Consider the following 60,948-nt stretch of genomic DNA (forward strand, 5'->3'; position numbering starts at 1 on the left):
GAAGAGGCTTTTATTGTCAATGGGATTCCAGCTGCTTTGTGTACAAAGTCTTTCCAGGACACAAGAAAAGCCTTATTCACAAATTTAATATAATATTCTAAATTAAACCAATTATTTGGTTGACATTCCACCCTGCTGAGGTAAAGGATAATGGTGTGTTTGTCTGCTAGGAAAAACACATGCATCCCTTCAGCAATAAGCAGGCCAATGATACCCCAAGCCAGGCTCAGCAATGTACTGTTCCTGTTTCTTGAGTAGTCTTGTGGCTGTTAATTATGAGCCAACCAATGAGAATACTTTGGCATAATTTCCTGGTAATAACCATAATTTGATGTTGTTGGTTTTGCGTAAATTTAGATATATTTAGGCTCAACTCAACTATGGTTTGGCTTTTTTCTTCAACTATTCTAATTTTCCAAACTCTGTTCATCAAAGCATAATGTGAAATGCTTGAAGGACAGAAGTTTTTTCCTTATTCAAAATTATATGAAACTTAAGCTATAAAACTTGATTTAAAATGGTTCTTTCAATAGCTCCTTTACCACCCATCAGGTCATTGCATTCCTCTTTAGATAATGTGACTTTTTAAAGACAAACCAGCACTGGACAATTTTTATTTATTTGTAATACAGTAGCACTGCCAGACCCCAACCAAGATCAGAGCCCCATTGTGCTAAGCATTGTAAAGACCTATAGTAAGAGAGGAGTCCCTGCTCCAAAGAATTTACAATATAAATAGTCAAGAAAGGTGGGATGAGAAACAGGGCTGAAGTGACTTGCCCGAGTTCACACAGTAGGTTGGTAGCAAAGCTGGGGATAAAACTTAAATCTCCTGTCTCCCAGCTCAGTGATAGTGCCCTATCCACTAGACCAGTGATACTCAATTAGATCTATCCATGGACCAATTTGAGAATTTTATGACAAGGGGTGGGCCATTTGTGCAGAAAGCTGCCAAAATTAAAAAAAATAAACTTTAGCTGCCAGTAAATAAAGACCTTGATTGCAACATAAGTATTAGTGTTTCTATCATTTAACAAAGTTTATAAATCAACATTATTATCTATAGTGCTTAATTTATAATGAAAGATGTGCCAGGGCTCAGCGCTGACAAGCTCTGGCACAAATTAAGCACTGGCAAAAGTGTGTTTTTATGTCACCTTTGCACCACTCACTTCTTGAATTGCACTGAGCACTCCTTAGCCATAGCTGAAGACTTGGGCTAGAATGTACCAAAGCAGTATAAAATACACTGAAGATATAAAATACACTGAAGATTAAAAGAAAAACAATTAAGCCAAAACCCAAAGCAAATCAGACTCTATAAAGTCTGTGAAGAAAAGTTTGTTAGATGTTGGGTTTTAAAACCCACTGTTACGTATTTAAGCAAAATTTGAATGACCATATGGAATGTAACAAGTTAAATTATAAACCAAATTATGATTGCTGCCTTGTGTTTGTGAGTAACCAGCTGTTACTTTGGCAAGTTAGCACGGAATTTTCCACTGACCAGGCTCCCTGTTATTTTTCTTTGAGACAAGTATGGAGGAAGGGGATCATCGTATGAGATTCTATGGGACAAATTCGGTAATCTGCCAAGTTCACTTCACGCCACATGAACTTAAACTGACCAGAGACCGATCCTGGAGAACTTTCCCTGTGTGAGGGGAATCTCCACAGGCATTAGGCTGATGGAGACCATACATCTGCCTCTTATGCCAGCTGCACCTCCCTTGCCATAAGGGGTTGGAGGAGATGTGTCAAGGGTGTGTTATAGAGAATAAAGTTCTACTATATTAGATCCTCTGCTGGCATTTGCTCTGTTTGTGTTTGAATTTATGCCAGTGGCAGAAGTTAGAGTAGGACTCTTACTACTTTAATTACCACTAGGGTCAGGCGACTGCCACTGTCCATCCACTACATACAAATGCAGCTCAAATGTAGTGCGGCATCGGGGCCTTACATGCCTTCTGGTACAACAAGCACTGAAGAGTTCATGAAGGAGATGAGAGAGTTCTCTTCAGATATTTCTAGACTACAAGTGCCTATGGCCTGCTTCTGCTCCTAGAATATTGTGTCATATTCTGTCCCTTTTATTCACTTAAAGCAATACATTTACTCCATGAATGGTCCCCCTGATGACATCAGTGGGCTTGCTCACTAGGGCCTGGTCTACACTACATGATTAGGTCAAGATAAGTTGCCTTGCATCCACCTGGCTGTGGAAGTATTCACTTAAATTTGGTGCCCACTGACATAAGTACTTAGTAACACCACCATGGCATAGAGTCACAGTCAATATAATTAGATGGATGCAATGTCAGTGTAGACCCTGTGTTGCTTACATCGACTGTTACTGACTTCTGGGAGCCATCCCATAATGCCTCACATATTACCCAAGGAATTAGGACTCCCTCCCATACAAGCCCATTCCCTTAAATTACTATCTATCACCTATGGTAACCCCAGGATTTACACTAGTCACTGTTAAGGGATAACACAAAATAGGGTTTATTAACAAAACACTCGGTGGTTTAACACCCAAAGCAGGCAAAGAACTAAAGCAAGTGTGTGACAAATATCATCTACTTTACTCAATCTTGCACAGGAGACCAACAAAACCAGGAGTCCCAGGAAACTGAACAGGAGCAGCGGACCAGGAACTCAAACCAGGGACCAGGAACTTTATGGAAGCATATGACACAGCGGAACTGGGAACAGGTAGGTGTCAGAAACAGGTAAGTATCTTCTATCTTCCGTCTTTCTTCTTCTCTGATGTTACCACAAACAGACACAGACTGCCGGTGGAGCGGGAAGCACCTCGTATACTGTGCTGAGCCCTTATATATTGTGCTGAGCCCTTATATAGCCCGGCAGATTTTCCCCCACGGGCAGGTGATCTTTCCTGCCTTTCCTAAGTTTTCCCACCATTGTCCCTGTTACTAGGTAGAACTCTTCTAGGCTTGCCCAATCAGAGGTAAGGGGTAGCAAAGAGTGCCAAACAAAGCAACAAGAAAGTGAACCGATATGGAGGCTGACAAACAACAAAACAAAAATGGTGGATAATCCCTAACACGCACTGACAATACAATTCATACAAGCTCTGCTGTTGAGGACGGGCATCACCAACGCAAAGAACCAAGTGCATGCGCATGCAACATAATCGCTGCGGTGGCTGTATGCCGATGTAAGTTAGGTCGACGTAATTTCATAGTGGAGACATGGCGAAAGTTACGTACTGCTCAATGTGAGTAGGAGTGGCAAGATTTGGCCTTATGTAATTATGTATTTCAAAATGAATTTGTGAGTGATTCCACTGACGCTTTCTGATTGCACTGCTGTCCCAGTAAAATAAAGGGCATGTTAAAAATCAATTTCCCTTGCTCACTCCCCCACAGATAACAGACAAAAGAACTATTGCTAATTAAAATGTTTTATCTATTGAAAAGCTTAAGCCATTCATCGGAGCAACTGAATTATACTGATGATGCAGAAAATTCAAATGAAGGAGAAATGACTTCATTATAAAATCCTAGAACAATGTATCAAATCAAACTTTGCTCCCTAAAATCCTTCAAAGAAAAGACTTCTCAGTTAGTCACAGAACATAATATGGATACTCCTGAAATGTCTTCTGTTTAATGAGCAGCTGTTATTGGCTAACCTCATTTTAAATAAGAGAGAATTAATGCCAGCTGCAAAATTCATTCACTGGATAGTGAAACTTGCAGTTGGTATTATGCTTGCTATAAATATTTTTAATTAAAAATTGTTTTCTGTCTGTTGAATTGGTATAATAGTGATGATGCTTAGTGAGAGTTATCAAAGTTCTAATGCGATTCTTCATGTATAGCCAGGGCTATTTATTCTGCCATAATTTTGCTATAGTAGACATCTACACAAGATGCTTGTGAAAAAGATATGGGTTGTAAGCATATATTGCAGATGTGTTTCAGGCAAATTTTCACAGGCATTATCCTGAATTCTTTAAAAATTATAAGCTTTTATGGGCTACAACCCACCTCATCAGATGCATGGAGTGAAAAATACTGTATTTTTCACTCCATGCATCTGATGAGGTGGGTTGTAGCCCATGAAAGCTTATGCCCAGATAAATGTGTAAGTCTCTAAGGTGCCACAAGGACTCCTTGTTATTTTTACTGATACAGACTAACACGGTTACCACCCTTAAAAATTATAGAGTCAGAGTCAGGTTATTAATGTCTGACTTTGAAATCCAGAAAATAGATTATCATTTTAAAATATCTCTGGTATATTTTATCCCACCATTGTCAATATAATTTTTAAAAAGGAAACAGTTTTGTGGGATCTAAAATATTTTGTGCTTTGTTACTATAGAAAGAAGAGAATGAATATGGGAAATAACTTACTCTGGTTGTTAAACTGTACTACATAGTGCCATCTTTCCCCATGCTGAGTAGTAATTTACTCCATATTAAGATGCTACCTAATAGGGACTGCTCATTACGTTAATGTATCACTTGACATGAATAAGCGTGGCAGAATCTGGCTCATAAAGAGTGCTGACCTACAAGGAATTAAATGAAGCAGGACCATGCAGACCTGACCACCAAAGGGAATAAATTGGAGGTCAGTGGAAAAGGACAATGTGCTATAAAAAAGAGTGCTCATAAATCAAATACAATTGAGTGACTGAAAATAGCTCTTCAGCTACTTACCATGGTAACTGAGCAAATGCACTGATTTTTCTTTTTAAATCGGTGGGCCCAATTTTCCAATGGAATTACACTAGTATAAAACTGGAGAAACAGTGGTGAATTAAGCCCAGTGTTTAAAAACAGTATATTGATCTTCTTGGACATTTTTTTTTTAAACTTTTTAAATTAGTTTCATGCATTTATCATACCTGTTTTACCAGTCAAATTGTAAGTGAATCTGACCTAGCCAGTTGTACACAACACAAATTGCTAATGGGTGCTGTGATGCTGAGGGGTGGGGTTGGGGGTGCTGTGATGCTGAGGGGTGGGGTAGGGGTGCCTTGGGGGTATTTGTCCCTCCTTTTTTAGGCTTTGTCACAGCCATGCCACTAAAAGTCGTGCAGGGTAGCCGCTGTTTGTCGACTCTCCTGCTGACAAAAAACTTCCACGCCCAACAAGCGGCATTTGTGTTGTCTGGCACTTGTTGCGGCAACATTTTTGTCTTTTGGGTGGGGGTGGGGGTTAACACCTATGAAAGACAAAAGTTTTGTCGTTCAATTGCCAGTGTAGACATAGCCTTATAGTTTTAGTCCCCGCTTTGAGAAGCATTGCCAGAAAAGTGACAGGCAGCCTAGTGAAGAAAGGAAATGCCATGCTGTTATTTTCTAAAATGTAGATTTTTGTCCCTGCCCTCTTCCTTGCCAAAGAATGGCAACTTAGCAGGTAACAGTCCATCAGCCTTGTTGACACCTGGCTGAGGTGTCAGTTTTCCCTGCCTCTCTGAGGAACTGGTTTTGACACTCCCCAGACTTATCTGGGAAACATACTTCAGTCATGATTTCAGCTTATGTTCATAACTTTACACATAATGTTGCTATGTGCATTTTGCCATGATATTACTGATCAGCAACATATGAGTTTTTAAATGATATCTCGCAAGGCATACCTTGTACAAACATTATTACAACACTGTGCAGGGTGTGAACACGGGTGTATTCTGCCACTGATTCCCAGCCCAAGGAGACATAATCATGCTACCTCTCATCAAGCTAGTGCAATGAAAGTAGAGTATAGCTGTGGCAGCATGAGCTGTAGGATGGGCTAGTCACCCCAAATACATACCCAGCCAAGATCCTAGGTGTGTGAGAGACAGCCTTTGCGCTAAAGAGCTTGTGTTCTAAAGCTACTGTCTTGATATCTTCATCACTAATTCCCTCTGGATGGACCTCCTTCAGTTTGGTTTCATTTCTTTCACTCCACCAAAATTGCTGTTGCCAATGACCTTTTCCTGGCCAACGCTCTCATTGTCTATATCTACTACTTCCACCTAAACTTTGTACTTCTTCAACAATTTTTTGCTCTCCTAGTTTCTTTGGATGTTTTGTGGGTATTCTTCCTCTTTATTTCCCAGTCTATCAGCATGTTTCAAGGTTCAGCCTTTGGTCTCTCCTTTTTTTCTCTCTACACTCGGTTTTCTAGGGGAACTTGCTCAATCTCATACATTCAGCTATCTTCTTTATGTTGCTAATTACCAAAGCTATGTTTCTTATTTTGTTCAGACTTTCATCTCAAACTGTCTTTCAGATGCCTCCACCTAGAAATGCCATGCCACCTCAACCTCAGTATGGCCAAGACTAAGTTTCTCACTTTTCCTTGCACAATCTTGTCTCTTCCTCCCTTCGCTATCAGTGTTGATAATCCCATCATCCTCCAAGTCATGTAGGCTCACAACCCCAATGGTAAACAGACCCTTCTCTACGTGAACAATAATTTCTAATGTTTAAGTTGGTTTAGTAGCGAGAAGTAACATGAATTATTTGTATATAATTTATATTATTGGTGGGTGATTGGTCTCCATTTCCATTTTTCGTAGGACAACAAGTAATTGGCTTAATTTGCAGCAAGGAAGCTATAGGTTAGATATTCTGAAAATCTTTTTAACTATATAAGGATAGATAAGCATTGGAATATGCTTCTGTGGGAGGTTGTAGAATCTCCATTATTTGAGGTTTTTAAGAATCGGTTATGCAAACACCTGTCATGGATGGTCTGGTGCATGTGGTCCTGCTTAGCAGATTGTGCTTCACCACAAACAGAATCACAGAAAGGTTGGGCTGGAAGGAATCTCAAGAAGCCTTCTAGTCCAGCATCTGTGCTAACAATGACAAAATGGCAAAGATAATGGGGAATAATGTGTGATCCTATAATAGAGCAAGTCTTCCCATAATGTGAAAGCCTCACATTATTTGCTTATCCTAAACCTATCCTATACAGTACTGTATGTTTTTAGGCATTTCAACAGCTTGGCATTTCAACAGCTTTTCTTTTGGAATGCAGCAATGCTGACAGCATCATGCTGGAGCAATACGGTGTGCTCCTTACTTGACTGAGTTTGCAATGAGTACTATTATCTTCATCTACTGACATCTTGACAGATCACTGGATTCTAGCAACAAAGGTAGAAATTTGAGGAAGCCAAAGTAGTCTGTACGGGAGCAAAATAAGAGAGAAAAGAAAAATCAAATAGATGACTTTTAACATCTGTTTGAAAGAGTTGAGGATATGTTCCCAGAATGATAGAGGGATAGAAAGAAGTTTTCTTTGTAGATGGATGGCTGACAGGCAGAGTTCCTGTCTGATTGTTTTAATACATTTTAGGGCACTCAGGCCCAGATCCTCAAAGGTATTTAAGCACCTAATCCAGTGGTGGGCAACCTGAGGCCCACAGGCAGCATGCAACCCATCAGGGTAATCTGCTGGCAGGCCGTGAGACAGTGTTTACATTGACCGTCCGCAGGTACGGCTGCCCACAGCTCCCAGTGGCCACGATTCACTGTTCCCAGCCAATGGAACTGTGGGAAACGGCGCGGGCCTCAGGGACATGCTGGCCGTCGCTTCCCGCAGCTCCCATTGGCTAGGAACCACAAACCATGGCCACTGGGAGCTGCAGGCGGCTGTGCCTGTGGATAGTCAATGTAAACACGTCTCATGGCCCGCTAGCTGATTACCCTGCTGGGCTGCAGGTTGCCCACCATTGACATAATCCCATTGAAATAAATGGGAGTTAAGCACCTAAATATCTTTGAGGATTTGGGCCCCAGGGGTCTTGTATAGGTGGTTTATTGTTTGAATCAAAACAAATAAACTTAAACTGACAAGAGTATTATATGAATTTTCAGACTGAGAGATTATTTCCAGTGTGCATCTGTTCTATTTAACATTCCTTTATAGTCAGAAGAATATTAATGGTTCTAAATGGTATTTAGACAACCTTTGATTGCCATTTTATAAAATAAGTGAAAATTATAGGAGCCAGCAGATTTAAAGTGGCTATTATTTGCTCATGCTGTTGATTTCCCTTCCACTGTAAATTAGAAGAACTGAGCATAGCTGTAGCCAAGATAAAGTTGCAGAATTTTTCATCAGGTATATGAATCAAAAGGTAATATTGATCGTTTAATTATGTAGTAATGATCCAGGTGCAGAACACTTTATGGGGATTAATGACCATAAAGATGCAGTTAATGGCCTACCCCTTGAGCCATCAACACAAGTCACTTATTAATCCCGAGAAAGTGTCTTGCACCACAATCATAACCTGCTGTTAAGAGCTAAAAATTGATTAAAACATAGGCATATGGATTTTTTTTTTTACTGGTGATGAGATTGAATGGGACTTTCATGGCATTTCCAGAGGATGCATACCATGTACATTAGCTCATCTGATTGCTTGAATTATCTCAAAATCCCAACTGTTCTTTTGAATCTGAAAATGTGATATGGGGAAGTGCCAAGTGGCTGTAGAGTTCTGTCTACAGATTAGGAAATAATTACTGCACTGCAGAGTAAATGGGTACCAATAGCAATGGTCTGCTCGCTCTCTCATCACATATCCTGAATTGCACCTAAAGAAGGTTGCGCTGCATAAAAAAAGAAAATATACACATAGGGCAGCTAAGGCCCTAATTCAGCATATCGTTTTAAGCAGATGTATGGATTCCTGTATGTGGATCTTTTTGGAGGTCTATATTACTAAAATAAATAACTTTAAAAAGGGGATATCATATTAAAGACTGTCCCTAATGACATACTGGACCATTCTGACAATTAAAATAGTATAAATACTCAAGACAAATATATTGTACAATATTAAACGTACCTAAATTTATAAGAAAAATTATGCATGATGGACTATCTCTCTCCTTACTTTCAAGCATTTAGGTTGTTGTGGCAGTTCAATGATGAGACAGAACACAGCTTTATGCAAGAAAGCAGGCTGGTCAGCTGAGATGGGCGTTCTGCCCCCCGCCTTCCACCTTCTCCTTTTATTATATTTCTCCCCCCTAAGCATTACACACTGCTGCCACAAAAAGATACACAAAAGAATGTATGACGTTGATTAATATACTTAGTTGCGTCTTTTAGCTACTACAATCCTGGTTCTCAGGCCTTGAGCCCAGGCTAAGAAAGCCTCCCGCAGTTACTGTCCCAACAATCAAGTTTTCATGGTTCATATCTAGCCCTTGTCCTTGGATAGAGCAATGTGTGCATTGCTTCTACAGAACAGTCAAGGTGTGCCCTGCCTGCTTCCAGGTGGAATAGCTAAACATGAACCCTTCAGGTTGTAATAAATTGTGATAGGCAAATACATTGTTGTCACTTAGCAACCTTTCCTGGCTTTTGAAATGAAGCTATTTTTCTATGGTTTTTAGAGTTGTTACCTGCTTACTGTGACACTGCAACCCATATTCTTCACAGTGAGGAACAAAGACTGAACTTGGGGAAGTGCTGGACTCAGGTGAAAAGGATTTTTAGCCTGTGAATAGAACACCTGGGGATTCCAAGCTGTAAAGCAACTGCAGCTTGCCCCTTAAGAATTTTGCAGTCTGCTTGTATCATCTCTTAGGGTGAGAATCTGCTATTCATATCCGATCCATGTCGTATATTAAGTTTAGTTTGCATTTTTTGTTTATTTTGTAGGTAATCTGTTTGCTATCACTTATAATCACTTAAAATCTATCTTTTGTAGTTAATAAACTTGGTTTTGCTTTATCTAAACCAGGGTGCGGGAATCATAACTTGGGGCAAAAGGCTGTTGCATATTCCTCCCCACATTGAGGGAGAGGGCGAATTTTATGAGTTTACACTATACAGTTCTCTGTGCAGCATAAGATGGTATAATTTTGGGTTTATACTCCAGAGGGGGTGCGTGCCTGAGGAACTGTGAGTAGCTTTTCCGTGCAGGGGCTGGTCAGAGAGCCTGCTTGTAACTGCAGTTGGGTGTGTCCCTACCTGTATGTATGTTGGTAAATGTGCAAGCTAGAGGGCTCTGTAGCTTGTCAAGGCATTACAGTGTGAGAGGGAGCCCAGGCTGGTGGGTCAGGGGGCTCTGGTACCCCAGTTTCAGGGCGTACCTGGGGAGAGCCCATCAGACTTCCTCTGTATAGTTAAACTAAGATGTAATCTTTTTTTTAAATGGAATGGAGGATCACCAGATTATTACATTAACATGGGCAGCTTCTTAACTAGGCTTAGCAGAATTTGCTGCCTGGTTTTTATTTTGTTTGTTTGTTTATAATTTCAGTTGACAATATCTGTGTTTATTTTTAAGCATTTTTTCTGATTTTTATAGATTTTAAATTTTCACAGTAGCAGAAAACTTTAGGGGAGCAGAGAATGTCCAGACAATAATTACTTATTGATGGCAGATGTTGAGATTCAAAAAGTGAAAGCTTTATAACCGTTACAACACAAATTGTCAGAGAGAGCATCACAATAACATATCAAAATATACAAATACCCTTGCTTAAATCAAACTCTAATTCGTTCTCAAGCAGCATTTCTCTTACTTTTCTGTTCTGTAAATTTCAATTTTTATTGATAGAAATGTGTTTTCATTGGTTTGTGTGTGTATGATAAAATCTGTACATTTACCCATAAAAAATTAATCCTTTAAAGTCTATTCGTAACTATAAGGGATCCTAAAAACCCTGTAACATCCAACAAGCTCCAAACGCTCACCACGTAGCCAAGTTAGCCAAGCATAGATGCGTAACACAGCTTACCTTCACTACCAGTTCTGGCGATCAGTATTTAAAAAATCTTAGGAAAGTGTCAAACACACAATAAGACCTCAGGAGCTAAATTCTCAACTGTGCTGGGCTCATCCTCAGTGCAGCTGGTGGTAAAGGTGACTCGAAGATCCCTTTTCTGCTCCCCCAGTGCTGAAGGGCACTCCTTAGCATGTTAAGTTCTGCCAGTTGAGGCTTGGCCACAGTGTTGTGTGCTAAACTCCTGGGGTGGTTTCGGCAGGTGGTGCGGAGCTGCTACCCCAGTATTAATCCACCTAAGGATTCCCTATAATTGGAAAATTCTTATCTGCCCCTGTAGAGCAACAGTCTCGTTGCCACCCAAAGCAGCCAGAACAAGGGCCAGGCATGTGTCTCCAGGTTCCTTGGTGCCACAGTCGATGCCCAACTCACTTCATAATAGTTCTTTCTCTACCCCACACTGTGCCAAGTTATTCAACCTCTTTGCGCCTTAGTTACTTCATCTGAAATGTGGCTAATATAATGCCTTTAACACAGACAGTGCTCTTTCATTTGTAGATCCTGAAATACTTTACAAAGGTGGGGTAAATTAATTAATAGTAAGGTGAGTGTCGGTGAGGATATCCTGTGGTATCTGAAGAAAGAGGGAAGAGGCTTCCTGCTAACAGGAAGGCACTCCAATACTATGTTAGTAGGTGCAGAGAAATTCCTATCTCCCTCAGACAGTCTAGCAGGGGTGAGGTAAGAAGCTTCCCAATCTATTAAGAACACAATTATCATGCATTTCTAATCACTTGTAGCAGACCTTCAGAATTGGACAAAAGCGTTTCAAGCAATAGTATGGAAATATTGAAGTCTAGCCAATCCTTACATGGGAGAACTCACTGGGGGCAGTCAAGGAAGAGCAGGGACTGTTCCTGAGGGGGTACAAGTACTCCGAAAGGACTTGGACGAGGTGAGAACTTGACCCCATACACTCAACCCCACCTTCTACACACTGCACAACAGCTCTGGACAGCGATGCAGTGTGGAGGTAAGTAAGCGGTACCCTACTACAGACTCCAGTAAATGATCAGTCTGGTTTCCCCAGGAGCTCAATGAGGCAAAATGCCTCTGGGTGCTCATTCTGGAGCACTGCACCTTTCTGTGGGCTTTGCAATTTTCACAATCTAGCCCTAAATGAGTGGGGACAGTGTGTACAATATCTCTATATAAATGCTTGCGTCCCATCACCCCAAACCTCTCAACCTTATGAAACTGTTCAATTTTGGTTGTGTGCAGGAGCAGTTGCTGTTTATATGCAGCATCAACAAAGGGAATTGAGTGTTTACTGCCACCTAATGGTAGAGAGGAAAAATAAATAACTTTTGATAGACAAAGCACATTAAACTACAAGAGAAACCCTTTCTGGGGCCCCCTTACTTTCCGCTTTCTCCCTCACCAAACATCAGCCTAACTTGATCTGGCAGGTGACAGCTAGATTTAGTTCCCTTTGAAGCGCCTCCATGCCACACGTGGGTTCATCGTTAGAGAAAATGTTTCACAGCAAGGCATTATAGCCTTCTATGTGCCCAGGGCACAGCTATGCTGCCTATGCAGCACTTCCATTCTCTAACAATGCACTGAATTTGCTTTTGCTTATAGTCTTGGGCTAGATCCACAAAGGGGACTTAGTCATCATACACATTGACTGCAGATGGGCAAGACAAACAAGGCTAGGTTTGCGGTGGGGTGGAGAACAGCTAACTACACTCAAGCTAGCCGCTGGCCTCTGTGTCAGCAGAGTATAGCTTGAGAAGAACTCCAGAGACACCACCAAGAAAAGAATGATCATCCAGCATGTATGCAGCATCCTTCACAGCTGCACAGCCCAGTCCTGGATGCCCCAGGCCTGGCTAGTTTTAGCACAATGAACCACTCCACACCTGAAGCTGTTAAGCTGGCTCCAGAGGCAGCATGGAAGCCCAAAACCAGAAAGTTCCTGGGAGAGGCAGCGGCTCTCTCCCAGTCTGCTCACCACAGCGAGCTGATGATGTCAGCTGGATGAAAAGTGTGCAGCACTGTCCAGACAGGATTTCTAATATGCAGTATGTGGCAGGGTACAACCTATATATCCAGTGGCAAGTGTGGCATTTGCTGTACCCTGGTGATCAGTTTATTGGCTGCATTCAAATGCCAGATGTTAAGAGGAGGAATATTAGCTAGGACTGGTGACTGTATGAGATTGGGGTGTGTCTGCCCTATTTCTCAGCAGTTTGTCCTGAATTTGGTATTCTCAGTTGTGACCCACGGAGGCACGGTGACAACACACATAGAAAAACGTCACATAGAATGATAGCACATACAATCTAACAGGATATTAATGTTCAACAGATCAAGACTTTTAAAATGATACCACACAAGGCATATTTTGGACAAAACATATCATAATCATATCCCCATGGGGCTTCCAGGGTGCTACTTTGAGGTACAAAGTGTCATAGAGAATTTGAACCCAGGTCTCCCACTACTTGGGTGAGACCCTCTAACCACTGGGAAAATGGTTATAAAGGGGGGAGGGCAGCATCAGCTGTGTTTTGGGTGGGGCCCAATGTGTTGTTAGGCAATCTCTGAGGCCTGTTCTACATTAAATCTTAAGTTGACCTAGCTAAATGCTCAGGGGTGGAGGGGATGTGTGTGAAAAATTCATATCCTGAGAGACGTAGTTAAGTCAAGCTAAGCCCTAGTGCAGACACCACTAAATTGATGGAAGAATTCTTCCTTGACCTAGTTACCACCTCTCAGAGGGGTGGAGTAACTACAGTGATGGAATAACCCCTTCTGTCAATGTGGCAAGTGTCTACGCTACAGCAGCACATTTGCAGCACCATATATGTAGCATCTGTAGTGTAGACGCAGCCTGAGAATGCCTATCGGATCAGGTCCCACAGCCAACATAGGCAGGGGAACTCCTAGTTTGAGGACCCTACTGCAGCTTAGATGTAAGATAGGTGCCAGCTGTCAAGACTTAGGCGGTGATGCATGTGCTCTCTGGCAGATTTTTAGGCACCTGGGGACTTCATGAATGGAAACTTAGGTGCCTGGAGAATTTAGGTGCCCACAGTGTTAGGCAGCAACTGCGTGGAAGTTTTGAGGATCTGAATTTTCAACATAGGCACCTAAAGTGGCAGTTAGATTCCTAAATCCCTTTATGGATCTAGCACTATTGATTTTTTTCCCATCTGCATGTCTCAGATCACTTTTATAAAGGTGAATAAGCATCATCATTCCTATTTCACAGATAGGGAAACTGAGGCATGAAGGTTAAAGTGACTTGCCTTAGGCCATGCATGAAGATAATGGCAGAATTGGAAACAAAACTGATTCCTACCCTAGTGCCCCATCCTTTGTCTGTTGTAGGAGACAATGGTAACCATTGAACTAACCATTTTTAATTACAGTACTGAATTTGCAACACAGCCATATTTAATTTTTATCTCAAAGTAATTTTTAAAATACAATTAATGTAATGTCTAAAACATTTTAACTGAATAATTTGGTGCTGAATATTTGTTTGCAGTCCCTCTTGTCACAAAGGATAAAATGAACATAATGGGTGAAGATGGCTGATTGCTTTTCAGTTGAGTTCAAGCTACTGATGTGTTCTACATGCAAATAAAGGATTGCTGTGTATCTGTTCAATATGCATAAAATAATTCACCACCCAGGATTAGCAGGATCTGTATATTTCATCTTCACAGATGTAACTGAATATTCATACATGTATTTAAATATTACTATAGTGGAAGGTAATACAATGGAGCTGTAGCTTTTTCTCAGTCAGGAAGATGTTAATTTGTTTTAAAAATTGTTTAAGAGAAATTTCTGTTCTATATATTTGATTTACTTAAGAAAAGGAAATTGTAATAGTGCAGAAGATAGGCAAGCTCACATAATCGAAGTACACTGGCAAAGAAATCTCATTCACTGTGCTTCAGGTAATTGAGTTTTGCAGTAGAACCTACAATAGGAATATGATCACCTGACCCATGAAATACTTTAAATTTATTTTCATGTATAACCAGTTTGTCATCCTTGCAAAGAACATTATTTTTAACAATGTAAGTTTCCTGTGGATATATACTCTCTATAAACGACCACATAATGGAGAATAACAGGCATGTTCTTGCTTTTTTCTTTCTTTCAGAAAAGTGACCAATTGTAGATGCAGAATTCAAATGACAGAGGCAGATGTTAGGAGGGTCTTTGCTTTGTATTATCTAAAGAACAGAAAAATATTCATCTGGTGAATCTTAAATTGCATTATTCAACTGAAAAATTGCATCACTTCAGGAACACGTTATATTTTCTTAGATACAAGCACTACCAAAACACCTCAATTCTAATTTTGGGGGCTGGGGGGGTTCCCTTCATGCTGCATAACAGTAAGGCTGCCTTCAATCTTCTAAAACATGGACAGAAAACCTGCTGAAATAAATAAATAAAAGATGGAGAAAAGAGGGGTTATCTTGCATATTCCTCTCTCACCTCAGTATTCAAGTTTAAATTTCTTGCAGTTACCCTGGCTCCAATCACAAAGGAACTTAAATGCCTAAGTCCCAGTCCTAGGCTCCACGGTGATCCACAAAACTCCTGCCGAACATTGTAGGTACCTAATCTCACTCTGCACCTAAGTTTCTGCCTGTGGGTATGCACATGGTCACTAGGCTCTAGGCATCCAATCAGCTATCTCCAGCTTAAGCCCCAGAACAATTCATGAAGCAGGGAGGACAGGTGTTCAGAAGCCTAAGTAGCATGTGGGGCCTGATCCGGTAATCAAGTTCAGAGGTTGCCTACCAGCTCAGATTCAGTTCAAAATGTGGCTGCTGGAAGAGGAGGACGTGCTGCTACCACCCACCTTATAACTTTTTAGTCCTGTGGTTAGAGCACTCATCTGGGATATGGGAGAGCTAGGTTCAATTCCTTAAATAGTCATTGGGCCAGAGAGAGAGAATGAGAATGATTATGTAGACCAGTGGTTGGGGCACCTAACTGGGACACCTAGGGTCCAGTCCTCCTGCTCCAATCATTCTTCTGTTATTTATCCACAGTAGAACAGCTAAGGGAGCATCACATTAGAATATTCTAAAGCTCAGTGGTTAGAGCGCTCTCTGAAGACGTGGGAGACCCCTCTTCAAATCCTTTCTCCCTTTCTGGCAGAGCAGGGGAAGTGAACCTACATCTCAGGCGAGTGCTCTAACCACTGGGATAAAAGTTATAAGTTGGGGGGCAGCACCATCTCCTCTGGCTATTTTGTGAGGAAGCAAGGCAGGCACCTAACTCAGTCCCTCAAGAAATAGTTGACCCAGGCTCTGAGACTTGCTGCCACTGGGACTTGTGCCTGCATTTCACATTGATTTTACTATTCCTCCTCTCCCCTACACACATTTCACTGTCAGGAACATTTGTACTTGTAGGCATGCATTTCAGGTCAAAAAATCTGCTTTCTAGTAAATTCAGAAAATCTGAATGACCTCTTCCTGAACGCAGTTGGGAACCTTGCTGATCACTTATTTTCTGACCTCTCTAGGTTAATAGTGTGGGAGGGGGCAGTAATGAGGCATAAAAAACAAGGTGAGGGAGAGAAAAAGTGTGTGCACATTTAAAAAAAAAAACCCAGAGAATTTTCCACTTCACTGACATTGTGATACTGCTGTATCTCCTATTCCATGCTTAGGAAGATATTATGGTTACTGCATGGAATGGTGACTGTTAAGTTCTACACTTGTCCACTGTATGTGATTCATATGTAGTCATGAAACTGTGAGACTCTTCTCTTTCCTCTGTACTGCACCTTTATGTTTCTAAGTTCTCTCCCTGGATGCACAGTTTAGCAACCATTTTGTTGTCAGAGTTCAGACTGTCTGAAAAGTCCTGGTTTGTGCTCTCACATAGAGACTTCGTTCTTGTTGGTTCTTGTTTTGATGGTTGGTTCTCAATCTAAAAATAAAGGTCATTCTGATTAAAATGATGTTTTTCCATTCACAGACAGCGAGCAGATATTTTTGGTCTGTCATGCATCCTGAATTATCAAGCACCTGACTACATGTATTGTAGTTTTAATAATGAGGTCAACATTGTTCTCTATCACTTTGAAACACAGCAATATATCAGTGCATGTTTGCATTAACTTTATTTTCACCTTTGTTTCTGGAGAATGACAACTTCATGGGAAAATGTCTGCTACTGTGTATCCAAATTATAAAGTCACTTTCAAAGATCAGCAAAAACAACGAGGCGTCCTTGTGGCACCTTAGAGACTAACAAATTTATTTGGGCATAAGCTTTCGTGGGCTAGAACCCACTTCATCAAATGTATGGAGCAGAAAATACAGGAGCAAGTATAAATACATGAAAAGATGGAAGTTGTCTTACCAAGTGTGAGGTCAGTCTAAAGAGACAAATCAATTAACAGCAGGATACTAAGGAATGAATGAATGAAGGTGGAAGTTAATTGAATTGGCCTCGTTAGCACTGAACCCCCACATGGTAAGGCAACTCCCATCTTTTCATGTGCTGTATTATTTATACTGCTTACTGTATTTTTCACTCCATGCATCTGATGAAGTGGGTTTTAGCCCATGAAAGCTTATGCCCAAATAAATTTGTTAGTCTCTAAGGTGCCCCAAGAACTTCTTGTTAAAGTTGCCGTTTTGACAGCACTTCAGACTATAGACCTCTGTCTTCAGGAGAGATACAGCACAGGCAACAGCTATGCTGGCTTGATCATACTACCCTGCTGAAGTGCGTCAACCATGATGACTCTGAACATTTGGCTGCAATACCCACATCCTGCAATGCTGCCGCAGTCAGTCATGCTGTTAGTCAGCAGCAATCCACTTGGTGGCACTGCTGTCTTTTTCCATTTGTTTAGCTACACATATACAGGCATCAAAACCTGGGGCTATATTATGATGAGAGTATACTCATGGAAATTTATAACATGTATGTTACTTTTAAGGACTTAAATCTAAATCTGAAGATTACATCCTACCCTGTTGTGTGCTATTTCAAATGGTTTAGTACAGCATATAGTGCACTGTGTACAGTAAGCATGTTACCAGCATGTGAAATTTAATTATAACTGTGTCAAAGACTAAGGTTATGTCTACACTACAGTCTATGTCAACAAAACGTACGTCACTCAGCAGTGTGAATATTCCATCCCCGAGCGTAAGTTACATTAACATAAGCATTCATGTGCACAGACCTATGTCAGCGGGAGGTGGGTTTTTTTATGCCGATGGGAGGCCTCTCTCCTGTTGGCAGAGAGCTTCTTCAGTAGACACGCTGCAACAGCACAGCTATACCAGTACAGCTGTGCCGTTGCAGCGCTGTCCATATAAATATACCCTAAGTGGAGTACTAGAAAAGTTTAATCACATTTGGCAGTCCACCAGTCCCCACACTTTTCCAGTCTTTCAGGAAAGCAGAGTACATGAAGAGGTGTCATTTTGTTAATTAACTTTTATAGAGATAGCTGCATTTTCTTTTCTTTTTTTAATAGAAAATACCTTTACCAAAAAAACCCCATATTTTTGCCAGAAAACTTTCAATTATGTTAAAATCCTAAAATCCCTTTGGTTTATGTTTCTTCATTATTTTCCTCTCCTTTTTTAAAAGTAAAATTTTATCAATTTTTCTCATCAAAAACTAATTTTGATTTTTAAGTTTCAGGGTGGGGGGAAACACCCCTTTTTTTAAGCACTCCCGCTCTTTTATTTTCATTAGTGATTTATTTTCATGGTTTGTAGCCGAGTATTCACAGTGTAAAAGGTATTTATCCCCTGGAACAATAACTATTGCAAGGGTGTGTTCATTTGCTTTACTTTTCCTATAAGGCCTTCAGAGGTTCCCAGAAAAGATAAACGTGGACGTCAACAACTTCAGGATTACAATTCCTTGACTTCGTAGGGTTACCAGCCCTCCAGGACTGTCCAGGAGTCCCTGAGAATTAAAAACTAATCTTTGATTAAAGATTATGTCATGTGATGCAATCCCAGGGATAGGTGTCACCAAAGCTGGCAACCCTTGTAATTTCTTCTCTCACGCTCAGCTCAGCAACCTTTCTTCGGCATTCTGGGTCCAGGGAAAGAGAGACAGACAGACAGACTGTGGTTCCTTGGCAGGGCTTGGATATTACAGTGCTGGGGACCCAACAAACACCTGACTACCCTGGCGAGAACCTCCATGTGCAAAGCAACAAAGGGGAGGGACAGCTCAGTGGCCTGCCAAACCCAGGGTTGTGAGTTCAATCTTTGAGGGGCCATTTAGGGATCTGGGGCAAAAACTGGGGATCGGTCCTGCTTTGAGCAGGGGGTTGGACTAGATGACCTCCTGAGGTCCCTTCCAACCCTGCTATTCTGTGAAAGGCTGGGCTGGGCGGGTGGATCCGGCGCTTTAGGCAGGGCGCCCACAGTAGCCCAGCAAGGGCGCCGCGCTCCCGCGGCTGCAGCGCGCGAGGCCTCAGCCGGCCCCGGCCCGACTCCCGAGGCGGCAGTTGCCACGCCTGCGCGCAGCGCGGGGGCGGGGGCGACTACAGGCCCCAGCATGCAGCGCGACGGGCCCGGCCGCAGGATCGTCGCGACCACGCGTCTGCGGGGAGGAGCCAGGGCCGCGCGGAGCGTCCGTTCGTGCGTCGGGTGAGAGGTCAGGGCGGTGGCGGCAACATGGCGGCCGCCAAGAAAGCAGAGAGCGGCCAGGTGGCTCCGGCGTCCAAGGACCGGAGCAACAAGAAAGCCGGTAAAGGGGAGCCTCGCGGCGGGAGTCGTGCGCGGCGGGCCGGTTAGACGACTCGGCCTGGGCTCCGCGCGCCGGCTTGGGACCCCCTCCGTGCGCGCGCCCTTGAATGGGGAGCGCGTTACTGCCGCCGCCGCCTCGTTCTGGGGGCCAGTGCGCGTGCTCGCCCCTGCGGGCAGGGCTGCGCTCGCGCCCATCCCAGTGTGCCGGGTGGGGGGAAGGGCGAGCTGCAGCCTGCTGGAAGGCAGCGGGGGTGAGCTGCGCATGGAGACCTGAAAACCTGCAGCCCCACCCCATAAGGTGCAGCCCGGATCCGCCGTCTGAGCCAGCCCTGCTCGCCCCCGTCCCCTGCCGGGCGAGCCCTGGCCCCCCGCACCTGGCGCGGGCGGGGGGAGGCGCCTGTGAAGTGCGACGTGCACCCCTGGCCTGTGCTGCTCTGGGACCTCTCGTGAGCATCGGCGGTGAGATGCCACGTGTTGGGCCTGCCCATGGCACGCAGGCAAAGATTCAAGGGGCGGGAGCAATACAGTAGGCGCTTACATTTCAGTGCTCGTTTGCTATGTTGCTCCCCAGCAGCGGTTGCTGTTAAGGGGACTATTGTCTGACCAAAGCCGTAGGAAGGGTTAAGGGTGTTTCACCCTGGCGGGTGTGGGAACCCCAAGTCTTGGGCGGAATGAGGCAGGAGAGCCCCTAGTCAGCAAAACGGCTGCGTGAGCCCAGCTGCTGGGGACAAGCTGCGGATGCGCCTTCTGGCGGCTTCATGCTCCACCCTGGCATGGGGACAGCACTGTGTGTAGTCTGCAATAGGGGGAAGAGGGAAAGGGGTGTCCCCTAGCATGGACAGCAGAGAGGCCCCACAGGGTAGTGCCTTGGGAAGGGGGTGACCTGATATGCCCCACTGCAACATAGCAACCCTGTTGTGCAAAACAGTATACCCACACCCCACCACTGGCAATCAAAATGGAGGGGACAGTTCAGTGTACTGGGGGGGGGTCCCCCTGATACTCTCCGATACTCCCCACTGCAATATAGCAGCCCTCTGCTGCTTTCAAGCCAGATGCTGAGGAAGGGAGGGGGAAAAATTCCAGCTGCATCTCTGTGCTCCTCTGATCCCACCACCCCCCCCCCCAAATTCCTCTCTTTCAGACCTTCCCCCCTACACATGCTCTCCATGCAGGCTCTGTCAGGCAGGGCAAGTGGACAGGGCTGTGTGCCCTGGAGCTGTGCTGAAGGGCCAGGGTGAGTCGGGGACTGGAAAGATGCAGTTTTGTACATGCCTCCGCATCTCCGCCCCTGGATGTGACATCACAACGTCACCAATGTAGCTCTTATGTGGCAGTTATGTTGCTGTTACCAACTGGACAATTCACAGTGGGGAAAGTGTTCCCAGGGGAAATGTTGCTTGTAAGCAGTGGTTGCTCTTACAAGATGTTTGTACAAACAAGTGTCTACTATACATCCATTTGGGGCAAGTGTAAGCCAGAGTTACAGTGGTACTACACTTCTGTAGTCGTGCCAGGAATGGGACATGACATAGAATGAGTGTGCACACTACTTTACCAGTAGTTGGTGTGGTAATGATACAGGGCTATAACTGGGTCAGGGTTGGTGGCTAGTAGGGATGCTCAGTGTAGGGTGGGCATGGGTGGCTTCCTGTTTCTGTTCTCTCAAAAAATAATAAACAGAATAAAATCAAAATGTGCAGCTGAATCCCCTCACCCCAGTTGCTTCTCACGCAGACATCCCCAGATAACATTTATAGTGACTGCGCTTTGTCTGGGGTCAGGCCCCAGGGGTGTATCACAGACCATGTCTACATTTACACAGACTATGTTTACATTTATCTCTACCTATGGCACCTTAGAGACTAACCAATTTATTTGAGCATAAGCTGTAGTTCACGAAAGCTTATGCTCAGATAAATTGGTTAGTCTCTAAGGTGCCACAAGTACTCCTTTTCTTTTTGCGAATACAGACTAACTCAGCTGTTACTCTGAAACCTATCTCTACCTATGTAGCTCCATATAGGGTTTCCAGATGTACTAACTGAACACCAAAAGTCTGGTTACTGTGGGCGGGGGGGAGGGTGCCAGGCCATGAACCCATGTCAGCCCTTACTCAGCCAGGGCTGCCTCCCATGTGCATGTCATGGGCAGGCAGACAGCAGGCTCCACGTCAGGCTGCTGGTCCCATCCTAGCCCCAGAGCAGAGGGGGTTCAGCTGGTGGAAGAGGAAGGGAGGTGGAGAGCAGTGAGCAATGTGGGGAGGGGAGAGGAGTGAGCAGAAGGCAGGGCCTCGGGGGGAAAGGGAGTGGCCTTGGTGAAGGGGCAGGGCCTTAGGGGAGAGGTGGGACAAGGGGGGGGTGGTCTGATTTTCAAAAATTAGAAAGTTGGGAACCCTAGCCACACACTGCAGTGAAAGGCTCTGCTGGGGGAAGCAGGGCTGCCTCTCCCCTGCCAGAGCCTTTCACTGTGGTGGGTAAAGGCTCTGGCAGCAAGGAGGTGACGGGACACTACACAGATAAGAATAGCAGTGTAGACATGGGATGCACTGTTGGGGCACATAGAGAGCCGTGTAGAGGGTTAGATACACTGAGTTCAGGCATATAGGGCATTCTACTTGCTGAAGCTGTAGACCCATGCTAGCTGGGTGTGCTGTGTCTGTATTCTACACGCCACTGTAAGTGTAGATATACCTTCAGATCGTATGACACCAATAGTTGGTTACAGAGAAAGGAAGCAGGGTTGGCACATGGAGACTAATGGATTTTCTGTCTTTCAAATAATTCCTTGTTACTTGTAAGCAAATAAGGCCAAGAATTTCAGACATAAATGGGCCAAGAATTATCCAGTCCTCTGTAAACTAAATGTTAGGGGTGAAGGGCTGTCTTTAATTATTTTACATTACTGTGTGCTTTCTGTTTTCATTTTAAAACTAATCTTTTCTCCCTCATTTATACCAATTATTTCCCGCTCCCACTGTGGTGTGGTGGTGGTCATCTTTGCCAAGCATTTGGGAATACAGTTTGTTTTAAAACACTTCAAAAAATAAGTGCCTAGTTTTGCAAATTTAGGGCAGGTCTACACTAGAAGCACTACATCAGCATAGTTGCAGCACGTCTGGTGAAGATGTTCTATGCCGACCGGAGAGCAGTCTCCTGTCAGCACAATTACTCCACCCCTGCGAGAGGCAGAAGCTATGTCAGTGGGAGATTGTCTCCTGTTTATGTAGCACAGGTGTGGACAGCACTTAGGTCTCTGTAACTTGCATCACTCACGGGGGTTTCTTTTACAGCCTCCTGAGCGACACAAATTAGATCGACTTAAGTAGTAGTGTAGACCTACCTTTAGTCACATACATAATATTTAACAGTGCAAGTAGTCTCATTGCCAACAAAGATAACAGGTGTGACTGCTAGAGTTTTATTGCACCAAAATTGCTCCAATTATGAGGAACTTCTGATAATGTTGGTATGAATTATTTTGTAACATTAAAGTGAGGTGCTTAAAGGCAGATTGTCCTTTCCACCTGCCTCTCTAAACCACTCCAGGTAATAAAGAGATGTTAAGTTACTCAGTTTGAATAACACTAAATAGCTGTACTCCCAACTAAATAATTTTATTGTGGATTCCCACTCCTCAGAGCTCACCCTAATCACTAAATAAAAATTAGACCACAAATGTCTGTCACCAAATCTTATTTTCTTGTTGCCTGCACAGAAAAATGTCTAATAACTACACACTGTCATTAAACTTGTCTGCCTGGTAATCATTTGTTTTTATTATAATGTCTGCTAAGCATAACAAATATATCATCTGTGCAAACAAAATGAAACAGTTTGAATCTTTCATAATATTTTTATTAGAATTAATCGTTATGGGAGTTGGATGGCTCAAGTGATTGGTAATGGTATGTGACATTTCTCTGCTCGGGCTCCAATTCAGCAAGCAGTACCACTTGAAACCTGAAAGTTGTTTGGTGTCTTATATGAAATGAATTATTAGGTTCAGTCCATTTTCTAAAGAGCAGGTGTCCACAGCAATAGAATCCCCATCAGGGTTTATTAGTGCCCATGTCGGCCTCCATGCTGAGACTACCAAAGATTGAAGCCTCTCTTATCCATGGGTCTGCATTGGCGCTGACCTTCCTTATCTGCTCCTTGAATAAATAGAGGAATTTAAGATCTGCCTTTCAATATTCTTGTACATCTTATACTAAGCACTCCTCTAAAATCAGACCCACCCACCCCAAGATTTAGGACTGTTAATCTAGTTCCTTTTGTAATCATTAAATGGGAAAAAAGTCATTGTTGGAGAGAAAAGCACTCTAATGCAAGTGAATTTTTATTTGTAACAGTAAATGAGTCAGAACTTCTCACTGTTCCTGATGGATGGAAAGAACCAGCCTTTACAAGAGAAGATAATCCTAGAGGGCTTCTGGAAGAAAGCAGCTTTGCAACTCTGTTCCCGAAATACAGAGAAGCTTACTTGAAAGAATGTTGGCCACTGGTGCAGAAAGCCTTGAATGAACATGTATGAATAATTTCTACATATACATCAAGTAAACTTATTTTATACCATTTCAAAGATTTATTACACATAATGTTAATTATTTAAAGCAAAATCATACAGGAAAATGCACTATTTTCACAATAGTTTAAGTATATATATTTTTAATAGGCTAACTCATATTTTAAGAATTTAGAATGGAATCCTGCATTCTTATTTTAATTTATTAAGTTGGAAGTCAGTTTAGAAATCAAACCTGCACACAGTGTAAAAATAGTAATGTTTTATTCTGACAATTGGCTACGTGTGATTGACCATTATTTTTAATTTCTTTATAAATATTGCAGCATGTGAATGCGACGTTGGACTTAATTGAAGGTAGTATAACTGTCACAACGAGTAAGAAGACTTTTGATCCATATGTGATCATCAGGGCAAGAGACTTAATAAAGCTTTTAGCAAGAAGTGTTCCATTTGAACAGGTTTGTAGCTAAAGCCACTAATTTATATCAACTATTTAGTAGGTCAATTTTAATATTGCATTTATCTGTATTAAATTATGTTAATTTTACATGCCTATTTTGAAAGAAGTTTATGATTTTCAAGTAAAGTCAGTTGGGGAGAATAAAATACAACTTTCAAAAGAAAAAATACATCTGGGAATACTGAAACTGTGCTTAAACCAGAGTGACAGACTACATTGTTCCGTTGACTTTCATTTAGTAACAAGTAATGAGTTTGTGCTTTGATTAGTTTTATCACAATGACACAGTGCTGGTGGTAGTGCTGATTACCTGTGTGTTCGCTCTTCTCTTTTATTTTTAACACAGCTTTGATTTTCCTTTTTAGGCAGTACGCATCCTTCAGGATGACACTGCATGTGACATCATTAAAGTAGGGTCTCTAGTGAGAAACAGAGAGAGATTTATAAAAAGAAGACAAAGACTCATTGGGCCAAAAGGATCCACTCTGAAGGTACATCTTACAAGTGTAATAATCAAGATCTTAATTATGTGAAGTCGTTTATCTAAGCACCAGTTTATACTTATTTATTCCCTTTTTTGTGTAGGCTCTGGAACTGTTAACAAACTGTTATATCATGGTTCAGGGGAACACTGTTTCAGCTCTGGGACCTTTTAATGGGCTAAAAGAGGTGAGAGAGAGAGAACTCACTTGCTTTTTTAATAGATCCCTAACACCAGCCCTGCCCTGCCCCGCCCCTCCCCACCCCCACTAACCTTCCAGCTACGATCCAGCTCCTACCCACCCCCAGCATCTAGCTAGCACGTAGATACTTCCGAGACAACTCTCCATCCCAACAACCTCTGTGTTCTTTAAACCCTCCAGCACCCACCCACTTACCGACCAACCCAAGCATCCCTAGATAGCCTCCATCTGACCTACCCCACTACTCACTCACCTTCCATGTGCTATCCCTGCCATTATTTGGGGCACGGTGTGTTCAACCATCTGGTGAAGTTGATAGTTATATTCAAATTATTTGTTGGCCTGCACATTAACTCATTGAATAATTTGCATGACTGTCACACATGGATCAGCTCTAAACTTGACCCCTTACTGCTTTTAGTGGTCTGACTGCAGGAAAGGTAAGTGGGTCAACCTACGTCATACGCAGTAGGAGCAGAAACAATGCAGAAATACATGAGTTTCGTGAGGATGGAAATATTGCTCTAAGACATTTGCTTATCAAGCTGACCAACACTGTCTCATTGTTTACTTGTACTTCCCTGTCTTTTTGTCTGTCTGCATCCATATATTGTCTCTTACTTAGTGTGTGAGCAACTTGGGGCCATCCTTTTGTTCTGTGTTTGTTCAGCACCTAGCACCGTGTGCTCCTGGTCCATGGCAGGGGCTGCTAACGGCTACAGTAATACAATCGATAATAATCAATATAAAGGTATATGAGTAACAGTATTTTTTAGCGTCAGTGAAATTGGTTTCACTGTCAGATTGAGTGCTGTTTTGAGCTGCAAACTTTGCAGGAGAATGTTATAAGCAGTTGTTTCCACTGGAATTATAACACAATTCCGTGGAAACCTTTCTGTTGGTTATGGGTATTGTGATCCATTTGTTTTATAAAAATCTAAATTTGGTGGTAAATTTGACTTGATTGTGCCTCTTTAAATTGAAGATACCACTTAAAAATTTAAAAATCATATTGCTATCTGAAACTTTTTTACTTTTGTTATGGGGAACTAATAAGTAATTAGTTTTACGATAACTAATTCAAAAAGGTTTAGAAAAAAATATTTCTCTAAAGGTCCACTTGTGCAAAGGAGTTTGAAGAAAACGTATATTTAGGACTTTCATTTACGATAATTTAGAATAGTGATTATGTTTTCCCTTCCCCTTGCTTTTTTTTAAACCTAGGTTAGAAAAGTGGTCCTGGACACTATGAAGAATATTCATCCCATATATAACATAAAGGTGGGTGTGGCCTGGTGTATTACATTAAGGCTAGTACATTACTGTGCATTTTGTATGGGGTTGCATCTTTGCCTATTTTTCTGTATTAAGGTATGTTCCTTGTCACAAGCCACCTTAATTTATAAAAGGCTATATCAATTAAGTATTCCTGTGATACTTTATTTTGAGGGTTTCTCCTATAATGCAATTTTTTTAAAGAAACTTTTACAGTATATTGCTTTGAATATACTTCTGTGTATTAGGGTGCACAATCAGTGTAATTATAACAGTACCTGACAAGGCACCAAAGGAAAAGTGCATATTCATCTACATGTCTCCATGATTAGCAGCTTGATACTCATTAATATAATATCAAGGCAGCTTCCCTGGTACTGTTAATGTCTCTGAGCCCCTGTAGAACAAACTCCTTGAGACATAATTACCTCACGTGTTTGACTGCTCCTGCTTAAACCACCCAGTTTCCCTGTGAGTGTAGGTGATTCACTATACATTTAAATAACTGGACTTAGGAAGTATGTCAATTATATGTTTTAACTAATATTTCTTTTTAATATTTTGAAATGATTGAAGACTCTCATGATTAAACGGGAGCTGTCAAAGGATCCTGAACTAAGAACACAAAGTTGGGAACGATTTTTGCCTCAGTTCAAACACAAGAACTTGAACAAACGCAAGGAGCCAAAGAAGAAAAATGTTAAGAAGGAGTACACGCCTTTCCCACCTCCACAACCAGAAAGCCAGGTCAGTCTAAGCCTCGTATAATTCTGTAGGAAAGATAAAAGGTCCTGAAATCTTGCTCGTAAGTAATTGGGAGCATTAATCAGTTGATGCCAGATGCTTTCCTCAGTATCTGTCTCTAACACATAGCTAAAGACTCTTAGGAATCATAAATGTGTTTTTTACAGGTTGATAAAGAATTGGCAAGTGGTGAATACTTCTTGAAAGAAAGCCAGAAGAAACGAAAGAGGGTGGAAGAGATAAAGGTAAGGCAGTTCTGATTTGTTTCAGTCTTCAGCAAAATGAAAATGGGTTGGTTTTTTTTGTTTTCAATATGATTCTCATTTTGTCTAATGTGACTGGTAAGTCAAGTGTTTGACCTTTTGTTCGTAATTTTAGGCAAAACAAGCAGAAGCCATTAATAGGAGACAAGAGGAAAGAAATAAAGCTTTTATCCCTCCCAAGGAAAAGCTTGTTGTAAAACCTAAAAAAGGTAATGTTTGTTTCCTGTCTTTAGAATCTTTTCCACTGTTTGTTTTTGTTTTTTAAAGCTACTGTTCCTTTGGTTGGTGGCTATTTAGCCAACCAAAGTGTATGGAGCATTAAGTATGAAATTCACCTTGTGGGTGAGGAGGTTCAGTGCAAGGCCCCCTTGCTATTTAAGTCCATCAGTAGAGCTGCATGGGGCAACGGAATAGGTGTAGCAGCCCACAGCAGTGCTGCCTTTGAATGTTTAGTGTAACAGAGTGTTGACTCTAGAGAGTGACATTGGGAGAAAAGCCAGAGAGGGCCTACTGGATCATCAGGTATGCAGAAGGTGTGTTTGCTACTTCAGGCTGTGGGCTAGAATAGAAGCTGTGAAGGTCTGTTGATTTTTCCACTTTAACAGTTTCTTTAAATTTAAAGAAAAGATGAACTTGCTAATCATACTTGGTTGATGTTTGAGACATAAAGACACTACTTAGAGGGAGAAACTGAGATGCTGAAAAAGTATCCCATCCTGACCTGGAACTAAAGGTCTCACACACTACCATTTTTTGCGAATCGACAATCGGGGGCGGGGATATTTGTTGAGATCAATCGAAATGTTTGTTTCAATATTTTTGAAACTTTTACATTTCAACCGTCTTTATTTTTAATATTTTACTATGATGACTTTGATTGCTAAACAAAAAGTTGTTTTTGACTGAAAATAAGAATTTTTTACTTAGAAAATGTTGAAATGGGACACTTCTGGCAACTTTGAAACTTTTTCCAACAAAAAATGTAGAAACAAGAATTTCATCAAAACCAACCCTTTTGTACAGTTTGGTTTTGACAAATGGGCATTGTTCTCATGAAAAAAGATTTTGTCAAAAAATTCTCGACCAGCTCTACTTTTACTTATTGTATATACTTTAATGTAAATCTCTCAGCCTTCCAAAATAGATTACAAAAACATTTTTGAAGCTAAAGAGAAGAACTGAGATCTAAAAATGTCAGCTCAAGCCTATGCTCTAGTACAAGGGTGGGCAAACTTTTTGGCCCGAGGGCCACATCGGGGTTGCAAAACTGTATGAAGGGCCAGGTAGGGAAGGTTGTGACTCCCAAAACAGCCTGGTCCCTGCCCCATATCCCACCTGTCCAACCTCCCCTGCTCCCTGTCCCCTGACTGCCCTTTCCCGGGACCCCCCACCCCCTATCCGCCCCCCCTGGGACCCCACTGCCTAGCCAACGCCCACTGCTCCCTGTCCCCTGACTGTCCTGACCCCTATCCACACCCTTGCTCCCTGACAGGCCCCCTTGGACTCCCACACCTATCCAAGCCCCTCCCCTGACCGCCCCCCCCACCCCCCCGAACCTCTGCCCCATGCAACAGCTCCCTGTCTCCTGACTGCTCCCCAGTACTCCCTGTCCCTTATCCAGTCCCCCCACCCCCTTACCATGCCTCTCAGAGTGGCAGGACTGGCAGCTGTGCCGCCCACGCGGCAGCACGCCTACGGAGGGGGGACAGCATGGGAGGGGCTGGGAGCTAGCATCCCCAGTCAGAAGCTCAAGGGCTGGGCAGGACGGTCCCGCGGGCCGGAGTTTGCCCACCTCTGCTCTGGTAGGAAGTAGCTTATGTGAGAGAACACTTGATCCTATCTCATAATTTCTGCCCAAGAGGGAGGTGGGGGCAGGAAATCCCAAGGTCCTGGTTTATATGTGATATTAAAACCCTTTTTATTAAAATCACTGCTCGCAAAGGCCACTGGCTGGGGAATACAAAAACACACGTGCCAACCTGCCTTCCCCCCATGTCTCTTTCTATGTCCACTGTTAAACATAGCTCATTGTGTATAAACATGGAATCATTTTGTAGACTGTTTCCAGTAGATACTGGGAAAAAAATCAAAAGGGATGTTTCTCATATTTGTATGTTGGTTTTTATTGTATAGCTTCTACTGAAACAAAAATTGATATAGAAGCAATCAAGGAAAAGGTGAAGAAAGCAAAGAAAAAGAAGCTGGGAGCACTTCCAGTGGAAGAAGTTAAATTAAAAATTGCAGCAGGTGAAAAGAAAAAGAAGAAAAAGAAATGATTTGTCAGCTGGAACACTTGCATTTCTTTTACATTTGCAAAGGAACTTTTTTCGTACTTTGAAGATTTAAGACTTGGGGTTATCAGCATTTGCCATACTGCCAGTGAACACTGATGAAAAGATTAAAAAACAAATTCATGACAACGAGAATATGTTGGGGATTTGTGGACCTAAATAAGCAGTGTAAAATCCTTGGAACTTGTAAAGAAAATAATTTGGTATGCTCTCTGTCACATCCTAAACAACTGAGAACGTACAATAGTATCTTTTCACCATTCACATCATATGTCTGAGAGTGATTAGGAGTTTTAAACCTTACGTGAGGGTTTTCAGTTTTGCATAATATAAAACACATATTGGGGAAGGGGGGTTGGCCATAAGAATTTGACGGGAATATATTAGGGGAAGGGGATTGTTTGTTTGAGGGGTTTTTGAAGAAATGTTTCTCTAACAGACTGCCACTGTATAACAAGCTTCAGATATGGAGATGTTAAATCTGATAACTTTTGTAAAAGCAACCAGTTGTATTTTTATATATTATATGTCATTCTGTTTATCAGAGCTAATATTTATTTTCTTATACGTGTGGTGTGTATTTCTTCACTATTTGTCCTCTACACATTATAATGTGACTGCAACATGTGTGACATTGTTTCTATGTAGAGTATGCAGGTACCTATCATAAGACACTTGTTTAATTTCTTCAGTTTATGGAAGCAGTTTTGAAACAAACTAAGCATTATGAAAGAATGGAGATTTCAGTGCATGACACTGACATTTGATACCTTAACTCTGAGCCAAGGGAATAAAATACTGAAGGAGAAGTAACTGCTTGAGAAACATACTAACAAAAAAACAGGTGGCCTGGATGATGGTCTATCAGCCAGTGTTTGCCATAGGTAATTATTTATAAAATGGCAGTAGGAAACAAGCTTTAACAAATACAACTAAGTCAGAAAAGGAGTGGTGATGTGGAGGTACTTTTTACATTTTCAAGTTGCATATAAAGTTGACATTAAAAATTTTAAACTTCATTCACTAAGGCAAAGTCTGCACTAGAAACTTGCCAGTGTAGTAATGCTGACTAGCGCTGTGCTTTTTTTTTTTTTTTTTCCTTTTTCTTCAATGTGGGAATAATGTCAAAAGTCAGAGTGTAGTTACAGCTACATGATGGCATACACTTGTTTTGCTGGTATAACTGATTCCAGTGGTATAAGTAGGGTCTTGGCAAATTGTTTCTAATGTAGAAGTATAGGTTTAAAAACTTCCCCAAGGCACAAAATCTTTGCCCTTGGACTAGGGTATGCTGCCACCACCAAGCACTTTAACAAAGAACCAGGGAAAAGGACCACTTGGAATTCTTCTTCCCCCAGCAATCCTCCAAGCCCTTATACCCCCTTTCCTGGGGAGGCCTGAGAATAAACAAGTTGAGCACAGATCAGCTTGGGTTTCCTAGTACACTAGAAACCCAATCAGATTCTTTAAAAACAGAAGTTTATTAGAAGAACAAAACAAAGATAAAAGAAACACTCTGTAAGATTAGAATGGAAGATAATCACACAGGCAGTCAGATTCCAAACAGAGAGAATCCCTCTAGGCAAAACCTTAAGTTATAAAAAGACACAAAAACAGGAATACACACTCCCTCCAGCACAGCGAATTTACAAGCCAAAACAGAAAACCTAACTCATTTTCTAGCTAGATTACTTACTAACTTTACAGGAGTTGGAGGGCTTGCATCCTTGATCTGTTCCTGGCAAAGGTGTCACAAAAGCCTTTTTCCCCCCCTCCAGATTTGAAAGTATCTTGTCCCCTCGGTCATTTTGGGTCAGGTGCCAGCGAGGTTACCTTAGCCTCTTAACCCTTTACAGGTGAAAGAATTTTGCCTCTTGCCAGGAGGGATTTTATAGCACTGTATACAGAAAGGTGGTTACCCTTCCCTTTATATTTATGACAGTATATATTTCTCCATAAAAATGAATTTTGGAACAGTTATTAAGCCAATCAAAGTTGAACAAGGATATGGCAGTATCAAAGCAGTGTGCAACTAAAATTTAGTTCTCACCCTTCTAAATAACTCGTGAAAATTATTGGTTACCATTTAACTTATTGTCTTAAGAATAACATACCTATGTCATGCACAACTGAGGCATGATGCAGAGATTTGCCCTTTGGAGTTCGTTGCAAGACAAGTACCTAACTTTTTGAGCCCTGGTTGTAGAGGGTAATATATAAAGTATCTCTTAACTTTCATTTTTAAGCAATTTTACTCAAGTTTTTGCTATTTCTAAGGGACATCATCATACTCGGTACATTTTCTTTGACTAATAAATGTATGTAGGCCTTCCTCTTAATTAACCTTTTGTTTTGTGAACATGTTTAGGACCTTTTTATTTTATTTCCGTAAGTGGAGATTAAATTGAAATAAAACTCCAGGAGTAACCAACTGGCTGGCATTCAGTTCATGCTTTTGAGATTCATAGATTTTAAAGCCAGAAGTGAACGTCATTTAGTGATCATTTAGTCTGGCCACCTACATAACACAGGCAATAAACCTCATAAAGTACATTCCCCCATGTCTGTGAAAGATTAGCTGGGATTTGAACCCATGATTACTTGCATAGAAAGCAAGAACTATTCCACTGGACCAATGCTGCTCAACTTCTTCAGCTTGGTGACCCCTTATTTGAAATTGAACATTTTCACAACTCCCTTGCATTTATTTTAAAAGTAAGAATAAACAAATCAGTCATAATGATAAGCCTAAGTTAGTTAGTTGCCTGTGTTTTGAGGTGTCAGAATACCTGACATTGAAGGACAAGGATGTGGTAAGTACAATGGAGACCTTCTGGGATGCAATCCAGACCAGTGAGGGATTTTCACCACCTGCTGTGCAACCTGGGGTGCCTCAATGCTTTGCTGCTGTAGCTCCCACGGTGGGTCCCTCACAAGCAGCCAAACAGCATGGAGGTCACACTGAGTGTCTGTGTATAGCTTGCAGGATGACCCCAACACACTCCCAGACCTGAGTTTTGCCCCAGAATGTGTATTCTGCACTGTCCAGCCCTTTCCTGGACAATTGAGGTATGTTAGGTCCATTGCCCCTGGAAGGGAACAATAGCCAACAGTTTGCTACTTTCAATGGAGTTATCGAAACAATTCAGTTGGAATGCCACACTGGATTAGTTTTGATTCAAGAATAAAACAAGTTTATTTAAGTATAAAGAGAGGGAGAGCGTTTAAATGAGTAAAAGTGCAAAGCATAACAGTCAGAAATGGTTACAAGAAAAATAAAGATAAAATGCTTTCTAGTGCTAAAACTTCACAAACTAGACTTGGGTCGAGAGAAAATTCTTACAATACGTTCCCAGTAAGAAGACTGACCAAATTTGAGGTTGGACTCTCTCCCAAAGCCAAATGGCTGCTGCTTGTGTCATCTTAGGAGAAAGAGAGAGAGGGAGAAATTCCTTGGGGTGTTTTTGTCCCTCACTTTTATAGTCCAGTCAATCTTTGAAATGCATTTTCCTGAGGGTTACCCCTAGATAAAGTTCATTCCTGCTGTGAGATTGGAAGCCACGGGATCTTGTGACAAAAGAGATTCCCTGCTGCTGTTGGCTAAAATGTACATCGATCTGTTTTTGCCCCTTTCTTTGCCAAGAAATGGCCACTTGACAGGTGATTGCCCATCAACTTTGATGACACGTGGCTAGAGGTCTCAGCTTGTCCTTTGTCTTTGAGAAACAGGTTTATCCATTCCCCAGATTTGACTGGTAGCAACATTTCAGTCATCATTTCATTTTATGTTGATAATGTTACATACAATGTTGCTACACAAGTTTCACCATGATATTATTAACCAGTAATTTATGAGTTTTCAAATGATACCCCACAAGGCATACTTTGTATAAAGATTACTACTGTGTAGTGTGTGACTACATGGTGCATTCAGTCACACCTGTCACTCCCAGAGATTATGACCAATTGTTTGAAACACATTGCACTATACTATCTAGCTACCGCATGATCTGTCCATTAATATAAAGAAATTTTAATCCCCTTCAAGGTTAATCTAATTTTTAAAAAATCATCTAGAAAGACTCCCTAATTAAGAGTATGGTTACTTTAAGCTCAATATGAAAATTACCTTAAAAATAGGTCCTATTTATAGTGAGTCATGAGGACCTACCCACCATGAAAATCAAATTGAAGAGGGAGGCTTAATGGCAGTCAATGTAGGTTTAATGGGCACCACTGATATGGACAACTTATTTAATAATGCTAAGAATCACCTGTGAGTTGCATACTGCTTGTTAGTGTGTACTTATACTGCATACTGTTGTTGTTGTATCCTTGTTAATGTTTGATGGGCTTATATCAAATTGATTGCTTTAAAAAAACATGTATTGTTTTTCTCTTAAAATATATATTTAAGTGTGTTAATCAAGTCTTGGATCACCTACTCTGTGGAGTGTGAGTGTATAAGGTTCATCCAAACTTTGGCACAGTGAAATTGACTCTCCTAGAGTAAAGACAGTACGTGGGTACTCAAAGCTGAAAAGTACCATTTTATACCCACTTTGCACAGTTGCAAAGGAACACATAGTATTACTCCTGGGGCAATTCTGTGCCACTGTGCACATGCATATTTCCTGTGCCGCACATATTTTTAATTTTGTTTGCAGAAAAATTGCTACATTTCTGCTTTTTGCCCACCAGAGGGTGTGTGGCATTAGAACAAAGCAGCTACATCTGGCCAGACCCAACTATGATAGGGAAAAGAAAGAGCCTGCCTTCTTCACAGCGCCTGTCAGGCCAGGTCACGAGACAGGGGTTGGGGAGTCAGACACCATGGGGCTGCTGGACAGTCAGATAGGGGCTCATAAGGACTAGTGGGGGAGGACAGACTGGGATGGGCTCAGTGGGAGTGGAGGCTCAGGGTCAAAGGGTGGGAGGGAGGTGCAGGGTCACATGGGTAGAGGGGGAGGGGGTGCAGAGTTACAGGGGGGAAGGGAGATGGCTGAGTAGGGGCATAGAGATATAGGGACAGGGGTGCAGGGATACATGGAGCTGAGGGGAGGGAGCTGGCTGATGGATTTCAGGGACACATGGGGTTGGGGTAGGGGAGTAGGGATACATGGGGACAGAGGGCAGCTGGGGGGCACAGAGACAGATGGGGGAAGGGGTGCAGGAGCATATGGGGATAGGGAGAGTGGGTATCTGTGTGGGGACGGAGGGACATGTGCCTGACTGAATGGGAAAGACTAGGGGTCAGCCAGGGTCTGCATGGGGGAAGCTCCCTAAAAATCCCTTCCTGCTCCCCTCCTCCCCACCCCTCAAAAAACAATCCCTCCCTGCTCCCCTCCTTTCCCACCCATACCCAACAACCCTTCAAGTTCACACCCATGCTCCTTCCCAGCAATTATTTTCCTCTCCCGCAGCTCCTCCGTTACCCCTGACTCCCCAAAGCCTTTCCACTGTTTCTGAGGGGTGCGGGAAATACATTTCTGTATTGTATTTTAAATTAATTATTATTCATTATTCAGAGTTCTGTATTAATTATTCAGAAGGAATCTATTTGTCAAAAAACATTTCCTGAATCTTTTTTGTTGTTTGTTTTGTTACAGACATACTTGCTGACAGGTATTTTGAAATAAATTACCAAAATAATTGAAACTGTTATGATTCTATTGTGTTATTTTGACAAATAAAATATGCAGAATTTTAAAATATTGTGTGTAGGATTTTTAATTTTTTGGTGCAGAATTCCCCCAGGAGTAACATAGATTGCAAGCTGTGGAGAATCAGGCTAGCTAAATGCAGGACTGGACCAGCTGAAATGAATTATTAAGTAATGTGTTTTGAGCCATTAGTGTCAGCAATTGACAGCTCTTTCCTGTGGGGAAAGGACATTGCTAATTTATAAAAGTCTCTTCAAATGTTGCTGGGTTAAAACTATTTTTTTTATTATGTTTACTTAGAAATCAGCCTTTTTGATCTTTGTTTAAGATCCTGAGAAGGGGTAAGATTGTCCATTTGTTTTCAATGGCTTCTATAAAGTCTGCAAATGCTTGCTAGTTAGACCTCAAAATACTCTGGTATTGATAGTCTGGTATCTGATTGTTTTGCCTGACTGGGGTGATAAAATAGCACTGTGTAATGCTTGAACCTTTGCATGTTTTAATCTCTGGGCTACACCTGCAATTTGTGCTCTCACAGGTTAGAGTCTGAGGTAACATTTCTGTTTGATTTTTCTCTAATGAGTCATGTGGCTGCAACTGTTCAGTGACATGAAACTTTTATTCCTACAAGTCTTACAATGCACTTATTTAGATGTTGTTAATAAGATGCTTTTAATTTAATCTTTCTTTCCTAATCCTGTCACTAACCTTACAGATTTCACATATATGTAGAGAAGCCACTTTGGGCTTGTCTCCATTTATAGTCAGAAGTATTTGAAGCAACTGGGATAGTTCTCCTCTCAGTCTTAGTTTGCTGTATGACAGCTGCAACACTGAAATGAGTCAATCACATACAAAAAGACCTTTCTATCTTGTAATAATAGAAACAAGAGTAAAAAGGATAAATTACCAAGAACATATTCAAGGGACCCCTGCCAACATGAAATCTAGTAAATTAAAATATGAGTTCAAAAAGTAGCCTGAGGTACAGCACCTGTTCCTTGGCATCCCTACTGACTTCTGTGGTTTTACAACTGCGCTTTCCCAGTTGTTAAACATACTTTCTTTTTAACTTGTAAGTGTTTGAAAGACCCACTAAACAACAGTAGAAACTAACTAAAGCCCTAAGACTCCAAATACTTATGTATATGAACAACTTTATATGTGAGAGTAGCCCCATTGATTTCAAATTGTAACTCAGGTGGGTCATTTGTGCACTGAATTTGATGGAACTACTGCCTGGCCTGGAGTAAAGCTACTCACATATATGTATACTGAATTGGTCTTTATTTACCTATACAGGGGAACAATGAAATGAACTAGGCATAAAATGCTGACAGATGCATTCACTAAAAAAAAAAAATCTGAATAGTTGTAACAACAGTAGGTTCGGGGGTGGAGGGGGACTTTGACGAAGTTGTACAGGGTTTTTTTGTTAAGCTGATGGTGTTCCTTTTTCCTTTGTCCTGAAATTTGGCTTTAGATATGACTACATTTTATTCAGAATGTTACTATCCCCAGAGAAACTTTGATAGGTGAGATTTAAAAAAAAAATAGTATATATATGAGAGAGAGTGAGAGGAAAACCAAGAAATGCAAAATTAAGGTTCAAGTAAAAAGGAAAAAAATAAAGAAAAAGCCCTATTGAACTTAGGGTTTTATATTGCCACCCATCACTATAGTATGTGAGCACCTGCCAAATAAAATCACTAGCAATAACTAAGTCCCTAGTTAACTTCATGGAATCTCTGTTGCTTCTGTTTCAGAGTAAGAACTCTGCTTGCAGAAGCGTTATGTATTTTTAATTTTTTATTTTCTTTTATGGTTGGCTTGTTCAGGGGTTTTGGGGTAGAAAGGTGATATACTGGAAAATCAAGAAATGCCTAATTATGTTTCTGTAAACAATCTAAACTGATGCATATGCCCACCCAGTGTTCATTCCTGACTTATAACTGGCTACATATAATCATTCTTAGTGAATTTTGTGTCTAATTTCAAGAGAGGATGTGAGTATATGACTCTAATGGTGTGCTATGTAAGGAGTTGAAAAGGGCAGGTATAGTGATTTTTTTTTCCCCAGCAACAATCTACAGTGGTTTGGGCTGTCTGGTTCCTAACTGAATGGATTATTATGTTTATGGGCTAGAAACATAGAGCAGCTGAAGCAGGAAAGGGTTTGTGTTTAAGGCTGATGGCCTGTATGTAATTTGCACTTTTCATATAGAAGGTGAGGATTTGTAGTTCATAATGAAAATGTGGATGAGTTATGGTGACTTACTGGGATGACTGGAAATAGTATCTGGGTTTTTTGTGGCCATTGAATGGGTGTCATCAGGTCAGAGTTTGTTTGTTCATCCTTAACTTTTAAATTTCTTGGCTTTCAATCATTTGATAAATCCTGTGTTTGGGGTCTTGTATCTAAAGTTTATGATTTACAACCATCTTAATGAAGCTTTTTGTATGGGTATTTCCACAGGGATGTTTGAGTGTGTGTTGAAATGTTGTGTGACTGTTCTGAACTTTTTAAACTCTTCCCTGGAGAATAAGGAAGTGTAATAAAATAGAGCACAAGGTAAGCTATGTCAGGGAGGAGAAATCTTACTATGTTTAACTTCACTTCCCACAAAACAGCAGCAGACTGTGTGCTCCTCTTTTATAGTCGTAGGAACTGGGCTGCATATAATTAAATCTGTTCTAAAAGGACACATCTGCATGTGACTTCACTCAAGCAGACTCCTGCACCAGGCTCCTTATGGGTTCAGGGGTCCATCCATGTAAAGTCACTTGTAGGATCAGAGCCAAAGGCCTGAATCTGGCTAGTTGGGTTCTGGAGTCCAAAGATGTGTTGACTGACGCTAAAAAGCCCTGCTGAGATCTCAGTCGGTTCTCAGATGTTCATATGACCACAGAGAGTGACTCCAAAAATAAAACCCCACAACTTTCCATAGAGATTGAAAGGAAGAGAGTGTCCAATTTTTAGCAGAAGCTACACTTGTGATTTTTGAGACATATCCTTTGATTTTTCTCTCTCAAATGAAACACATTGTGTCTGTAAATTCTCTTATCCCAAACACCTCATCCGATTAACTGCAATCCTGGGTTTAAAAAACAAAGCAAAACAAAACCTTTTATTTCAGTATTCTCAGTCAAGTGCCAATCTTTAAAAAAGGGAAGAAGGAGGATCCTGGGAACTACAGGCCAGTCAGCCTCACCTCAGTCCCCGGAAAAATCATGGAGCAGGTCCTCAAAGAATCAATCCTGAAGCACTTACATAAGAGGAAAGTGATCAGGAACAGTCAGCATGGATTCACCAAGGGAAGGTCATGCCTGACTAATCTAATCGCCTTCTATGATGAGATTACTGGTTCTGTGGATGAAGGGAAAGCAGTGGATGTATTGTTTCTTGACTTTAGCAAAGCTTTTGACACAGTCTCCCACAGTATTCTTGTCAGCAAGTTAAAGAAGTATGGGCTGGAAGAATGCACTATAAGGTGGGTAGAAAGTTGGCTAGATTGTCGGGCTCAACGGGTAGTGATCAATGGCTCCATGTCTAGTTGGCAGCCGGTGTCAAGTGGAGTGCCCCAGGGGTCGGTCCTGGGTCCGGTTTTGTTCAATATCTTCATAAATGATCTGGAGGATGGTGTGGATTGCACTCTCAGCAAATTTGCGGATGATACTAAACTGGGAGGAGTAGGGATAGGATACAGAGGGACCTAGACAAATTGGAGGATTGGGCCAAAAGAAATCTGATGAGGTTCAATAAGGATAAGTGCAGGGTCCTGCACTTAGGACGGAAGAACCCAATGCACAGCTACAGACTAGGGACCGAATGGCTAGGCAGCAGTTCTACGGAAAAGGACCTAGGGGTGACAGTGGACAAGAAGCTGGATATGAGTCAGCAGTGTGCCCTTGTTGCCAAGAAGGCCAATGGCATTTTGGGATGTATAAGTAGGGGCATAGCGAGCAGATCGAGGGACGTGATCGTTCCCCTCTATTCGACATTGGTGAGGCCTCATCTGGAGTACTGTGTCCAGTTTTGGGCCCCACGCTACAAGAAGGATGTGGATAAATTGGAGAGAGTCCAGCGAAGGGCAACAAAAATGATTAGGGGTCTGGAAAACATGACTTACGAGGAGAGGCTGAGGGAACTGGAATCGTTTAACCTGCAGAAGAGAAGAATGAGGGGGGATTTGATAGCTGCTTTCAACTATCTGAGAGGTGGTTCCAGAGAGGATGGTTCTAGACTATTCTCCGTGGTAGAAGAGGACAGGACAAGGAGTAATGGTCTCAAGTTGCAGTGGGGGAGGTTTAGGTTGGATATTAGGAAAAACTTTTTCACTAAGAGGGTGGTGAAACACTGGAATGCGTTACCTAGGGAGGTGGTAGAATCTCCTTCCTTAGAAGTTTTTAAGGTCAGGCTTGACAAAGCCCTGGCTGGGATGATTTAATTGGGGATTGGCCCTGCTTTGAGCAGGGGGTTGGACTAGACCTGAGGTCCCTTCCAACCCTGATATTCTATGATTGGAATGGACTTATGCTGCGCTTCCTTACAAAGCCTTAGTGGAACTCCCCCTGCTGGGCACTCAACACACCGCTGTCCTTGGACCCACATGCTGGGCTCATGTGCTCTTATGCTCCCTTTACTCTAGGCAGGTGTCAGTCACAGGGATGCCTCTTGTCTGATTTTATACCAGACAGTCCTTTTGGAGAGGTTTGTGCCCATCTGGTTCTGGGACAAAACCAGATGTAGTTTTACCCATTATCAGACAGGGAACACAATTTTGAACAATGTGCTGTGCTGCCCTGCCCCATGACCTCCATGCTGCGTGTCAGGTCAAGCTGGCATAGGCAGGGCAGTGTGCTCTTGAAAAATGGTGTCCCCCCCTCCCCCATATGGCATTACCTCACACGCTCCATGCTTATGGGGTCATACTGGTGTGTGTGGGGGGGGGGGAGAAGGTCACACTGATTGGGGCAAGCCCATGGTGTTTCTGGAAGTGCCAGAATGTCCGATGTTCTGGGAATGTAGCTACCCTATTCAGTCACCATTCTTCTTTGACTTCACTGGTACACTTCCTGGGCACAGACTCTCTGTCTGATACCCCTTCTGGAAGTGGGTGTGCACATCATGGTTCAGCTACCCTAGGCCCCCAGGACTGGTGCTGATCCCTCGTAGCTTAAGCACAACCTTTCCCAAGGCTCCAGACATGCGGGCATTCTGGTTTATAGTTTACCCCTTCAGGGACTTGTGATATTGAAGACAATACAGAGATTTTACAGTAGGATTTCTAAAAATAATTCCTCTTTTTACTTTACTTTAGACAGCACAGACGAGAGCCATACAGATCTAGGCAAAAAAATAAACACCTATACGCCATTCCCTGCCTCAATTTCCTCACCACTGTTGAGGGTTCTTTGGGATTTGGTCAGGGTCTTCTACGGTGTCCAGGATCCTCCTCCTTCTCCTACCTCCTGCACATGACTTCTTCAGAACATGAAGTGTCTGTCTGTCTCTGTCTCTCTCTCTCTCTCTCTCTCTCTGACCCCACCAGTCAATGTCCTCCAGCTCCTGGCCTGACCAGCAGTCTAAAAGGTTTCCCCTCCTGTGTGGAAACCTGTTTCTCTGTCAGTCCTTCTGTGAGAACTTCCCCAACTTCTCAGCCCTCCAGTCTTTAAAGGCCCATCAGAGTCTCGTTCAAAGACAGACAGTCAGGCACCCTTCCCTTTGTGTTTAGCACAAGGAGTATGTAGTCATAATACAGTTTAAAATAATCGTAAGGGCTTACAGAGGGTGAATAACACCAAACAGTTTGTAGGTTGCACATAGATTCCCCAAATCATCTTGCTCTCTTTGACAGAGCCCCAAGATTTGTCACAGGGGATGTTGCAAATACTTCTTACTCGGCCAAATGTTTTGGAAGAGATGAGATGAGCAAGTGAGGGTGTTGTCTTTTATTTTGGGGGGGTCTCAGAGGAATGGCTAGGGCCCAGGCCTGCAAACACTTAATGCATATAAGTAACATTCTCACAAGTAGTCAGTTAAGCTAATGACAGGTTTCAGAGTAGCAGCCGTGTTAGTCTGTATCCGGAAAAAGAACAGGAGTACTTGCAGCACCTTAGAGACTAACAAATTTATTTGAGCACAGCCTACTTCATCAGATGCCTAGAATGGAACATATATTAAGAAGATATATATACATACAGAGAACATGAAAAGGTGGATGTTGCCATACCAACTCTAAGAGGCTAATTAATTAAGATGAGCTATTATCAGCAGGAGGGAAAAAAAACTTTTGTGATAATCAAGATGGCCCATTTCAGACAGTTGACAAGAAGGTGTGAGGATACTTAACATGAGGAAATAGAATCAATTTGTGTAATAGCCCAGCCATTCCCAATCTCTATTCAAGCCCAAGTTAATGGTATCTAGTTTGCAAATTAATTCAAGTTCAGAAGTTTCTCGTTGGAGTCTGTTTTTTTGAAGCTTTTCTGTTGCAAAATTGTTATCTTTAAGTCTGTTATTGAGTGGCCAGAGAGGTTGAAGTGTTCTCCTACTGGTTTTTTAATGTTATGATTTCTGATGTCAGATTTGTGTCCTTTTATTCTTTTGCATAGTTAAACTAATGGGTTTGTTCACATAGGCAGAGCTACTCACATGCCTAAGTGTTTGCAAGATTGGGCCCCTTGTAGGTAAACATTGTTTAGGCTATGTAACTACTGAATTATGATGCACATTGTATAAAGTGAAATAGATAACTTTTAATGCAAGTTTGAAGTATTTTCTTCTATTTGACTTGCTTTTAGACTTCATTAAACTCTAGAAAGCATGAGTTTATTGTTCTTTATATTCTGGTAGTCCTCACAACATGCTAGGTGCTTTCCACCCAACAATAAAGACACAGTCTCTGTCTCAAAGAGCTCACAATCTAATCAAAAGATCGAAGTGAAGAAAATCTAATCAGTAGTTTTCCAGTTACAAAAGTTTATGCTTTGCAAGCTCTGAGAGGGAATGCACATTTCAATAACTGCACGGCTATATCCGGTGCTCAGCCCACAGTACGAACAAACACTAGTCACCTGCCACTAACTGGTGCCTGTCAAGAAATGCACATATGACTGAGGTGCAGGAGGATGAGGAAGGGCATCAGGTGGCCTTTGGCTGGACTGAGGGTGCCTGCTAGCTAAGGAACTTGTGACTCTTCTCTTCATCCCCTCAAACATTTAAACAAAAACCAAACACCTACAGTGTCAAATGCAAAAGGTTACAGGCCACATCTTGCCTCATTTACTCACATAGGTAATCCAATTGACTTCTATTCAACTATCCTTGTGGGTAAGGACAGCACTAATTAGCTGTATGTTAATATGTCCTTAAGCTTGTGCAGTTAGGTCCTCAAATATCAGGGCACGTAAAAGAGAAGGGTGAATTCATGCCTTGAACTCTGGCCCTTAACCAAGTGACTTACAGTGAGCCTTCACCTATATTCAGATAGTTACCTTGGATTAAGGGTTGTGGGTGGCTTTTTTGCATTTATCTATTTTCAAATCACATGCAATTTATCATTAATAAAATAGGCCTCATTCTACAGATCATTGTGTTAGATTCCCCCCCACTCCCCACACACTAATAATGGGAAATCTGCACTTGGAATAGGAGCAGAATAGCCCAAAGTGTTCCTGCAATCTTTCAAATGCATATTAGTCACTTACAGATATTTGGGGATAATGCTTCTGTAGAAACCAGACAGCTCCAAAAGTCAGTACAATTAGCGATGGCCTTAAAATTAGAACAGTGATGCAGTACTGGTCACACATGGCTTTATCCTGGTCTGGATACTTGTCCCAGTCTGGATACCATCCAGAGTTACCTATAAACAAAACAAGAGGAATTATTTTCCAGCATAACTGTACTTAAGGTAACAAATTCAAGAAACAATATCTGATTGTGATACATACTTATGACTTTCTCACGCTCTGGATTTTCTGGCAAGAGAAGAGAAAGGAACATAAACATGTTTACCAATTAGAAACCATTTTAATTAAAAAAAATGAGAAATAATTGAGAACTTGGGTACATAACGAGATGTTCCAGGATCTGTGCTTTTCTCACCTGGGTGTAATACAAATATGTCTGTTTCACTTTAATAAAACATTGAAAAAATTCTCAAAAGAGGAAATCTGAGAATAACGTATACTTCCGGGCCTCGCTGAGACGGAACTTGCTCATAACCACCTGCTTCTTTTAGCCCCTAGTGACTGAAATAGAGGAAGTAGGATTTGATCACTGCAACTAATGCTATCACTATTTACTTAGGCTTGGAGCCACAAAGGGACCTAGGAGCTACAATGCTGAACATCGCAACACTTAACTTTTAGGCCTCTAGAAAATCACAGAACAAACACTGATCCACAGAGTCTCATTTAGGCCCCTATACAAGGAATGGGGAGAGATTAGTGCCTCTTAATGCATTCCACAAAAGCCAACACACTAGATGGGGAGCAGTCTAAGATAGCCAATGGGAGATGCTGATGAGAGGGGTGTGTCCTTTGCCCCACTCCCTCTGAGATAGCCCCGTCTCCCTGCAGCCTGGACTTAGGCACCTCTCTCTGCTTAGTGATGCATGAATGGGAATCCAGAGCGTGGAGTCAGGCAGTTTAGGCGCCTCTTGCAGGAATGAGTTAGGCGTCTGCCTTGCTCCGTCCAAAACAGCCAGAGGAGGAAGTGATGCTGGTGCTGCCACCCACCTTATAACTGTTAGCCCAGTGGTTATGGTGTTCTTCTGGGATGTAGGAGAGTCAGGTTCAATTCCCCACTCTCCCTCTCTGAGGGGAGGGGAAGGATTTGAACAGGGGCCTCCCTTCCCCAGGAGCAGGTTCTAACCCCTGAGCTTTGGGATATTCTGATGTTGGGGCTCCCTCAGTTTCTTCTATTGAAGCTGTTCCACTGTGGATAAATAACAAAAGAGAGATTGGAGCAGGGGGACTGGACCCTGGGTCTTCCACCTCCCAGGTGGATTGTAATGTTGTGTTCTCTATCTCTGGCCCAATGACTATTAAGTAGTTATCCACAGTGGTACAGTCACTGGGCTGAACATTTTCTGAAAACTTTTCCAGCTGGGCTGCTTCATGTTCCTTTTGAAAAACCAGCATATTGCCTCTCTGCATCCCCACCCCAAGCACGTGGTGGGGAGCAAATCATACGCTTACAGAAGGTTGGGCCTAGCTGTGATCCCAGGCTGGCTAGCCATTCCCTTGCAGTTTTGTTGCACTGGTGGGGGTATTAGCCTGGCTCACTCCTAATGCTCACCGGTGTGCTAAGAGTGTCTCTTGCTACCTGGGGTGGAAAAGGGTTCTTCATATTTTCCTCCTCCATGTGGATCCCTACCATACTTGGCTTTTGGATGTCGTTTCTCATACATACTTGAAAGCAAGCAACCATTGTCTTGTGACAATGGTCCATTGATATTATGTCTTATTTATGGGTCTTTCCATATGATATCATTCAGTGAGGAACTTTCCTTTTTACTTACCACATAGGTTATCCACACACTTCTCACCGTTGCATTTGCTGCATGCTGCTCCCGTGTTATAAGGCTGTGTCGGATAATTCCCACTGCAAAGAGGGACAACTTTGTTCTGATATTGACCTCCTTGGGAAGAATTTGACTGTCTTGGGTTCACGTTTTGTTGCAATTATTTTATCATGAGGAAATACTACAGCAAAGTCCCTTGCACACGGAACATGCAGTGAAATGGAAGAGAGCAGGAATGACTGGACCCCATGTTTAGGAACTCCATTTTAATGAAGTTTTGTCTAACATGGCCAAATGTCAACTTCCAGATGCTGAGAACTTTGAAAGTGTGGTATTTAGCTATGCTACTGAAAGAATTACTGAACACTGTGCGCACTGCACCTTTTAATACAGAGGAATCCCTGTCAGGCTGGCTGGGAATCTGTAAGGGAGCTATTTTATTTCAGTTTATATGCAGCCTGTTATAGGCATCGATTGTCTCTCCCTCTCTCTCTCTCTTTCCGCACCCTCCTTCCTTTCTAGGGACTGTCTGGGTGAAATTGTAGCCCAACTGAACTCAATGGGGCCAGGATTTCACCCCATATTTGTTTGTTTATATAATCTCCAGTAAACGCTCTTGAGGACAAAGCACTCAAATGAAGGATTAAGTGGAATTTAAGTGGTCCATAGCTTTTGTGCTCTCCCCCTGCACAGGGTTGAATGTCACTAAATCAAAAGGCACACTCATGGAACTAATGCCCAAATGAAGTATAGTTTGATTGGGTTAGCTCACATGCGAAAGGATAGAATTTGGGTGTACAAGAAACACGGCATACAGAGTTTCAATCCACTATTCAGCAGCGGTAAAGGACACGAATAGGATGCTGGCTCACATAGTATCAAGAGATGTATTAGAAGTCCAAGGATACTGCATTACAATTTATAAAGCACTGGTTTGACATATTTGCAAGTACAGTCTTGTATTCTAGTCAATCTAGTCATACCCTAGGGTATGTCTGCACTGCAATTAGGGGTGGGGGAGGGAGGGAGGGATGATGCATCGTATAAACTAGCTAGCCTGAAAATTGAGAACAGTGAAGTCACATCAGCATGGACTTCAGTGTGGGGCTGTACAAGCCTGCCCAGGACCCTGGGTAATTACTTGGCCTGCGAGCCTGGAACCCTAAGTACTTGGGTGACAAATCTAGGCTGGACTCCTTGCTGCTGCGGCTTTACTGCTGTTAGTACTTGCCCTAGTTAGATTAAAGCTAGCTCAGGTATGTCCACCCAAGCTACCACCACACCTCCAATTGCAGTATAGACATACCCTATGTATAGAATGACCTAGTTAAATTGGAGAACTACTCCCCTCCCCCCAAAGGGCCACTGAATAGATAAAAGGAGTGGCGAGGTTTACACAGATAAAGGCTCTGTGTTTAAGGGCTAAATCCCCTGAATGTAAATTTCAAAATTAGGGTTGAACTCCTGCCAAAAGTCTTAAAAAATTTCCATGCATGCTCAGAAGTAACATCAAGTGTATGGTGTATCACTGGCAAACCAATCAGAAGATCAGTTGCTCAAATATTCAATGCAGTCCATCTTCCAGCATCTCCCCTATTTTACCTTTGGCCCCTTTATTGACTCCAGTGGGTAGCCCTCTCCCTGAGCAAAGAGAGTTGGGCATGGCTTCCTCTGGAAGATCTCATTGCTGCTTCAAGCACTGTCAACACGAGTTTCTCGGAAAGTAACGAGTCGCTCCTCCCCCACACCACAGCCTTGTACAATAATTGTAATGAGAGGACTTACGCTGGCCCATAGTTGCAAACGAAATGGGCTGCCTTCGATCCATGAAACCCTGTTACTGTAGGGCAAAAGTGAACAGCGCAGCCAACTTTGTAACTTGTCGCCCAAACAACCTGAAAAGCAGTGGACCATAAGCTACAATCAAATACCCGATTTAACATTCATGGGACTACAGAGAGACTGCTACTGTACTTGTGACACACACACACAGAATTGCTGAACTAAGAAAAATGTATCCTAGGGGCTCCTCATTTGTCCAGGCCTGGCTTGACATGAGTAATTGGACACGGGTGAGGCCTCGTTTCTGGGGAGACAGGACTAGGGAGGTAAATGGATCAGCAGGCTGGAAACAGAAGGTCTGTACCAGCTAAGAAAAGGTGGAAGATCCAGGGCACCGTTTACAATGGATAAGTCAGGAACATAAAGATGAGGTACAGCGTGAAGTCACATCTACACTAGAGACCTGTGGCACAGCTGTCCCGATGCAGCTGCACTGCTGTAAGACTTCCCATGTAGCCGCTCCATGCTGACGGGAGAGAGCTCTCCCGTCAACGTAATTAAATCACCTCCAATAAGTGGTAGTAGCTATGTTGGCGGGAGAGCATCTCCTGCTGAAATAGCGCTGTCCACACTGGTGCTTCTGTTGGTGTAACTTACGTCACTCAGGACTGTGTGTTTTTAACACCCCTGCGCAACATAAGTTATACCGACAAATGCCAATGTAGACATAGCCTAAGTAGAATGCTGTACAGGGACTGGCTTCTGCAAAAAGTAACCAAGCCCGTCCCAAAATATGTCATGTTTAAATGCATATAAAGGAGGAGACATTAAATTATTGAAAACACTGGCAAACGGGAATTCTTTCCACTGATGCATTTTCATATGTTGATCTTGTGTGACTAGGAAAATAACTTGGGCAGGTAGTTGACTTCTTCTAGCAAACGTGAAGGTTAGGTGTGTTGAATCGGTCTCGTTGACTTCATTGTAGTCCACTGACCCGCACTATTTTTCTATCTGGAAAAGTGTTAATAGGTCAAAGACATGACGTGCAATAAAGGCCCAATTCAGCTCATCTCTCACTCAGCTCAATTTCCCCACATGCTGAAGCCAGTTAGGTTATGTACATTTATCTAAAAGTACAGTTTGGCTCAAAGTACCTAAAGTTACCCTTTATCCAATGAGAATGAAAGGCTGTCAGCTGGATTCCTGCCTCTCAGCATCCCAGGAATGTGACTTTCTGCTCGCTAACCATTCCTCCACCCTATTTTAAACTTTTTATAACAAGTTTTAGTGAATTTACTGCTCCCAAAAAATGTTGGTATGATGTTCCCAGAAACTGAAATCCTCTTTTTGTCTATAGGCAAAGCTCAACAGCTCAGCCTTCATGGCCGCATGATCCTTTGCCTCTTTTTGGTGAGACTGCCCACAGGAGACATGAACCTTATCTGCTATGAACTGGACTGATGCCACAATTTCATTTAACATATAGGCCACTGTGCAGTCAGAAAGCAGTTTTTAATGGGACTCTTTATAAAAGCGAGAGCTATATATATGTGAGAATATGTAGATAGTTAATATAAAGCAAACCTCCTACTTGCACATAAAAATGGTGCATATTTTTCATAAATATAGGCTGAATAAAGCTGTGCATTGCAAATAGCTTCTGGATTACACAGCGGGTAACAGTAATAATGATTTTTTTAGTCATTACCAATCTGAGCCTGATCTTTTTGAATTTCTGACCTAAAACTGAAAGACCCTGTAGCCAGTTTCCAGTCTTGCCCCATTCTGATTTTGAGCCCATTCTGAACTCTTAAATAACCTGTATTGCTACTACTAGCCTGAGGGTCTGTATCTGATTCCTTGCTAGAAGAGAGTCTCTTTCAGGGAAACACAAATAAGATTAAATTTAAAAGATTAAAAAACAAATCCTCTTTATTTCAAGGGCCCTTTCTAAAACAGTGAAATAAAAAGCGCATGCGCACAGTGTGATTACAAGACTTAGAAAATAGTTTGTTGAATTGGAATAAGAATCTCCCATTTTAAATTACAATCGACAAAAATCATTCTGAAGTTCAGCTGGAGAAATGTAGCAAATGACTTACCTGAGTGTAATGGCCACACACGTTGGTGCAAGTGTTGGTGCCATAGGCGTAGTCTTTGAATTCATTGTACCAACTAGTGAGGGCTGCAGTCACAGAAAAAATGTGGAGAGACCCAGTCCAGATGTTTTCTCCAACAGAAGTAAAGGTAGGGTGGGCCTTCCCGCGTATCTTGAGATAGATATTATGTTTAAACTGACATGTCTTTGCCCATGCTCTGGCTGTCTTTGCCAAATCAGGGTCCCAGCTCTGCCAAATGTAAAGACAGACAGAAACCCTTTTCAGTTACATTGGCATAACAGTAATGCAAAGGAATTTCCTAGGGAGGCTACTCACAGATGTGAAAATTTCATATGTTCTGCATATCTATTCATTCCTGGCCTCCTTGGAGATTTCCAAGAAAGGGCTCGGGAGTTTTATAGAACCAGCTGATAAATGAGTACACAGGACAGTTTTTGATAAGTTTAACCACTCATTCAGACAGGCACGTTAAAAGTTCTGGGTTTATAAGACAAACACTAAAATTGTTTGGAAAATAAATGTAGGCATTTAAGCTCTTTTTAGTCAAAAATGGGGATTCATTGCTGTGTTAAAGAACTAATTTTCAAGAGCAACATAGGTATTTCAGAGCAAATTTGTGTTGCCATCTGTCCAGTTTTATGGGCTGAGGATAATCCCAGATGTTCCAATTTTTTGCACAATCCTAGAGCAAATCCTGTCTCTGTGTGTGGTTAACATTAAAGTCAATGAGAGCTTAATATGCATGCCCGTTGGCAGAGCTCCTTGACTTTCTAATCAAGTCATGTGCATACCATGAGCCAAACTTCTAACGCGGTTTAAACTCTGCCTGTAAATTTGTACTCACAAGTTCTGTGAGTGCAAATGCTGGCTCCAAATCCATATTTACATAAACAAACGCAAATCAGACAGTCAAATTGCTGTCTATGAAATTTGTGTACTCAAATGCCTATTTCCACAAGTGTTTTGGTTTTGCTTTTGCTTTTGCTTTTTCTTTTTCTTTGTGCACACAAAGCCTTCTGGGACAGATGTAGAGTTGTGTCTTTCTGAAAACTCAGCCCTAGGATCTTACACTTGTATCTTTAAAAAGACCCCTTTTTATTGTGAAAATTCAGTGACCCAGTCAATTCCATGCTTGCATGAGGTATTTTGTTTTTTAGAAAAATTTTAACTTGTGGAATTTCTGTTGCATCTCCTGACTGCCTAAGTGTCTGTAAATAAACTTTCTTCTTTTCAAATTAAGTATCAATACTAACTGCTCTGTCAAGGACTAAATGATCATTAGAAATGTAAAACTAACACAATGAGACTTTAAATTTTATGAAATGTAGCTTATGACATTTATCTAAGTACAGTACTTGAAATATGCTGACAACTGTATTATGTTACAGTAGTATTAAACTGAGGTAATTTCTAAACATATTTTAGAGATACATTTTATAACCCACTGCAAATATATATTTCTTCCCTTTCTTTTTGTAGCTAAGACCGTAAAAGTGAATTGTGCATAAATCAACAAAAGCTAAGATATTTTTATCTGACATTTAGTAACTAACTCAAGTTGAGGTGATTTCCTTTCAGAACAGGTGAGTTATAATGTCAGCTTTTATGGTTTAAATCTTTGACTTTGCTTGGGTTTGTCTCACAAAATCGATATAAAAACAACTTGCCCAACAAAATATTCATGAAGTTTGTTTTTTCATGTTGACTGGTTTATCAAGCTTTTGTCAGTAATTTAGACAAACTGTTACTTGATATTTCCCTAATTTTTAAAGAGAACAAATACAATAAATCTGCTTGAATGAATATTCCAGCCTTAATATTATTACAAGTTAAGAGTAATACTCCTTGTTACATCTGTGCAACCCCTATGAGTTATAAGAAAGAGACCCAGACAATGGTTGCAAGTAGTGAATTTGGTTCAGAGAGTTTAGGGGACCTGTTCTGTAGTTTTTGTTCTTCTTTACAATTCAATTTTTCTCCTCTACCTCCGAAAACAATCTGTGAATTTTTTTCCTATTTGTGTGACTACTCCTAGTTAGAGTTGATTGACTCCCGCAAAAACAGTGTTTGTAAACACTCAGATCCCAAAGGACTGATTTGTTTGACCATATTTATAACTCCTATTTGCTTTCCGTGTGAATGCATCTTGTTTCACATAAACAAAGATTGATTCATGTGAAAAGCCAATAAGAGTGTGTGAGGAATGGCTGTTTTTTGTACAAATACCACATGGAAAACATATTCATTATTTTTCAATAACTCCTCATCAATTTTTATTCTCACATTTAAAAATAATTCACACATCAAATTAGGGAGCAGAAACAATGCCATATGACTTGGGTGACCAATGGCTCACCACTGTACATGCAAAGAATATCACTACATTACATCTGGGAGCACGCTTCCCAGTGTGGGGAGAAGGATGTGCTGGCTCTGCTCCTGCTAATATGCTAAAAATAGCAGTGTAGCCAGGGCAGCATGGGCGGTGGCTCAAGCTAGCCTCCAGACTCTGTACCTTGGGGCAGTGGGCAGGTTTGCACCAGGCAGCTAGCCCAAGCTGCCACCCATGCTACCCCACTATTTTTAGCGAACCAGCTCGAGCAAAGCTAGTGCGTGTCTGTTTACCTATGCTGGGAAGCATGGTCCCTGAGGAAGTGTCAATGTACCCAAAGTGAACAGTGCATGAACAGTTGAAAACTGCTGAATACTTGCAAGAAAGTGACACTTCCAAATTCCATTGCAGTCACTGGGAGTCTTTCCACTGACTTGAATGGCCTTTGGATGAGGCCCAAAGAGTGCCTTCACACAAACTGAGCGGGGGGAAGGGTTACATTTGTCATTCACTTGTTTGCAACGAAGAATTTGACAGTCTCTCTTCTTTGGTAATGCCTCTGTAACCTCCCAGTAAGATGTGTATAGTTATTTTGAAATTGACATATTCTTTAGATGCTGAAGACACCACAAACACTGTCAACAGCCTCGTCTTGTATTTTTGTTGCTTGCATGAAGAGAAAGAGGAAATGCTTCTCACATCCATTTTAAAAAGGCTATTCTCAAAAAGGTGGAATATCTTGAGTTTGTTCTCTTATATCTCTAGATAGAATCCTGAGCGTGATCTGAGGCCTGGTCTATACTACAGAGTTAGATCGACATAAGGCAGCTTACATTGACCTAATTCTTTGTAAGTGTCCACAGTAATATGTAGCTCCCACCGATGTAAGTCGCCCTCTACACTGACTTATTAACTCCACCTCTGAGAGAGATGTAGCACTTAAGTCGATGTAGTTAGGTCGCTGCACTGTCAGTGTAGACATGCTTTGCTTATACTGACTATTGCTGCCTTTCAGAAACTGTCCCACAATGCCCCATGCTAGCAGTTAAATCAGCGCAAACACTCCTGGTGAGAATGCACACCACCAACGAAAGGAGTAGTGTGGACGTGTAAAATTGATTCAATTCTGTGGTGGCTATATATCAGTGTAACTTAGGTCAACTTAATTTTGTAGTATAGATTTGCCCTGAGGTAAACAAGGGCTCCAAGTGAAATACTGTACTTCTCTTGTCTTAGTCATACTTAACTTCTAATTGTTGAAGAGCTAAGCAGTGTGTGGTTTTACACTACATTGTATTTCACAATAGATTTTGGCACTTCCTCTATTGCTTCTTCCACATTAGGTACCTCATGGGGGGGGCGGGGTTGAATTAGTCTGACCTTCAAAAATAATGCTGTCAAGGTTTTTAGGCCTCATACTAGTTGTAATATAATCTTTCTCCTATAATTTGTGAGCATAATTCTTCAGATTTTGTGTCTAATTTAAAACAAAGAAATTTTGCACTTCATTGCTGTAATCCTAATATACAACCCTAGTGCTCTTTCAATAAGACGTACAAGACTCAGGATGCTGATAGGCACCGGTAAAAGAACCTTGAGGGGCATAGGCAGACAGGACCCAGGTAGAACCTAGTGAGAGGGCCAGCTTCATCTGGAAGCTTTGAACCAGCACGTACAGTAACTCCTCGCTTAACGTTGTAGTTATGTTCCTGAAAAATGCTAATTTAAGTGAAACGATGTTAAGCAAATCCAATTTTCCCCATAAGAATTAATGTAAACAGAGGGGGTTAGGTTCCAAAGAAATTTTTTCGCCTGACAAAAGACTAGATTTGTGTGTGTGCATACCCCCACACATCTACACAGTACAAAAATTTTAAACAAACAATTTAATACTGTACACAGCAATGATGATTGTGAAGCTTGGTTGAGGTGGTGGAGTCAGAGGGTGGAAGAGGGTGGGATATTTCCCAGGGAATGCCTTCCTGCTAAATGATGAACTAGCACTCGGCTGAGCTCTCAAGGGTAACACATTGTTAATGTAGCTTCACACTCTACAAGGCAGCATGATTGGAGGGAGGAGACACAGCATGGCAGAGAGACACCGAGACATATACTGTGAGTGTGAGAGACGTGCATTGCCCCTTTAAGTACGCTGACCCCACTCTAAGTACATTGCCTTTTAAGTAGATCAGCAAGTTGAGACAGCAGCTGCTGCCTGCAAGCTCCCTCCATCCCCTTCCTGTCCCTCCCCCTGCTCTGTGGAGATGGGGGGCAGGAGTGGGGGGGAGGGGGACACTGACATTAGCACCCCTCTTCCCCCCCCCCCCCCCACAGCATGCAGGAGGCTCCTGGGAGCAGCTCCAAGGACAGGCAGGGCAGAAAAGGTGGGGGAGTAGCACTGTATGTAAGGGAGCAGTATGACTGCTCAGAGCTCCGGTACGAAACTGCAGAAAAACCTGAGTGTCTCTGGATTAAGTTTAGAAGTGTGTGCAACAAGAGTGATGTAGTGGTGGGAGTCTGCTATAGACCACCGGACCAGGGGGATGAGGTAGATGAGGCTTTCTTCCGGCAGCTCATGGAAGCTACTGGATCGCATGCCCTGATTCTCATGGGTGACTTTAATTTTCCTGATATCTGCTGGGAGAGCAATACAGCGGTGCATAGACAATCCAGGAAGTTTTTGGAAAGCGTAGGGGACAATTTCCTGGCGCAAGTGCTAGAGGAGCCAACTAGGGGGGGCGCTTTTCTTGACCTGCTGCTCACAAACCGGGTAGAATTAGTGGGGGAAGCAAAAGTGGATGGGAATCTGGGAGGCAGTGACCATGAGTTGGTTGAGTTCAGGATCCTGACACAGGGAAGAAAGGTAAGCAGCATGATACGGACCCTGGACTTCAGGAAAGCAGACTTCGACTCCCTCAGGGAACGGATGGCCAGGATCCCCTGGGGGACTAACTTGAAGGGGAAAGGAGTCCAGGAGAGCTGGCTGTATTTCAAGGAATCCCTGTTGAGGTTACAGGGACAAACCATCCCAATGAGTCGAAAGAATAGTAAATATGGCAGGCGACCAGCTTGGCTTAATGGTGAAATCTTAGCAGATCTTAAACATAAAAAAGAAGCTTACAAGAAGTGGAAGGTTGGACATATGACCAGGGAAGAGTATAAAAATATTGCTCGGGCATGTAGGAATGTTATCAGGAGGGCCAAATCGCACCTGGAGCTGCAGCTAGCCAGAGATGTCAAGAGTAACAAGAAGGGTTTCTTCAAGTATGTTGGCAACAAGAAGAAAGCCAAGGAATGTGTGGGCCCCTTACTGAATGAGGGAGGCAAACTAGTGAAAGAGGATGTGGAAAAAGCTAATGTACTCAATGCTTTTTTTGCCTCTGTTTTCACTAACAAGGTCAGCTCCCAGACTGCTACGCTGGGCATCACAAAATGGGGAAGAGATGGACAGCCCTCTGTGGAGATAGAGGTGGTTAGGGACTATTTAGAAAAGCTGGACGTGCACAAGTCCATGGGGCCGGAGGAGTTGCATCCGAGAGTGCTGAAGGAACTGGCGGCTGTGATTGCAGAGCCATTGGCCATTATCTTTGAAAACTCGTGGCGAACCGGGGAAGTCCCGGATGACTGGAAAAAGGCTAATGTAGTGCCAATCTTTAAAAAAGGGAAGAAGGAGGATCCTGGGAACTACAGGCCAGTCAGCCTCACTTCAGTCCCTGGAAAAATCATGGAGCAGGTCCTCAAAGAATCAATCCTGAAGCACTTGCATGAGAGGAAAGTGATCAGGAACAGCCAGCATGGATTCACCAAGGGAAGGTCATGCCTGACTAATCTAATCGCCTTCTATGATGAGATTACTGGTTCTGTGGATGAAGGGAAAGCAGTGGATGTATTGTTTCTTGACTTTAGCAAAGCTTTTGACACGGTCTCCCACAGTATTCTTGTCAGCAAGTTAAGGAAGTATGGGCTGGATGAATGGACTATAAGGTGGATAGAAAGTTGGCTAGATTGTCGGGCTCAACGGGTAGTTATCAATGGCTCCATGTCTAGTTGGCAGCCGGTATCAAGTGGAGTGCCCCAAGGGTCGGTCCTGGGGCCGGTTTTGTTCAATATCTTCATAAATGATCTGGAGGATGGTGTGGATTGCACTCTCAGCAAATTTGCGGATGATACTAAACTGGGAGGAGTGGTAGATACGCTGGAGGGGAGGGATAGGATACAGAAGGACCTAGACAAATTGGAGGATTGGGCCAAAAGAAATCTGATGAGGTTCAATAAGGATAAGTGCAGGGTCCTGCACTTAGGACGGAAGAACCCAATGCACAGCTACAGACTAGGGACCGAATGGCTAGGCAGCAGTTCTGCGGAAAAGGACCTAGGGGTGACAGTGGACGAGAAGCTGGATATGAGTCAGCAGTGTGCCCTTGTTGCCAAGAAGGCTAATGGCATTTTGGGATGTATAAGTAGGGGCATAGCGAGCAGATCGAGGGACGTGATCGTTCCCCTCTATTCGACATTGGTGAGGCCTCATCTGGAGTACTGTGTCCAGTTTTGGGCCCCACACTACAAGAAGGATGTGGATAAATTGGAGAGAGTCCAGCGAAGGGCAACAAAAATGATTAGGGGTCTGGAACACATGAGTTATGAGGAGAGGCTGAGGGAGCTGGGATTGTTTAGCCTGCAGAAGAGAAGAATGAGGGGGGATTTGATAGCTGCTTTCAACTACCTGAAAGGGGGTTCCAAAGAGGATGGCTCTAGACTGTTCTCAATGGTATCAGATGACAGAACGAGGAGTAATGGTCTCAAGCTGCAGTGGGGGAGGTTTAGATTGGATATTAGGAAAAACTTTTTCACTAAGAGGGTGGTGAAACACTGGAATGCGTTACCTAGGGAGGTGGTAGAATCTCCTTCCTTAGAGGTTTTTAAGGTCAGGCTTGACAAAGCCCTGGCTGGGATGATTTAACTGGGAATTGGTCCTGCTTCGAGCAGGGGGTTGGACTAGATGACCTTCTGGGGTCCCTTCCAACCCTTATATTCTATGAATCTATGATTCTATGATTCAGAGGGCAGGAGCAGCACACGGCAGTGGGGGGAGGGACAGCTGAACTGCCCAGCAATTGATAACCTGCACAGGGAACTTAAGGGAGCTGATAGGGGAGCTGCCAGTCCACCCTGGTTCCAACCCCCATCAGCTAGCTCCAATGCAAGCAGTGGACAAAGAAGGTGGCTGCCAAACAACATTATAAGGGAGCATTGTACAACTTTAAACGAGCATGTTCCCTATTAACAAAACAACGTTAACCGGGACAACATTAAGTGAGGAGTTACTGTAACAAAAACACACTATTCTCATAACTATAAAAAGAAAAAAAAACATTTTCCAACTTCCAATCTGTGGTGTTTATACAGGAAAAAAAAATTGCTTCTCCAGTAGTTGTCTCAGCAAAGTTACTCATGGTTTGTGTGTATATAGGGTCCACTTCTTAGCGGCCACCTCTTTCCTGGTGGTGGATTCACAGTTGCTGGTCACTCCAATTGTCATATATGCAAATGAGTTTTAGAATGTTGGCAGGGATTTTGCTGAGCATGGACACAGTACATCTTATGTGGTGGCAGATTTTTCCCTAGAGTATATTTGGCCACAGCATCAGTATATCTTGATTTCCCTGTCTTGAAGTTCAGTAATGGAGACTTCTCCAACGAGAAGATACAGGAAGCATCACAACCTAAATATTACCCAACCTAACAAGAAAAGGAACTAGGTAGGGTGGGATGTTTTCCCAGGACTTTGAAAAAAGAAAAGGAGTACTTGTGGCACCTGTTAGGATATAGATATTCAGGCCTGTCTGTAAAGGCCTATACTCTAAGAATTTAGGTGTATTCTTATCACTTGGCTAGTGATAGAGGTATAAAAGAAAGAAAGAATCAAAACCACTGTCTGCCAGTGTAAGGGCCTTCTCTTACTGTGACAGTTTGTGGCCCTGTGCTTAGGCTCAGGCCTTTGGCTAAGCAGCAGAGGCAGCCATAAGCTGGGAAGCGACCGGTCACATCCTCACATTCCAAACTAGTCACATTGAAATAAGGTGCTATTGGGCTGTTAGGCACTATCAGGACAGGATTGTATTCCTATCACCTCCAGAGGAAGGGAAGTGCCTAGAAAATGTAAAAGGAAACTTAGTTTGATAGCATCCTGTCTGGCAAGAACTCACTTATCAATAGCTGGGATGTGAAATCCTCACTTCTGTATTGTTTTGTCATTATAGTTCCCACTTTGCTGTTGTTTGTCTGTATAATCTCTGTCTGGTTCTGTGATTGTTCCTGTCTGCTGTATAATTAATTTTGCTGGGTGTAAACTAATTGAGGTGGTGGGATATAATTGGTTACATAATCATGTTACAATATGTTAGGATTGGTTAGTTAAATTTCAGGAAAATGATTGGTTAAGGTATAGCTAAGCAGAACTCAAGTTTTACTATATAATCTGTAGTCAATGAGGAAGGGTGTGGGTGGGGGTGGGCATGGGCATGTGGGTAAGGGAGATGGGAACAGGGAATGGGGGTAAGAAAATTGGAATCATGTTTTGCTAAAGGGGGAAATGGGAACAGGGAATGGGAGTAAGGAAGTTGGAATCATGTTTGGCTAAGGGTAGTAATGGGAACAGGGACACAGGTGTAAGGCTTTGTGGTGTCAGAGCTGGGAAGGGGGATACTAAGGAAGGAAACTGGAATCATGCTTGCTGGAAGTTCACCCCAATAAACATCGAATTGTTTGCACCTTTGGACTTTGGGTATTGTTGCTCTCTGTTCATGCGAGAAGGACCAGGGAAGTAAGTGGGTGAAGGAATAAGCCCCCTAACAGCACCTTAGAGACTAACAAATTTATTTGAGCATAAGCTTTTGTGAGCTACAGCTCACTTCATCGGATGCATGCAGTGGAAAATACAGCAGGGAGATTTATATACACAGAGTACATGAAACAATGGGTGGTACCATACACATTGTAATGAGAGTGATCAGGTAAGGTGAGCTATTACCAGCAGGAGAGTGGGGTGAGGGGACCTTTTGTAGTGATAACCAAGGTGGGCCATTTCCAGCAGCTGACAAGAACGTCTGAGGAACAGCAGGGGGATAAACATGGGGAAATAGTTTTACTTTGTATAATGACCCATCCACTCCCAGTCTTTATTCAAGCCTAAGTTAATTGTATCCAGTTTGCAAATTAATTCCAATTCAGCAGTCTCTCGTTGGAGTCTGTTTTTGAAGTTTTTTTGTTGAAGAATTGCCACTTTTATGTCTGTAATCGAGTGACCAAAGAGATTGAAGTGTTCTCCGATTGGTTTTTGAATGTTATATTGTTATGTTATGTTATTGCTTTCTGCCCAGGGCAATTCAAACCAGATAAAGTTAATATCTATTTACCTTCTAAACTAAGTAAGAGATTATAAACCAAGTAAGAGATGGACTATTATTAATCTCTTTTAAGCATTCTAAACATCACTAGATATGTAATAAACAGCATGGTCTAGTAGATTGGGCACAAGACTGAAACTCAGGAGAGTTATATTCCATTTCCAGTTCTGCCACTACCCTACTGGGTGACTATAGACAAATCATTTAATTCTTTTGTATCCCCTTCTGTCTTATATTTGACTTTTATATTTGTCTTTTCTTACTACAGGTTTGTACAATGCCTAGCAGAAGGTGACCCTGAGCTTGGCTGGGGCCTCTAGGTGATGCTATAATATAAATTAATAATAAAAAATTATAAGGGACTGGTCCACCTTGATTATCACTACAAAAGGTTCCCCCCCACCTGCTCTCCTGCTTCATTCCCATTGTTTCATGTTCTCTGTGTATATAAATCTCCGCACTGTATTTTCCACTGAATGCATCCAATGAAGTGAGCTATAGCTCACGAAAGCTTATGCGCAAATAAATTTGTTAGTCTCTAAGGTGCCACAAGTACTCCTGTTCTTTTTGCGGATACAGACTAACACAGCTGCTACTCTGAAACAGGACTTTGAAGAAACCCTCCCAAGGATTTGTCCCTCTGAACAGAACAGCAGGGTTTCTGTTACATACTTATAACACATTTATCAATGTTGTTTGTGAGTCCCTTGAACTAGGGAAAGGGAATCACTGTTACAGTTGACAAATGGGAGTTATCCCCTTAAGGGGATTTTGTATATTTTTAACAGAAGGCTGGATCTGTCTGTATCCAAGCGTGGGATGGGTAGACACTGCACTCCCAACAGTAATAATGAGGTGAATGGGGAGCCTGAATGATCCTAGAACTGACAGCCAGGGACTTCATTCCTGGTTAGATTTGGTTTAGTTTCTTTTGGGCCTCTGCTGCCGCCCCAGCACCTCTAGGTTATAGGAACAAAATAGGGGCAAAAATTGGGGATTGGTCCTGCTTTGAGCAGGGGGTTGGACTAGATGACCTCCTGAGGTCCCTTCCAACCCAGATATTCTATGACCACCACCAGCTGTGAATAATCCTCTGTTGGATAAAATCCTGAGACAGCATAGCAGGTAACAAAACAGCTTTAAAATCTACAAAGTAACTTGATGACAGTGTCCTCTTCCAGCGTAGATTTACAGCACACAACACTGAAGAGAGCCGGGAGGGGGTGGAAACCAACTAATAGGCATATTTAAGGCTTCACATAAATCACACAGGCTGCTGAGCTGTGACAGTTTAAAACAAGGAGGATTTTCATACCATAAACCTCAAGCGTAAGAGTGGTGTTTGAAAAATCCATCTGAACCCAGGGAGAGGCACTGAGCAGGTATATGTCCAGCTGTGATAACTGGAGTCTTACTGAAGTGGTTTGAGGCTTTGGGGATGTGGGTTTTTGTTTTTTTGACTATGATTCAAGGAGGGTTGGCGTAGCTGAAAAGCTTTTGCAAGCAGTTACAAAAGTAAATCTTCCTGAGAACTGTTAACAGCATTGCAACATTCACCATCTGTGTGCAAGTGAGGAGTAAAATTGTGTAATATTGTTGAAGGTCACCTTACCATGTGAAGCATGTTGCTGGCTGCTGGATTCACCCGGGACCGAAAACAGTTATGAGCTGTCACACACTCCTCAATAAACTGTTTGTCTCTTGTATCAGCTAAAGTACTTGGCTCATAAGAGTAGCAGCAAACTGAGAGAGCCAATACTACCATCACAGGAAGGGACAGCATGATTTTCATGTCTCTCTGACGTTCCAACTTTGAAAGCAAAATATTTTAGCTATATAAGGTGCTCTTAGCTCCCCGGATGGTGTTTTGGCTGGAAGGCTGAGTTTTATCTTCAAATTACAACTGCTTAATAGGGTACTGGTAACAGGAAACTACTCAGCTTCAGCAGCCTCAAAAAAACGAATGAAGAAATTGTGGTAAATAAATTTTGCACTGAAGCTGTCAAGTTTCTGTTTTAGTGAGCATTTTTATTGGCTGGGCAAAGAATAGGCCAGGGAGGGGAGGGGGGGAGAGGACCATGTGATGTTGCTCCTGGCAGGGGAGGGGAGGGGAGGGGAGGAACAAGCAGCATTGCTCCAGCTGGTGGTAGGTGGGGAAACTTCCCCCGCCCCACTGGCACCCCGTCCTCTGTTTCAGACAGAAACTTCTAGAGTTTAGAATCGCCCAAATTAGTGAACTCTATAGCAATGCACTTCTTACAGCAATGTTAATTCTCTGTATAGTAACTGGAGTTCAAGATGTGTTGTCTGTGTGTGTTTCATTTCTTGTTTCGGACTGAAACTAAGGCGTAACTTTA

General features: G+C 42.3%; 2 protein-coding genes across 4 annotated transcripts; one reads left to right on the top strand and one right to left on the bottom strand.

Moving 5' to 3' along the window:
• Positions 1-16,546: 16,546 nt before the first annotated feature.
• LOC125630165 (glioma pathogenesis-related protein 1) lies at positions 16,547-60,557 on the bottom strand. The gene is made up of 7 exons (XM_048835732.2): positions 60,204-60,557; positions 48,836-49,081; positions 46,734-46,843; positions 44,946-45,028; positions 43,372-43,398; positions 43,126-43,283; positions 16,547-16,705 (listed from the first exon to the last, which is right to left on the bottom strand). The coding sequence occupies exons 1-7, from the start codon at positions 60,381-60,383 to the stop codon at positions 16,562-16,564; spliced, it is 948 nt and encodes a 315-aa protein (XP_048691689.2). The 5' UTR covers positions 60,384-60,557; the 3' UTR covers positions 16,547-16,561.
• Positions 19,382-30,319, top strand: KRR1 (KRR1 small subunit processome component). 3 transcript variants are annotated; one of them, XM_048835730.2, is made up of 10 exons: positions 19,382-19,507; positions 23,861-24,036; positions 24,360-24,494; positions 24,862-24,987; positions 25,082-25,165; positions 26,404-26,460; positions 27,031-27,201; positions 27,366-27,443; positions 27,577-27,670; positions 29,595-30,319. In XM_048835730.2, exons 1-10 carry the CDS (start codon positions 19,435-19,437, stop codon positions 29,735-29,737), a joined length of 1,137 nt encoding a protein of 378 aa, XP_048691687.1. In that variant the 5' UTR covers positions 19,382-19,434; the 3' UTR covers positions 29,738-30,319. The 3 variants fall into 3 exon arrangements, with proteins under 3 accessions (XP_048691687.1, XP_074980453.1, XP_074980454.1); XM_075124352.1 differs by lacking the exon at positions 19,382-19,507 and adding an exon at positions 19,599-19,965; XM_075124353.1 differs by lacking the exons at positions 19,382-19,507; positions 25,082-25,165 and adding an exon at positions 19,599-19,965.
• Positions 60,558-60,948: the final 391 nt, after the last annotated feature.

This window comes from Caretta caretta, chromosome 1 (genome assembly GCF_965140235.1).
Source record: "Caretta caretta isolate rCarCar2 chromosome 1, rCarCar1.hap1, whole genome shotgun sequence".
NCBI classification, from domain to species: domain Eukaryota; kingdom Metazoa; phylum Chordata; order Testudines; family Cheloniidae; genus Caretta; species Caretta caretta.

Coding starts and splice junctions, on each gene's coding strand:
- KRR1 (XM_075124352.1), top strand. CDS start 19,614: ATGGGGAGCGCGTTACTGCCGCCGCCGCCTCGTTCTGGGGGCCAGTGC. Junction 24,037..24,359: donor AGAAAGCCTTGAATGAACAT/GTATGAATAATT, acceptor TAAATATTGCAG/CATGTGAATGCGACGTTGGA. Junction 26,461..27,030: donor ATCCCATATATAACATAAAG/GTGGGTGTGGCC, acceptor AAATGATTGAAG/ACTCTCATGATTAAACGGGA.
- LOC125630165 (XM_048835732.2), bottom strand. CDS start 60,383: ATGAAAATCATGCTGTCCCTTCCTGTGATGGTAGTATTGGCTCTCTCA. Junction 46,844..48,835: donor TGTGTGGCCATTACACTCAG/GTAAGTCATTTG, acceptor ACTGCTTTTCAG/GTTGTTTGGGCGACAAGTTA. Junction 43,399..44,945: donor GTGTGTGGATAACCTATGTG/GTAAGTAAAAAG, acceptor TTCTCTTGCCAG/AAAATCCAGAGCGTGAGAAA.